Below are 57,340 nucleotides of genomic sequence, written 5' to 3'. Positions count from 1 at the left end.
GATTGTATTGGCTATTATTGGTTTCTTGTATTGCCATAAAATTTTTAGGATTATTTTCACCTTTACGTATATCTATAATGCATCAATTAAAAATGACACATAGAAGAAAGACTGGTAGGGTAGAGGAAGATTGAAAGAAGTACTGGGGACAGAAGTGAAGCAAATTATATTCCCTGCATGCATTATTATATCAAAATGAACCCCACTATTTTGTATAAATGTAATGCACTATTTTTTTAAATGAAAAGACACACACACACACACAAAAAAAAAAACAACCAAAACTCTGCAATATAAAATATTTTTTTAGGATCAGTTCATCAATTTCTGCAGAAACAAATCTGGAATTTTGGATTGTATTGAATCTGCAGAGCAATTTGAGAAATATTGCCATCTTAAGCCTTCCAATCTATAAATATAAGAATGTCTTCTCTTTTATTTGAATCTTTAATTTCTTTCAACAGTTTATTATCATTCTCAGAGTACAAGTTTTGTACTTTTTGTTAAATTTATTCCTAAGTATTTCATTCTATTTGATACTATCATAAATTGAATTTCTTAATTTCTTTTAGTTTGTTCATTTCTCATGTATAGAAATAAAATTGAATTTTGTTTATTGATTTAGAATTCTTCAACCTTGTTGCTTTCATATATATTAGTTCTATTTTTTTGGTGCTGGGGATTGAACTCGGCCTTGTGCATGCAAGGCAAGCACTCAGTACTAACTGAGCTATATCTCCAACCCTATATATTAGTTCTAATAGTTATTATTAGATTCCTTATGATTTTATGCAAGTAAGATCATGTCTTATGAAAAATGTAGTTTTTCTTTTCCCTTCTTAATATGGATGTTTTATTTTCTTTACTTCTGCACAAATAGTGCATGAGAATTATACTATTTACCACACCCTTATCAACACAGGGTAAATAATATTTGAAAAGAAAGCAAGAAATGGGGAGACAGGGCTGGGGATGTGGATCAAGCAGTAGTGTGCTCACCTGGTGGGTCGCTGGGTTCGATCCCCAACACCACATTAAAATAAAATAAAGATGTTGTGTCCACCAAAAAAAAAAAAAAAGAAGAAGAAGAAGAAGAAGAAGGAGGAGACCAGGCAGAGATTGTTGAACCTCGACACAAAGTAAAGACCACCAACTCCAATTTTAAATCAAATTAAAGCAAGTTTGTATTTGTGTACACAAAGAGAGTTGATCAGCAGCTTGTCTCTCCTAACATGGGCTACAGATCAGCACCCCAGCTCTCCAGGAACAAGGTTTTATAGCATGGGCCCACGAATTGGTGAGTTCCCCTTCTAGACTCCTAAACCTGCTGAGGCACAGTAACAGGGAACTGGCTGTTGATCGTCCAGCAGCCCCTATGGTGTCTCTCTGGGAGGAATACACCCCACCCAGACCAGCTTGAGAACTGGCAAACCCCCTTCCCTCCTCCAGCATGGGTCTCCTCTTTCTCTCTCTGGGTCCAGGTGACCCATAGCTCCCAGGGCCCTCTGGGAGGGCCCCTCACCATAGGATTTTGGTGACGACCATATCCTCTGCCTGAGGTCTCCTTCTGATATTTGGCTCGAGTGGAACGCCCCTCCATCAACATAGCACACCCTTCCTCAGAGCCCCAGGAGCGCGCGGGGCCTCCTCCCTGCTGGCCCACTCCCCTCTCTAATGCCTCCTCCACAATCTGGACACCCTCAGCCTAACCCCGGAGATCAATCCCAAGAAATTGACCAAAACCAGCGGCCCCCTATATGGGTCCTTAGACCCCGCCATTTGGTGGGATCTCTTCAAATATTGTAAGCGATTGAAAAAATGGGCAGAGATTTTATATATTCAGGCTTTCTTCCTCCTTTGCTCAAATCCATCTCTCTGTACCTCTTGCAACCCAAAGCGTGTCCTCTTGGTTTATAAACCCTCCTCTCTTTCTGCCTCAACCACGGATTTCCATCCAGCTAAGGAGCCACTGTCATATCTTGTTCTCCACATTCCCTGGGCCACTTATTCAGTCTTGAGGGAGTTTTGGGGACCCACTGTTCCATCCTGTTCCCCCATTGTCGGGATAGGGGGACAAACAATCCTTCCCCTTAAAACCCCCATGCTTTCTTGTAGGTCTCACTACCATCCTTTCTCCCACCAGTTTTTGGTATTGCCCCAATGCCCCCTTTTCCTATTGGGAAGGGACATCTCAGCCAAATTCCATGCCTCCATCACACTCCACCCCAGACTTTCTTTTATCCTGGCCCTTGCAGAAGCAGCCCACATGTCCGTAGGCTCCCTTCCTTCTCACCCCCCAGAGGTAAACGCTCAAGTTTGGGACACTTCCACCCCCTCTCTGGCTCACTGTGTCCCTGTCAGAATTCATCTTAAGGACCTCAGCGTTTCCCTTGTCAACCTCAATACCCTCTTCCAACTAGCAGTCTTCAGGGCCTACAGCCCATTATTAAGACCAATGGCGCAAGGGCCTAATAAGACCTACCCACTCCCCTTACAGCACTCCAATTTTGGCTGTAAAGAACCAGTCCAAATACCCCCTCAAGCCAGACTCCTTTTCCACCCACCAGGCTCCAGGACAACTTCCCCCAGCCAACTGGCAGTTGGATTTCACACATGTGCCCAGGGTCTAGAGGTATCTCTATCTCCTCGTCCTTGTAGACACCTTCTCAGGATCGGGGGAAGCTTTCCAACCACCACCAAAAGGGCATCCATGGTCGCCTCTGTTTTGCTCCCAGATATCATCCCAAGATTTGGGGTCCCTACCTCCTTGCCATCAAACAATGGCCCCGAGTTTACCTCACAAATCACACAATGCACTGCTGGGGCTCTCCACATTCCCTGGGATCTACACATCCCTATCACCCCACCTCTTCAGGAAGGTAGAATGCGGTAACGGCACCCTAAAGGAGACCCTCCCCAAGCTCCCCCTTGAACCACATCTCGACTGGGTCAAACTTCTCCCAGTTGCCCTGTCTCACCTTCAGGCACTCCCCAAAGGCCAAGTCAAACATCCCCTTTTGAGGTGATATATGGACACCCATCCCTGCCACCTGGGAGGACCCCTTCACCCTGCATTATTCCAGAACATCTCAGTCATCCCCTTCTCAGTTTCATCCAAACACAGATTTGGAAACACCAGGAAACTCCATGACCTGATCCTTCCAGGTCACGTGTCTCTTTCCCCTTAACACCAGGCAACTAGGTATATCTCTCTCCTCCTTCTGGTGACATGCCTACCCCGACACCTAACTGGAAGGGCCCCCTAAGTGTTGTCTTGTGCACTCCCAATGCTGTCCACCTACAGGAGTCCCCAGGCAAACTGACTTCATGAATTCACATTTCCAGGCTGAAACTGGCCCAGCCTCTGACAGAGGGAGCCCAGACTGACCGTCCACCGTCCTCCTCCCACCTCCTCCACCATCCCTGAGAATCCTCTAAAGCGCCACCTCTCACACCTGAGGGTTCCTTCTCCCCTTCTCACGCCTGAGGGTTCCCGAGAAACCCTCACAACAAGAGGCCTCACTCTCGTTCCCCCCTGCTCCTTGCCACCCTCCTGGCACCCACCTCCTCACTCCTAGCCCAGATGGCCCTCTCCCTGGGATTTCTTGTTTTGGGCCTTTCTCCCCCGCACCATAAACTCCCGCAGAACCACACAGGCAACATGTCTAACCAGACCTTTAACCAGCCTCTCCTCAGGGATTTCCAGCCGCTTGCTCCCTCGGAGGACACCTGTCCCTTAGTGAAGGCCTCACCAACGGAAACACGACTGGGAACGTCCCGAGCCTGTCACCCAGGGTTTCTAGGCCCACTCGCTCTCGCGTGCCCCCTCCTGACCGCTGGTCTTTTCTCAGCCAGTCCCTCTCACTGGACCTCCAGCCAGAAGGTAATGTGGGCCTCCTCCTCCCTCTTCTCCTTGCCTCGGGGTACAGGGTGCCTTTGGTGTTCTTAGGCTCACAGGGGCCACAGCTGGTTCGTGGAGTTCCTGGAGGCCCTGGGACAGGACAGCTGGCTGACTCCCCCATGGCAGGGACAAGGATTGGATGGAGACTATCCATGACCTACGGCTTCCAGGAACTTTCACTGATTTCGGCCCCAAGGAAATTCACATCTTCAGCCCCTGGCCTTCACAGCTATGCTTCTCTTGTCCCCGCACCCTGCCCATCCCTCCCTTCCTTCAGAGGATCTCATCATCCTGCTCCCAACACAAAAACAAAGAGGGAGGAGTGTTGGGTGTGTGGGAGACTCCCCACTGAAGTTAAGTTTCCATCTCACGAGAACTTCACAGAATCCCTTACCCCTTCCCCTCCTCTCCGAAGGGCGCCACGCCGAAGAGCAAGAGCGCCAAATTTAAAGGTTTCCTCCACCAATCCCCAGTGGACACAGTGACCGCTTGCTGTTCCTGAGTCACCCTGCCAATCCCCTACGCAACCCTTCTTAAGCCCAAGCTTGCAAGCTCACGCTCTCTGCCCTCTTCCTCTCTGCCCTCTTCCCCTCTTCCTCTTCTTTCTCTCCTGTCTCTCTGCTCTCTTTCTCTTTCTCTCTGCCTCTCCTTTTCTTCCCCTTCAAGCAGCCCCCCCAATAAAATCTCTTGGTTGAATCTCTGTCTTGGGTGAGTTACTCACCTTTCATTCTATGTCCTTCAATTTTAGCCATTTTTGGCAAAAGTACATTTCTCATTTTTATATAATTGTAGCAAAATTTATTTATTATTCAAAAATTGTTTTCTTGGGCTAGGGATGTAGCTTAGTTTTAGAACATTGGCCTAGTATATTTGAGACCCTGGGTTCGTTCCCCAGCATTACCAAAAAACAAACTAAAATGAAAACAAAGAAAAAAAAAAACACTTTCCTTGGCTAAAGCTCTCACATATAAATTGCAATTATCACTAAAATAATAATGCTGATTTTGAATTCCAATAAACTAGATTCACAGACCCCAACTAACCTGTCCCAGAGTCCCAGTTCCCATCTCCCTCCACTACAGGTTCAGACAACAGGACCAGTCACAATTATGTAGTTCCCCAATCTCTGAAATACTGGATTTTAGTTGGTTACCCTTCAAGATGGTTGTGAGGCAGAGGGCAAAGGTCAGGCAGTCAGTATAGGTAATGAAGGTAGTTGAGAAAGATTCCTGAGAACCCACAGCTTACTTAAAAAGGAATTTAAGTCCCCTCTCTGATTGTGATTTATTTTTCTCCCCCTCTTTCCTACTCTGACTCCCATCTATTTCCCACAAAACAGAAAGTGCCTTCTGGTTTAATGTAATTGTAAAATGTGTTCTTTTGCCTTTTAGATTTCTTTTTGTCTAATGTAATTGTTAAATGTGTTCTTTTGTCATTTTAGTGTTGCTTTTAGTGTGTGTTTATAAATTTGAAAAGATTTGGAGAAAGTTCAAAGAAAGCTTTCCCAGGATGGGTGGCATAAAATGTACTCTTTGACTTATTCATTGAAAGGGGAACATATACTTCAAAATTAGATTAACAAGGATATAACTAGGTAGTTACACAAAGTATGACTTCTAGCTCTTTATATTAAAAATTTCAATTTGTAGAGGCATCTCTTTCTGGCTAAAAATAAGGAAAAATATTGATATCATTCTCCATATCAAGCTTCACATTTAAACCACTTGGCTTTTATTGGGCCTTTGCTGTGGGAGACCATTCTCAATGATGTTTAAGCTAAATTGTGTTTTTGAGATATAAATTTTCTTCTTTTTTTCAATTAAGTCCTGACTCTGGAAATACAAATTTAGGATTAAGAGTTTTTTAAGCCTACAGAGGAAATATCAGATCAATAGTCTAAAAATTGGGTAAAGGAGACATTGAAAAATAAAACCTTTCTACCTGTAATCACTACATGGAGTGTTGAGATGGATGGCATCCCCTGTACACTGTAACCCAAGGCGACTATGACAAACAACATACACGAAACCAAAAGGAGTTAAGCACAAATTAATTATTGGATCAAACATGGGTAAGGTTTGTTGTAATTTTTTCCAAATATACAGTTCCAAATAAAGATGAATAGGGGAGTCCCATGACAAAATGACACTGTGGCAAAGGCCACTCCACTGTGGGGTAGCTCATGTGAGCATCCACACCCACTTGGACAGGTCTACATCATATCTGGGCCTCCCCAGTTGTCTATTGATTAAATAGGTCAGTATGTTGTTGGAGGCCCCACGGGGTTTGAACTGTGGATCTGTCTTCTCCACCATGTTCGGGTCAGGTGGGGTGGAAGTATCCATGGCATTTTCTTTGTCCATGACCGGTGGACTCTACCAATGGCTTCACGAAGACAGCACAACTGATAAAGCCTGAAAAAGATAAACCTCCATGATCAACAGGACCAAAGGTCTTCTCTTCTCACTCTCTTACACACACACACACACACACACACACACACACACACACACACAGAGCCATCCAGCAATGGTTGTAAGAGATAGGTTTGGGGCATCCTCTGATTGGCGGTACCAACTTTATCAGTTCTTTCTTTCTGTCATATAAATGGGTCTATACCTAGTATCTGTTTTCTGTTCCATTGACGCCTTTTCACGACCCATTTCAATGGCTAAATGTGAGAGTTCTCACGAATCTTTCTGACTGCCTGACTGATGGGACCCTTCATGCTGTATGGTAACTGTGAGCTCCCTTGGCCAATTCCGCTTCATTCCAGGTTTGGTGAAGGCAGCAACTTGTCTGACTTGCTCCCTGAATCTGCCAAGGACAGAGTTAAAAAGAAACCACCACAGACATCTCAGGAAGGAAGGGATCTGAGGCCAGGAACTAAGTACTGACAAACCTGTTTCAGGTCTGGAAGGGCAAAAAGCCAGGGCTAGGACAACAGTGAGGAATCAGGAGAGGGCAGGTAGCCCTCGCAAGGCCAGGTCTGCCCTGAGAGCTCAGAACTGGCCACCAACAGAGCAGACGGAGTCCAAAACAGCTCAAAACATGTCTCCCACCAGCCTGCACTCCACTGCCAGCCCCACTGCCACAGAGAGCTGCCCATGACTCACCCCCAGAAGCCTAGAGCAGTACTTGGTTTGAATGTGACAAAGTACCAAGGCCAGAAGTAGGTGCCCAAGGTGTTCTCAGTGTTTGGTTTTTAGAAGAGATGAAAGGGTTCATCCCTGGTGACCCAGAGCTGAGATGGGAGGTGAGAATGTGCTATCCTCAGCCTGGGCCCCTACCCACTTCCCTCTGGAGAGTCTATCAGTTGGAAGGAACAACTGTCCCCTGCCCTCTCCCCAGTACCCAGCAGGGTTGGGAGTCACCACATAGATGATGTGGGTGGTGGCCCAAAAGATGCCGTTGTATCCAGTTATGTCAGGATGTCTTACCTGTCAGAACACTGTGGTTTCTCTGGAAGAGAGTTATTGAGGACGAGATAAGATAAGGATAAGGAGTGAGAGGCAGCTGTGATGCGGAGCAGAGCGAGAGGCAACCAGGATAAGTAGTGAGAGGCCACTGTCTCTGTCTCCGTGGTTCACTCAGGTTCTCTGAGTCCCAGAACCTTATTGGTTAAGCCTCATGAAAGTCTTCGTGAGGCACAATGGGCCTTGGAACCTTGGAACCACAGAAGTTGGTGGGATCTACATACTGGCCTCCCCTGCCCCTGAGCTCTTCCTGGTTCAGTGATGACTAGGTGCGTGGAAGGGGCCATGAAAGGAGGCAGACACTATCTGGATATGGGAACATCTGCATTAGCTATTCCCTTGGTAGAACCTGTGTTTCCTCATCCTCAGAACTTTTCCCTGGCTTGTGCCAAATCTTCCCAACAGACCTTCTGAGAACAGGTCTGTGTCCAAAATCTTCCCAACAGACCTGTGTGCCTCACCACATCCATGACATCTCAACAGGGCCCCTGGGCAATGCTCAGTTGTTCAGTCTTCTGTTTCAATCAGGAGCTTAGTTCCTGGTGGAATGCCACAGTTGTCAACCTCTGGACCAGACTTGGTCATGACTGTGCAGTCACTGCTTTTATAAGACTCCATTCACATCAGTGGGTGTTTAGATGGAGAAACATTGGGTGTTGAGATGAAGAGTCACCCTTCTGAAGCCAAGGTACCTTCCAGGTCTCTGGTGTAGAACAAGTGTACTGTTAGCATTAAGGAATGACACAGGTGGACATCTTCTAGAGGTAGGATGTGGATTCCTGTAGGCTGTCACAGGGCCAAGGGTGAGGACCAGGCTGTGAGCTAAAATGACTCTTCTGGGAATAGGCAGCTTGTCCCCACACAGGTGGCCTCCTCTGTTTCATGCATCACCAAGGGAACTGATGCTTATAAGAGGGACCCAGGTCACACGTTTCTTTCCTTGACTGGCAGGGAAGGCTTCATGGTCCAGGTTTCCTTGTAGTGCACAAAGAAACCCATAAGCCCCCTCTGATAGCTGAGATGGGTGCTTACAACTAATTGGAGAAGAACAACAATTTGGTGTGGGGTATTTGGTTAACAAAGGAAGTGGCAGATTGTCTTTCTCTTTTCAAGGAATCACCTTGCTAGAAAACCAAGGTCATGGCCCAGAAAGTGGGCCAGAGGAGCTTGTCTGATATCACTGAAATGCATTGAAAATGCATAACCTTCTAATAATTACACAATAGAAGAGAAACAAAAATCCTCTGGGCCTTCGGTCAAAAAACGTAATGAAGCATCTATGAATACAATAAGGAAAATACACATGTGACTTTTAAGAGCTTCCTGTTTGGGCACTAAAAGAATAATTAATTTATTTATATAAATGCATTTTTATTGGTTTAGATATACATGACAATAGAGTGCATCTTGAAATATTATTAAGTAGGATCCCAATCTTGTGGATGAACATGATGTGGAGTTACATTGATTGTATACTCATATTAAAATAATATTTTAAATTATCCTTTTGTTCTGTAAAGGAAGACTAATTCTTGAAATGGTGCCCACTCAAAGCAATCACATACTTCAAGATGCTTTTTATTTCCCCAAAAAATATTGTACATCTTTTCTGGGGCACATTATGTAGCCTCAAAGTCAAAGAACTTTTCCAGAGAACTGACATAGCGTTCAGACTAGGTCACTACTGCAGTAGCTTAAAATAATCATTGTACTTTACAAAGTTAGGAGTCTGAGAATAGGAGACAGCTGGGGAGGAATTTGACTCAATGTGAGATAAATCTCTTTGCATAAAAACTGCTTAAAGGGGGGCTGGGGATGTGGCCCAAGCGGTAGTGCGCTCGCCTGGCATGCGTGCGGCCTGGATTCCATCCTCAGCACCACATATACAAACAAAGATGTTGTGTCCACTGAAAGCTAAAAAATTCTCTCTCTCTCTCTTTCTCTCTCTCTCTCTCTCTCTCTCTCTCTCTCTCTCTCTCTTTTTAAAAAAAACTGCTTAAAGGGGTAAATGTCAATTAACTAATGTATCACACAAACAAGAAATTATGGAGTTACTAAGTATGAAATGAACATGTAATGACATGTAACGAAGGTTGAAAGGTTCATTTTTATCCCTGGATCATAGTAATGGTAAAGGTGACATCTGAGCATGCTCTTCCAACTCTACTCTTCCATTTGAATGAAATATTATCGAGGTTTGATGCTTTTATTTTTCTTTGTGGCCTTCTTTAAAGCCTTTCATGGAAATTAAAAGAAAAAAGAAATGGTGCCCACTGTACTCTAAATTAATCTATGAATTTAGTGCAATCCCAACATAAATCACAACAAGAATGTGAATGTGTGTGAACCTGGAAGGCCATGCCCTAGAGTTATTTTGAAGAGAAAATGTGCAGGAATATATGACAGGGGTCTTCTCATACTGAATACCCAAATTCACTGTAAGGATTGGAAATGGAAAGAGCAATTGACAAATGTGTGTCATTGAACCAAAACAAAGATTTCAGAAATAGACTCATGAACAGGTGAAGATCAAACATCCGACATTTTGATTCACTTGTGCCCTTAAAACACACCCTGTGACAGTGAGAGAGAGAGAGAGAGAGAGAGAGAGAGAGAGAGAGAGAGAGAGAGAGAGAGAGAGAGAGAGAGAGACAGTGAGTGTGTGTGTGTGTAGGCATACATGTCTAGAGTTTTCTGGGCCATTTGGGGTTTCTCCTAAAGATAATTCTGGACTCCAGCCATGCTGACAGGTATTCTTTCTTGTGACTTGTTTCTGCAGCCATCTGTGGAGGCCAGTGATCACAGATAAACAGCACTGTGAAGTCAGTTCCAGCACTAGCCCCACAAGACTCAAGAGAAAGGCAGATGAATACCTGAAACTCAACCTGGCCTCTCAATCCCTGCTGAGCGTTTTACTAGGTAGACAACTGGGGAGTTACAGAAGTCATATGCACCTGGCACAGTGGCTGTGGAAACTGACCCAAGCCATACCAGGGTGGAGTTGGCCAACGCCCAAACACCACGTGACTCCCGCACTCAAGTTCCCTGAGGTTGATGAGAAGCCCAGGAAAATGCTGTGGCTAAACAAATCCTTCCCTGACGCAACCATTAAAACAGAAACTGAGTTTTCATTTCTTTGTGTTTGACATTTTTCATTTCTCATAGACTTTGTACTCGTGACACATCTGGGTGCTACTCCAGGGCCACAGGCATGTGAGCTTTGGCCACCAACCCTTAAGAAGGTGGATACTAACATTGCAAAGTGTGGGGATTGGAAGCCAAGGGTGGGTCATGTTCAGAGCACCTTAAGGTTGGCTGATCGGGCCTGTGGAAATAACCTCCACCTCCAAATTACTAGGGACAGGGCTTCCAAAAGGCCACTAGTGGCCATGGGGTGGAGTTGGGGCTTCATTTGTCACCCTGCAAGTTTGGTGGAATCAGTGGGAAGGAGTCCAAATCACACGTAAGCGGTAGTGACTGGAGGCGGGAGGGAGTTCTCTTAAGACATCAGTATGGAGGCCATGTGTCTGGGACAGCGGAAGGTGCACACTCAATGATGTGTCCTCCAAAGTAGGTATGAAGGTAGTCAGTCCCCAGAAGAGGAAGAAATGCCATGAACAGAGCTTCTGAACTCCATTCAGACAAGGATCACTGAGTCTGATCTGTGTCTATCCCCTGTTCAACGGACCCTGCATAACAAGACTACAGAAGGGGTGGAGGGAAGATGGGACCACGTCCAGGTGGAAGGATCAGAGCACAGCTCACTGCCTTTCCCACTGCAGGCTTCCTTAGTGGAAGGAAGTGAGAGACTGCAACCCTGAGAGAGGAGAGCTGTGATCCTCACCTTGGACAGGACAGAGAGAGGACTGAATACTCACTCACTGGGTTCAAGGCCACCAAAGGCATGGTAAAGCTTGAAAGTGATGCCAAACGTCTGATTGATAGTGAGCCATGGCGAAGAAGGAACCCAGCAGATGGACATGACTGGGGCACTGTGATGTCATGGGACAAAACTATTTGGTTTCAGCCTGTGCTTTTCTATGCGCCAGCCACACAGATATGGGAAGAAAGAAGTCCAGACTCAGAGTAGCACTGATTTCAGGGACCAGTAGAGTCCTTCTGTTGGAAGTTTCATATCCTCAGCTGGGAATTGGGTAGAGAGGCATTCCTTTTGCTGTTGCCTGTTCATTTCTGTATTCCTGACACAGTTCATCAATGGAGGAAGAGAAAAAGGAGGGTCATGAGGCATCAGGTGCAGGAGACAAAGAATGGTGGGGAGCCTCTCTGTCGAGGGTTGGTGCCCAGTACCACAGAGCATGGAATTTTACTTCAGTGTGGGGGATCAGCATGCCAGGTGCCAAGTGTGAGTTGACAGGAAGCAGCCCTGGAGGTGAACCTGTGACTGTGACTACAAGTAGCTTACTTGAGAAGGAAGCCCAGTCTGCGTCTGTAAGGGGTCTGGGGGGGCGGGGCATGAGACATATGGGGACGGCATTCTGTTCAGGGCATTGATATCACTGTGGCTGGTTGGAGACTATTGGCAAGGGGACATCGTGGGGGACTGTGTAGAACTCATACATCTCAGATTCACCACAGGCATCGCGTGAACAAGAGATGGGATGTGAAGCCAAGGAGTGTTGTTATCGCCCATGCGCATGACCACATGCTAGAGCCCACAGTATTTAATGAGAGGGTGCTCCTGCTTCCCACACAGGTTGAAGGCCAGGGCATTGACCTAGTATGAAGTGTGAATGGGCCAGAATGATCTGTGAAGCACAAGGAGAATAGGTGATCCTAGACCATGCGGTATTAGTCATCTCAGAGACCACATCTTCCCCAGCATCCCAGCTCTGATGTGTCCCCATGTGCTCACCTAATAGCCAAGAATGCTCATTCACCTGTAGGGCAAGAGCCATAACTCTTGGAAGGTTTCCTGGAGGAGTATTGTGAGCAAGCTGTGTCATTAACAAAGACGAGACATGTTTGTCTTTCCTCAATGTCAGAGTTTCTTGAACCACTATAAGTTCACAGACTGTGCCACTTTCATCAGCAGCAGTTCATTGAATACTTGTGGGTCACCTGGTGGTCATAAGGTTGGTGAGCACAAGTTACTTTATTCCTGCCCTAATTTCTCATTTCTATAACAGTTAAGTCATACCTCACACCACACACGATGATGCATAAATCGGTCACAGAAAGACTAAAGGTTAAGATGGCCACAGAATTGCAGGATGCTGAAGGAACAGCACAGGCAGAGAGAGATAAATGCAAAGTCAAAGAGTCACTGTAGGTGGCCAGAGAAGATACAACCCAGCTCAAGAAGTTGTTTAGGTACAGAGCTGTCAAAGAACACAAACTATTCTAGGCCAAGGTCCAGAAAGACAGTGGTTTCAGAGTGTCAGCCTGGAGTGTCAGCAGCTTGGAGTGGACTGTGTGTGATCTTCACAGGCAGGAGAATCCACAGTGTGCTAAAGCCCAAGGACAGAGATTCAGTGGTTGGTCACTGTGGAAATTTTACTGGGCAAGGCTTATGATGAATGACCAGGTAATGGATCAGGGCACCCAGACTTTTACCAGGAAGTAAAAGTCTGTGTCCAGTCTCCGGATGCTCCTCCTTTTATGAGCCTCGAGTGAGGGGATTGCTTCATTTGGTGGTCTGGTGTGTTCCATAGGCTCATGGGCCTAGCTTTTTCTGACATGCATTTGATGCCCCGTGCATCCACGTGCTTCTCATTAATTCACTAGTTTCAAAGGTAGTCATTTTATTAGCATAATTATGTGTCTGTTTTTTGCTCAGTTGTACTAGGCAGATGGTGGCTGTCTACTTGTACAAATAAAATACAGAGCCATTCTTCCTCGGCACTTAAAAGCTCCTGCTTTATAAAATAGAGTAACTCAGGTTTAGGCATAGTCTAAGAACTGCTGTTCTGTCCATCCCCAGTAACTCATTATATATATATATATATATATATATATATATATATATATATATATATATATATATATTATACTTACAATCAGAGCAGGGCCTAGCTTGTTCTGCACAGAGGGGTGCCATTGAATTGGACCTGCATAAATTGGGTGAGCCAGATTTCCCAATTCAGCAACAACTGGAAACAAGCCAAGATCTGAGTGGTAGATGTGGACACTGAGAAATGCGCATAGACGTAATAAGTGATGACAACATGGGCAAAGTCTTGAACTGTTCATCTGGGTCTTGAGATATGGGCGGTGTTCCTGCTTGTGGACCTCGAGAGAGTGCACAGATTCCCTGTCTATCATTTCACGCCCTCCAATGACCTTCATGGAGGGCGGGGCCATGACTAGCTCTCAAGACCTACCAAGGGTGTGAGCAGCTTGGTGCAACTGTGGACTGGTCATGGTTCAGCTGTGGTTGAGCCGTTGGGCTCCCCAAGACAGTTTGTCCCGTGGATGTGGGGACATAGGAGCCCCCTTCCCTCAGTCACTGTCACCGTAAGTTGAGTTCATTTGGATTCTTAATTGGTGTTTAATGGTGTGATGTTTGATGGACAAGCATATGTTGTGTTCTAACGTGTTTAACCGATGTGTCCAGTGGCCTTCCACGTGGACGACAGGGAGGGCCCTTAACTCTCTGGAGCCCAGTGTTGTGCTTAGAGCAGTTGCAGGACCAACCTTTCAGGTCATTTTATTCTTGTAAATGTTGCTTTTTCACACACATCCTCCCCCCCCCCGCCCCTAGTCGTGATTCTACTGCGGTGTTTGAATTTAGAGATGCTGGTGTGGATGACAGAGCGGGTGTGGCCGGCAGGGAACAGTGGTCCTTGGCCGCCAGGGGGCTGCTGGTGCCTTTATTTCACAGCGGTGTTTACAGGGTAGAGATTGGCAGTGTGTGTTGGTTTAAATCTTGGTCTTGGACGTTTTGGTGAGATTTGTTGTCCGAGACCTTATTATTATTTTGTTATTGTTGGTATCAGGGATTTGAACCCCAATGCGTCTTACCCCTGAGCCACATTCCCAGTCCTTTTTATATTTCATTTAGAGACAGGGTCTCGATGAGTTGCTTAGGCCTTGTAGATGCTGGCTTGAATTTGTAATACTCCTGCCTCAGCCTCCTGAATCGCTGGGATTACAGGTGTGCACCACTATGCCCGTTATATTTCTGTTATTCTTGACGTGAAAAGGAGGAAGATAAACTGTGAAGGGAGTGTGTTCGGCATTAGTTGCCTTTCAGTTTTCTTTTTCTTTACCAATGTAACAGTACTTTTCGTTTAATTTGGTTAAATTTCAAGTATATTTTCTTTGTATGTTGTCTCCAAGATTAAAAAAAGAAAATTCTGCTACATACAATGGTGCACACCTGAAATCTCAGTGAAGTTGGAGGCTGAGGCAGGAGGATCAAAAGTTCATGGCCAGTCTCAGCAATTTAGTGAGACCCTCAGGAATTTAACAAGACCCTGTCTCACAATGAATTACAAAGAACTGGGGATGTAGCTCAGTGGTGGAGCACCCCTGGTTTTAAACACATTTAAAAAACACATTTTTTAAAAAAAATCATGGATATTTCAAAAATCCACATTTCAAAAATGAGAGTTTGGGTGGCCTGATGGCTTAGGACTTGTTTACTTGTCCCAATGTTTGGCCTTCAGTACCATTGACACTGTTTTTGCCTCTGTATGTAACATGACAAGTTAAAAATCATTGTATTGACCAAGTTTTCTCCTTATGCCTTGTATACATTTTCCATAAAATGTTTGGTGTTATTTGAACTTTAAAAATAATGAAAATAATGGTGTTGTTGGCAAGAATTTGTTGCTTTAAGTCCCTGAAGGGAATCCTCATACCAAGAATCCCATTTGTCATTTTATTTTACAATATAATTCTGAGCTCCCCCTCCCCCATGACATTGAATTCATTTAAATTTGTTTGATTTAGATTTGTGCCACATTTCATAATTATTGTTCAAATTAAAGCATTTTCTTGTGCATTTTTGGAAATTTTTTTTTTTCTGGCCAGGCACTTGAACCTTAAGATCCACAGTGAATGTTCCTTTATGGATCTTGTCAGGCAGGTTTGGACCTATTTAGTGTTTGAAACTAGATGTTCATCTCATGGAATCCACTAAATTTCAGTTCTGGTGCTTCTCATAAATTCTCCCTTTTAAGGTTAACTTTATTATCTAATTGTGCATTTGACATAATTTAGATCTTTAAATTCTAGTTATTCCATAACCATCAGTTTTCTTTAAAATAAACGTTTTCTTAGTCTTGATTTATAAATGGAGAACTTAATCAGTCTGCTGAGCCCTTGATATTTAGGACTGTGATTGTTTTTTACTGTATGTCTTTGTCATTTAACAGTTTAGGATTTCATTTTCTAGGGACCTGTGTTTTGCATCATTTCATACTATTAAGTGTAAGCCCTGGCCTTTTTCATAAGCATTTCATAACCACTGTATTAAAAATTCCCAGTATCTTTAATTCATAAATTAGAGGATAAATACCTTTATTTGTCTTGCATTTGGACAGTTTACTTTTTTCAAGTAGCTACATAGCCAAAGCTTTTACCATTAAATTTGTTTTAATATCATTATTTTCTGATAAAATTTTGGGGTACTAGGGATTGAACCTAGTGTGCTTAACCACAGAGTCACAACCCTAGGATGGATGGAGATATGTATTTAATTTTAGAGACAGGGTCTTGCTACATTGCTTAGGGCCTCACTAAATTGCCGATGCTGTCTTCAAACTCCCGATCCTCCTGCCTCAGCCTTCTATGCTGCTGGGATTACAGGCATGTGCCACTGCACCTAGCATGCATTTTTTTATATTGGTTCTTTTTAGTTATGCATGACAGTAGAGTCGATTTTGACATAATTATACAAGCATGGAATATGTCTTATGGCCTAGGTCTTCCTTTCCAAGTATTCTTATCATTAAAAAAGATTTGTGTAGTTTCTGTTTAATGTTTACAGGTAAGGAGGATATGAATGGTCAGAGGTTAGACTGGTGGGAATGTGAACTGCAGGAACATGCAACTCCTTCTCCATTAGCAAGAGTGCTGTGTCTGCTTTTTTGTCCACAAATGCTGACTGTACTTCATTGCCTCATGTGCTACCATATTGAATTAAGTAATAGGTGGTACCTGCCTATTTATACTCATTCTTCTATTGGGTGCCATAGACTATATCTGAAAGGAGAAGTCAATTAAAGGGAAATACTTGATGTTTTGTTGGGAAACCTAAGCAGTGGGGCAAGTTGTTTCCCTTTGATAATGGTGATGGATGTATGGTGATAGATGAATTTTTTCTCATTGATTCTTTATTAACTTGAAATTATTTAATGACTCCTATGTTGATGGAATAGTCATATTTTATAAATCTACTTCAGTTACATTTAGAAAAGTGAAAGATTCATTGCTGACATTTGAGATTTACTTTATTGTTATTTTTTTAAAAACACAGATTTTAGGAATTGGCACATTACCTAGTCTCACTAATCCTAACTTCTGGAAGAGCTATAGACTTTAAATAATATCAAAGTGTGGAATGAAGACACTTTTATTACATAGTAACTGCCCATAGTATCGCAGAGTCATACCAAATAGGACTCAATCATCAAATATATACATATGCTAGTGATTAATTTTTCATTATTATTTATGTTCTAGGATCTATGTTCAATATTATTTGTTCGTAGCATTATTTGAGATATGGAATAAGTAATGAAATTGCTCTGAATGGTAGTAGTATATTTTGTAATGTAAGCAATTTTTCACCTTACTATTTCACTGATTACTGACATACTAATATGTAGTTGTATTCTATGTATTCCGTGGTCTATTGTCTTTATTCACAGACATGCTGTTAATAGGACTGAAAACACATTTGAAATGTTTATTAGTTGTAATTGTGTCAGTAATCAGTAACAAAATAAGGAACACATAAAATTGATCCCACATCCTTACCAACATTTATTGTTATTTGTATTCTTGATAATTGCCATTCTGATTGGAGTGAGATGAAATCTCAGTGTAGTTTTAATTTGCATTTCCCTGATTGATAAAAGTGTTGATAATTTTTTTTCATATATTTGTCGACCATTTGTATCTCTTCTTTTGAGAAGTGTCTATTTAGTTCTTTTGGCGATTTACTGATTGGTTTATTTGATTTTTTTGGTGTTTTTTGAGTTCTTTGTATATTCTGGATATTAATGCCCTATCAGAGGAGCAGGTGGCTAACATTTTCTGCCATTCTGTAGGTTCTCTCTTCACATTTTAAATTTTTCCTTCACTGTGCAGAAGCTTTCTAATTTGATGCCATCTCATTTATTGATTTTTAATTTTAGGCACACTCATACAGTATTGGTGGAACTACAAATTGGTTCAACCACTCTGGGAAGCAGTATGGAGACTCTTCAAAAAACTATGAATGGAACTACCATATATATGACCCAACTATCCCACTCCTTGGTATATATCCAAAATATTTTAAATCAGTATACTACAATAATACAGTCTTATCAATGTTTACAGTAGCACGATTCACAATAGCCAAGATAAGGAACAAACCTAGATGCCCTTCAGTAGATGATTGGATAAAGAAAATGTGGTATATGAACACAATGGAATATTATTCAACCATAAAGAAAAATGACATTATGGTATTTACTGGTAAATGGATGGAATTGGAGATTATCAAACTAAGTTAAACAAGCCTGTACCCAAAAGTTAAAGGTCAGATGTTTTCTCTGATAGGTGGAAGCTAATCCAAAATAAGGGGGGATATAAAAATAGAAGAAAGATCAATGTAGTAGATGAAGGGGATTGAATGGGATGAGATAAGGAAAGACATATATATGAATATGCTACAGTGAATCTCCCCATCAAATACATCCACAAGACACTAATTAAAATATATATATATATTCCAGAGGCTGAGGCTGAAGGATCTTGAGTTCAAAGCCAACTTCAGCAACTTAGCAAGGCCCTAAGAAACTTAACAGGACCCTGTCTCAAAATAAAAAAATAAAAAGGGCTGGGGATGTTGCTCAGTGGTTAAGCACCCTGGATTTTTAATCGCTGGCATATATATAAATAGCATATGGATCAGTAGAGTAGAGGAAAGGGAACAGGGAGAAGGAGGAGGAGAGGGAAAGGGGAAGTACTTGGGACTGAATTAGAACAAATTATATTCCATGCTTTTATAGGTTTGTCAAAATGAATCCTAACATCCTAACAAAAAAGAACCAATAAAAAGAAAAAGGAAAAGGGAGTAAAAATGATCCCAAAAATTTGTTCCCCATAGTTTTGTATCAGGTTCAAATGTCATAACCCTTATTGTATTATTTAATATTCCTGTGCTTAATGGTTTATTGAGATGAATTATGGCTCAGTTTGAAGGAATAGGCTTCTGAAGAGCATGGTTATCTGACGTTTCACTTTGACTAGTGCTATTCACCTCTTCTTTATGATCTTTCACTCTTTTGCCTTACCTGTCAGACTGCCTGCTTGAAAACGCTGCCTATTTTCAGAAGTTACTCCAGAGAAGGGAAAGAGGACATCTGCTCAAGGCACTCACTTTTATGAGTACCCAAGGTCATTGTTGACCATTGCTGAATAACTCTGTGATGGAGACCTGGTTTCAAAATAGTTCTTTTTATCAGAGTAACATCTTTTCTCAGTCATTAGAGTGAAGATGATACTGTTATACAAAACTTTTGACCTTGTTTCAATGTTCTGATTCCAAAATCACTTGATTATGATGTTTATTTCCATCCAAGTTTTCATCTGACTTTTATCCTTTTTGGAAACTCTTGCAGTAACAGGTGGAAGCAAGGTGGATGAACTGGACTGTCCAGATAAACCTTGCTAATGCAGGGATTGTGGAAGTGCTGCTTACGTGCCTTTTTCTGCTATAAAAAAAAAGACAAGTGATGAAGGTAGTTATAACCATCACTATTTATGTAAAAGGGGAAAGAGAAAGTTTTGGAAAGTGGTGGTGCAGAATGGTATCTGCCAGTCTACCTCCACCATGGAGGGGAGGGCATTCACTTGGTAATAGTTGTAGAGACAGGGGTCAACAAGGAAAGTAATTCAGAGGTCAATACCCTCTCAGTTCTTCCCCCTTCCATGCATTGTTATCAGGTCTTTGCTTGTCAAACATTTCTGGGAACATATCATGCTTCATTCAGTCTCCAGTATCTGAGCCTCAATGTCTCAGCTCTTTCTCCCTATCATATTTGAGCCTCAGTTCCTTCCTTTGCACAGTGGGGATTGTACCTGATGTCTTGAATATTGTGAGAATCACATGCAATCATCTTTATGAAGGGCATGATACACAAGAGGTGCTCAATGAATTAGAATCCTGATTTCTGAATCCACATATTAGAAAAGAGTATTATGGTAATTGGTTTAACTCCTCCTGCCACTTCTGCAGCCCCACCCAACCTAAGCTCTTTAGACTTTGCCATAATATCATTTACATAATTCTTTCTCAAGTCCAGCAAGCTTCCTCAGAGGTTACTAGGACATTTCCTTGGAAATCACACCACAAATCCTTTTGGAAAGCCAGAGGAAGGCTTGACCTCAGACTTTTCCATCTTCTGAGCCACAGTCTGTTCTGGCCAGCTTGGACAACCCACATGGAGGTTGTCAGAGCTCAGTACCCAGCACTCAGCAACCAGCAGGACTTGCTGCCATCTGTAAACTAGGAACACATCATGCCTGTTACCTGGAAGTGCCAGACAGGTTTCTGCTCTGTTTTGATTCTGTAAAGTCACTTCTTTTCTGTGTAGTGATAAATTTGTTTTAATTCATGTGGAAACATCTCACAATTTGAGAGGGAAAGAAAAGCGCAATGTAACTACGTACTATTCTGAGATATGCTCAGAGAGACTGGTAACCTTTGGTCCCAGTGGATACCTCAAATGCCTCACTTTTCTGTTGGCATAAGTTTCATTCAGAAGGTGGAATCACAGACCATGAAGCTCACTCACCCAAGGTCAAATTCCATTTTTCTAGTGCCCAGCTCATTGACATTCAGCCTCTTCTGGTTGATACTGGTAATAGATTAAATGACATGAAATCCTTGGAAAATGAAGGTCATTGTTATTTGCCACCCAGTGAAAAATGGAGGTCAGAGATACCTAGGAAAAGCTTTACCCAAAGTTATGTTTCTTAACCAATAATGTAATGGTGACCAAGGGCAGTTTATTTGCCATTAAAAAGCAGTAAAGTGACACCTCTTCCCTGTATACCCCTGTCCCATCTGCCCCTATGATGACAGTCATTTTGCTTCTCTTCATTGTGTTGGGGAGACAGTGAGGAAGACCTAAATGAATGGTTTCATGGGTATTTTGCTGAGTATCAACAGTCAGGAAGAGGTCACAAGGTAGAGGATTCCAAAGGAAGGTCTCTCTACTTGGTGACAATCTCTGGATATAGGATGTCAACGAAAGAGAAGGTATACCTCCTGAGTTTAAAGTGGGACCTGAGCTGGGCACAGTGGTGCACACTTGTAATTCCAGTGATTTGGGAGGCTGAGGAGGGAAGAGCACAATTTTAAGGCCAGCCTAGGCAAGTTAGTGAGATCCTATCTCAAACTAAAAATATCAAAGGCTCGGGGATATAGCCCAGAGGTAGAGTGTCCCTAGGTTCAATCCCCAGTACTGTCACAAAAAAGTGGGACCTGGCTCTTGTATCTTTCCCAGGATTTTATGCCTAGGCCAATGTTGTCAATTAGTCCCATAGAGTCAAGATTGTGTACTTACAGCTCAGTACAGTGGCACAAGTCTGGAATCCCAGTGGCTTGGGAAGCTGAGGTAGGTGGATTGCATGTTCAAGGCCAGCCTCAGCAATTCAGGGACACCCTGTCTAAAATAAAAAAATAAATAAAGGGCTGGGGATATGGCTCAATGGTTAAGACCCTTGGGTTCAATCCCTAGCACCCAAATAAATAAATAAATAAATAAAAGTTTGTCTACTTGCTGGGACTGGTAATGTGCTGTCAACTCTCAGTGTGACATAGTCTAGGTCAAAGTCATATTTGCCTTAAAGTATTTTTCCATGCCTCTTATATACATGGATTATAGAAAGAGAATGTACCATAATGGATATTTTAAGGCAAGGTATTTGGAACTCTAAATAGATTTTATACATAGAGGGAGGCAATTGTTTTTAGTAATATTTGATGAAATGAACAATATACATAAGGGCTGATGTGAAATGAATTTTTGTATTACATGTGTGACATGTGCTCATATACAAAGTCCAGAAATTTCAGGATAGCACATTGAAAACTAACCACTGACAGTCATGTGCATAGAATTATACCCACTAGGACCATCTTGGAACATGGCCAGTTAGGCTTTTGTGAGGCAGTACTTGTTTTTTAATTTGGACTCTCATTGTGGATCTTTATCAAGCAAGCTTATACTTCCCCACTCAGAAATTTGAAAAAAAAAATAGATGACATTTTTTATATGTGCATGCAAGAGTCATATTTCCCTCCTGGGAACTGAAGGCCTGTCTCTCCAACCTTGAATGCTGTCTCCAGACTTCCTAAGATCTAATCTGTGAGTTTGGAGAATAAGGGCTTGACATGGGTGGGAGACTGAGGAACACCAGTGGAGTTTGTTTCTTGCTTTATGGTTCCCTGTTTTATGCATCCTGTAGTGTTTCTGGGACAGCAGCAGTCATTTTGAGTCTCATACGAATGATGGTGATGGTGATGGTGGTGATGCTAAAGGAAATGAGGCATAGCTCCCGCTGATAAAAAGCCTGTGCTGAACACTGTGTGCAGGCATTTCCATTGGTTCCTCATCTAGCTATATAAAGCCCCTGTGTATTATGTATTGATATTACCTTCATTTTACAGGGGGCAATAAAGCATTATTGAATGAATATTTACCTTGCCATAGTAACAGAGCCAAAATATTATAGAGGTGGCAGGGACTCAATCCAAGTTCATCTGACTCCAAATTTTGTGATATTTAATCACTAAGGTGCAAGAAGCATTTTCAGTAATGTTTTGTTGCCAGGAAAAGCAGTTGTTACCTGATCTTCTACCTGCTCTACATTTTCCAGTCGATATGGTGATCTAGCAGTCGCCCTAGGTGTTCTTTTTTTCTACAATCCTAAGGTAGCATTTATTATTTCTTAATTAATACAGATAATTACTTCCCCTTAGTATTTGATGTTCTGCCATAATAAGTAGGTTTATAATTGAGGTAGAAGCCTTACTGGAGCAAGGCCTTGGGTTGACTTTCTCTGGGTGTTTTGCTGATGAAAAAAGATAGAACACAGTCTGAACTTAGTGGATTTCAGGACTGATTTCTCAGCTACTCTGTTCTTTTAATGAGAAGAACTGCAGAGGTTAGAGGCTCAGAGCAAGGGAGGACTGTTCTGATCAGGAAAGATGGAATAGCACATAAACCTGGCCCCTCACTCAGGGGCTCCCAGCCTGGAGATGGGACGAGGGCCAGGAGCAGCAGCACTGTGCAGAGCTGCTCGTGGAGGCTGAGGACACTGGATTCTGGTGGGAAACTTGTGACAGACATTATGTGTTCCAGAAATTGAGGCCTATTAGGCTCCTGTGCTCAGCTTTGTGCTTGCTTCTTCTGACCACCCTCTGTGTATCAGTGGGAGGAAATAAAAGCCATGGGTTCTGTCAATGATGTAAGATGGGTGAAGTTTGGAGCCTGGTTATGCAGAAACCTCTGGGTCAGGTCTCCAGGCTGGTGGCCTAAACCCCCTCCTGTTCCCAGTTTTACAGGCCACAGACCACAGACTGATGGTGTCACTTCCTCTGTGTGTCCTGGAAGCCTTGGTGGCTTGGTGGTCCCACCCAGGGGTCCTGGGGTCCTCCCAAGGGCTGACTGCATTGCCTGGGAGACCTTGCTGCACTCTCAAGGAAAGGGTGTGGCCAACACCAGGGAGAGAGATGTGGGCATCCCATATAGTGCTACAGCCACTGGGACTTTGACAGGATAAGGTGCAGCTGCAGTTTGTGGTGGGGGACACAATGGTCTCCCAGTGTCAAGTCCCCTAAGGGTTCAAGTAAGAAAGTGAGTTGCTCCATAGCATGAGGAAGATACAGACAGTTCTAGCCTAAGGGACTTTGGTGTGAAAGTGCGATGGATCTTAGGGGTTCAAGGAAATGCACCCTTCCTGTTCCCTCATCTGTGGAGCAGCCTGGCTCAGTGCACATTGCTGAGTGTGAGTAATATGAGAGGTCATGGTCCTCGGCAAATTGAAACATTTAGGATGGTGTGTGTGTGTGTGTGGGGGGGGGTTCTTATGTCCCATTTACCCCAAGGATGCTGGGTTTGTGTGTTGGTGAAGGCTGTGGTGGATCAGCCTTAGGCTGTGAAGATAGCCATGGAGGTAGGTGGCTCTGCACCCTCTCTTGATGTTGGGCAGGTGAGTCAGGTGAGGGAGTTGTGAGAAGGAGCTGCTCTTGCTTTTGCTGAGTGGTTGGAACCTGGATGTGCTGTGTCCTTTATCTGATTCATATTCCAGATCTTTCTTCTGTGGCTTCCTGGGTTGCCTGGGTGCTGCCTGTGACATGCATTTCCCTGTGTCTGTCTCAGGAGGGCCTGGCTCAGGTTCTGGTTTTAACTGTTGTCTCCTCTTCCTCTTTCCCTAGTTCTCATACAGTCCACATGTTTTTGCAATCAGCTCCTTGTTCATTCCTCTCATCCAGGTACTAAACAGGCATAACTCTGTTTAGCTTTCAAGGTCAGAGGAGATCAGTCATGTCCAGAATGGTAAGGCCATCTTTGTACAATCCTGATTGTAAAATTACCACAAGGCTTTGTTTTGTATCTTTTGCAAATAGAGAAAGAACTTACACATTTTCTAAAGGAAATGCTCTAAGAAAAAGCTAGGGATAGGCCTCTTGTCTCTTTCAACACAGATAGTTTTTTTTCCTTATTTTACTTTGCATTTGCATTTACAATGTGCTAGTTTGAGACATAAGATTTTCCTTTCTTCCCTAACTGATGACTCTTGAACCTTGGCCAAAGTCATTCATGTACAGTGAACTGTACAAAGAAGGACCTCCAGGACAAGTAACAAGGAAGACATATTGTTCCTCCTCTAACCTGCTTATGCTTATACTCTTTTTTAAAAAGTTTTAGTTATAGATGGACATAATACCTTTATTTTACTTTATTTATTTATATGTGGTGCTGAGGATCGAACCTAGTGCCTCACACACTCTAGGCAAGTGGTCTATCACTAAGCCATAACCCCAGCCTGTACTTTTACTTTTACTCATGTCTGCATGAAGAGTTTTGTATGATCAATTAGATTGAGGTACAAGCATTAGACTCAGTGATAGATGGTTTATGTTGATACACTGGTGTTAATGCTTTTGAAGTGTGGGCTTTACTGTTTCTCTAAGATCCTGAGTCCTTGAGTGTTCTGGATGAGCTGCAGTTTGATCTCCCCCAGGTTATAAAGATTTGATCTTTGATATTTTTTACTATTGTTTGTTTATTTTTTGCAGTGCTGATGATGGAACCCAGGGCCCTCTCACATACCTGGCAAGCACTTTATCATAAGTTACATCCCCAATCCTGATCTTTGACTTTTTAAAAAATATTTTAGTTATTTTTTTTATTTATATGCAGTGCTGAGAATCAAACCCAGTGCCTCAGACATGTGAAGCAAGTGCTGCACCACTGAGCCACAACCCCAGCCCTGACTTTTTTCACCAGGGCTTAAGCCCAGGGCACTTAACCACTGAACCACATCCCCAACCCTTTTTATTTTATTATTTTATTTTGAGACAGGGTCTTGCTAAGTTGTTTGAGGCCTCACTACATTGCTGAGGATGGCTTAACCTCATGCCTTAACTTCATGCCTTAACCTCCTGAGCCACCGGGATTATAGGCCTGTGCCACCATGCCTGGCTATGTTAAGGAACTTAGATGTGTAGGCCTCTTAGAGTTCCATTGAGTTCTTCTGTATAATGTGCAGTATCTCCTAAATCCTTTTGGGTTTGATATTCTCCTCAGCCCATTGTATTCACTCTAAAACCACAATCTATAGATTACTCACTGCTGTAGCTCTTGTCAATTTACACTTTAGATTTGGATTTGCCTTCTGAACATTCCTTGTGTCTTGTTATTCATATGCTGACCTGTGCTGCTTTTGATCTTCCTGAGAAAGAAATAGCAGTGTCTGTGCTTCTCAGTGTCCCCATCTATCCAATGTTGCTGGCCTCACAGAATGCTGGAAAGGCCTGTTGTAGAATCCAGTCTACTGTGAGCTTGGAAACTATAGCTGGTTTTTTTAGGGTGCTAACCCACAGGGTGTGCAGTGTCGTTTTAGGTAATAACAGACACCTGTGTTTTTCCTCTAGAGTACAGAAGAAATGGTTGTGGGAACTGGAGGTCATAGTCAAGCACTGAACCTCCTGTGCTTTCAAATGAGTCCTCCCTGCTCAAATGTTTTTAGATTTTGGAGTTAAAGGGGAAAGATACTATTAAGGACACTGAGCAAATGTATATTATGGCTTCTACAATATTTTTTGATTTTGCAGTTGGTGTTTGATGTTTTGTATTTGTGGTGTTTTCATTTAACATTTTGCTCATGGGTTTCTGAATCTCAAATAATCATATCAGTTCTGCAGAAACTATGATCTCCAGGTGTAAGATCTCAACTCAATTAGTGGCCACAAGACATTAATTATTTTATTGTATTTTATTTTAGTACCGGGGACTGAACTCAGGGGCACTTGACCACTGAGCTACATCTCCAGCCCTATTTTGTATTTTATTTAGAGATAGGGTCTCACTGAGTTACTTAGGGCCTCACAGTTGCTGAGGCTGGCTTTGAACTCACAATTCTCCTGTCTCAGCCTCCCAAACTGCTGGGATTACAGGTGTGCACCACCGTGTCCACTTAAGACATTAGTTATTTATTGCTATGAATAAATTTTCCTTTGGGGCTGTGAATTTGGGATTAGTTTTATTTTGAAGCTTAGTTTCTTTACTTTGTTTGCAATATCTGCATTTGTGCTTACTCTTACACAGTGATCTTGTAATATTATGTACTGGGGCATGTCACATGTATATGTACTGTGTAAGTGTCCTATATGTGGAAGGCAGCAGTTTCAGGCCAATTGGACTGTCCCATAGGGACCTCTTCAGTGAAACATTTCCCCATCCTTTTGGTTGCTCTGTAACTGAGACCTCTGGCCAGAGCTATTTGGTTTTACCCTCTCACATTGCCATAATTGAACCAATGAGTTTTTCTCCTACTAATTTTTAATTTTGAAGATAGAGACCAAGACAGGATGGTTGTTTAATAAGTTTCCTTAATGTCATTATTTTTGCAGATAATGTATTTAACAGCCTATCTGTTGAGTTTTACTGAGAAGTTATCATTTCTTTGCATAAGAAATGTGTCTGTGGATTTGTTCCTGGATTTTGCACAATACTATGTTTTCTCAATAAAATTTGTTTGTTGAAAAAATTCCTACATGAATGTTTGATTATTGAGAATGAATAAAAACTTTATCAAGCAGAGCATAGTAGTGCACACCTGCAGTCCCCAAAACTTGGGAGGCTGAGGCAGGAGGATCATAAGTTTGAGGCTAGCCTTTGCAACTTAGGGAGATCCTGTCTTAAAATAAAAGAATAAATCATAAAAAGGGCTGCAAATATGGTTCAGTGGTAAAGCACCCCTGGGTTCAATTCCCACTACTGCAATAAATAAATAGATAAATAAATAGTATTGTATTATCTAATACCATCATATGAGAAGTGATCTTTTTGCCCTTTACATGAGGACACTTATTTGGATATTGAGGGGTGGCATAATAATCTAATTCTGCTAAAATGAGTCAGACATGGAGGGACTAGCAAGAGTCCTGCAGAAGGGTCAGTTCAGAAGTCTTAAGACCAAAACTGGAAACAGTGATCAGAAAGTTGATTTCTGGTCCAGCCTGCATTATATTCTTGTTTCTTGAGTCTTAGAAATTTTCATTATACCACATTACCTGCCATTAAATGGATTTAATGAAAAGAGTTAAGATTCTTTTTGTCATTATCTGTTCCTTAAAAATATCAATACTTAGTGTATGTGGAGGCACATGCTTGTAGTCCCAGATAATCTGAAGACTGAGGCAGGTGGATTACAGGTTTGAGTCTAGCCTGGGTAACTTAACAAGACTGTACCTCAAAATAAAAAAAATAAAATAAAAAAGACTGGGGTATAGCTCAGTGTTAAAGCACCACTGGGTTCAATCCCAGTACAAAAGCAAGTGTGTGTGTGTGTGTGTGTGTGTGTGTGTGTGTGTGTGTGTGTGAATACTTTTCTGACTATGTAAAATTTTCAATTAACTACAATTACATATCTATTGGACAGCTGAACATTGCTTAAACATTACGTAAATTAGCAGTTTTATTTGGTAACTAGGTGCTGGGCCTCCATTCCCCCCAAAATTTCAAGATATGTGTTATTGTCCTACGGAATTTTTAGTTTTATAGTCATTAGAATATCTCCTCAGGGCAAAAGATAATAAGACTTTTATGGTCAGTCCTGTCTGTAGATTTGCCATATTGGATGGTTGGGCTTAGGTCTGTCCCTGGGGTTTCATAGACATCTTGTCTGCAGAGGTCTTTGAATCTATACTTGCCATTCATTCTAGAGGTTCTTTTTGAGACATCTCAAGTCCTACTTCAGAGTTCAAAGATCTTTTTCTCTTGGTTCCTCATTGCGGCTGGAACTTTATTTCTATCTTCATTGTGACCTTCTGTGTATTAAGGAATGAGTCACCCATCAAATCACTTCCACTTCCCTATGATTACCCATGCCCACATGGTATTCTACCCACATAGTGGGTGCCCATTTCCTCAGGAATTCTTGGGAATGCTGGTCCAGGTAGTAGCTCCATTTAAGCAATGATATAGCCACTTGTGGGCATAGATGGCCTTTTCACACTTGTGTTGGTAGTCTAATAATGAATCCTTGTCATTGTTCAGCTGAGGCTTGCAATGCTGAACTCTACTATTATTTCTATTTTCCCTGTCTCCAGTCACACAAATCACTGAATACTGATGAAATGCCTAGGGGTTATGACAACTTCTAGCTTCAGTTTTTGAGAATCATACAAATGACTGAATCTCCTATTCAGTTAAGGGGCCGCAGCTGCTTGCCCTATGAATAAACTTTTAAAAGAGTTGTAATTAGACCAAGATGAATCCTTTTTGACATCAAGACAGGCTCAGGTAGCTTGAGTAGTGGCCAAACTTCAGTAGGCACTATCCTCAGAGAGAAAACTCAATAAGGAGATTCAGAGCTTGACCAGTCAAGGGTCAACAAACACCTGACCACATTCCCAATATAGGAAGGGTGTGTAGTCCTTGTTATGTATGACGTATATCTCAACCATTGTGAGAACTTGGCCCCTGACTTGGTATAGTCAATAGAAACATTTGGGTTTCTGAGGCTCTTGAGAGTAGAGAGAAAAGAAGTCAGTATCCTGGGAAACCACCCAGAAATCAGCAAAAGATTATTATAAGGTGTATTTTTCCTTAAGGTCCTGGCTGAGATGCCATAAACAGTTCAGGTCAGCCAACATAATGACCCTCAGAGCCTAACAGTAGTTCCTATTGGCTATGTGAATGTTACCTCAAACAAAAAGAACCAGAGACAAAGTAGAGGGCAACACGAAGAGACCGGGTCACCCAGCAATTGGCAGAGAATCAAGAGTCTTGCCTTTTGCAGAGACATTTCTCCATCTATTTCAGAAAAAGATAAACAATTACTGAGTTTTGTCTCTGTGTTATAATTTGCCCAAGAGGTATCCTCTAAAAAATCCTATTAATGCAGGGATATCAGGGATATTCAGAGGTAAAATGATTAGATCATGGGAGCTGTAACCTCATTGATCCATCCTGGTTTGAATGGACTGGTTGGGTGGTAACTGTAGGCAGGTGGGGCATGGCTGGAAGAGGGAGATCTTTGGGGGCATGCTCTTGAAGGGTGCATCTTCTTTGTGCTTCGTTGTGGTTCATTCTCTCTCTCTCTTTCTCTCTCCCCCATCAGCAGAGCAGCTTTCCCCCACCACAATTTCCCCATGATGTGCTTCTTTACGTTGGGCCCAGAGTGATGGACTGGCCATATATGGATTGAGGCCTCTGAAGCTGTGAGGCAAAAATAAACTTTCCCTCCTTTAAGTTGTTCTTGTCAGGTATTTTGGTCATAGTGTTGCAAAACAGAATAAATCACTTTGGTTGGACTATTCCATAAAAGATGTTCTCCCTAGGAGATTTTGACAGTAAGAATCCTCAAGGATTATGTGTTTCCTTGCTGAGAGTATTTTTGCATGCTATTAAATATCTCAAGGATGCATGAAAGTATGAATCTTCATTGAAGGCCTTTGCCTTTACCTTGAGTTTTGATCTGTTTCTGTCTGCCTTAATTAAAGGATCTACTTTTCTTTGTGGTCTCAATAAGTTAGTCAGAAAGCTTCTTACAAGCTCGGCATGGTGACATATACCTGTAATCCCAGCAATTTAGGAGGCTAAGGCAGGAGGATTGCAAGTTCATAGGCCAGACTCAGCAACTTAGCAAGATCCTGTCAGAAAATAAAAATAAATAAAAAGGACTCACTAGGGATGTAGCACAGTGGTAGAATGACCCTGGGTTTAGTCCCCAGTACCATATGCACTACACACACAAAAAAAAAAGGAGAAGGAGAAGGAGGTAAAAAGGAGGAGGGAAAGAAGATGAAGAGGAGGAAGAGCTTCTAACAAAGGCTGAGGCAATGTGTATGGGTTTGGAGCACTACATAGTAGCAAAGTTTTAAGCACAGTAACTGTTCAGTGTGATGTTGTTTCTTCTATTTTCTCTACTTTCCATCTCCCAGTCTTTCCTCTTCCTCTTTGTTTAGAACAGTTACTTTATTGTGAACTAGATGAAAGGCAGTTTTTTTTTTTTTATAAAGACAGAATATTTTGCTTTTCCAAATGGTCCCCAGGAAGGAAGCCATGAGCCCCCTAACTAACTGAACATGGTGGGAAGATGGGAAAATTGTATCCTGAGATATTTTATTAGAGGAAAGCACAACATTTTACAGTGGGGAATTGGGAATAAGAATTAAGAGCATGCATCTGTGGGAAAGAGATAGGACACTACTGTATTAGTCATCTGTGTGTCACTGTGACTAAAATATCTGACAAGAAAAACTTAGAAGAGGAAAAGTTTACTTTGGCTCATGTTTCATAGGTTTAGTCCTTGGTGGGCCAACTCTATTGTTCTGGGCTCAAGGTGAGGCAGAACATCATGGCAGAAGGGTGTGGTGGAAGAGATCTTAAATATTCTTTTGAGACAGGGTCTTAATAAGTTGCCAAGGCTGGCCTCCAACTCTCTATCCTCCTGCTTCAGTCTCCCAAGTAGCTGGGATTAGAGGCATGCACCACCCAGCTCTAAAGATTTTTACTGCTATAATAAAATAATGTATGGGTCTTAACATCATAATTGGAAATTGGAGATTTTAGGCTCAGCACCCTTTCCAGAAGTGTTCAGAAGATCCCTGTTGAATTGCTGTCTTGTTCACAACAGGGACTGGGATGACCAGGTGAGGGAGAGGGGTGAGGTTTAGAGAGAGATTGATAAAGAATCACCAGAGATGAGAACAGGACTAAAGTCAGAGCAGGGCAGGGCTGAATGTGTTTTTTTGATACCATGAAATGTAGGGGTGGAGTGAAATTAATGTTATTACTAAGCATTTTCTCTGGCCAGGGCGGCAATTTATATAGTGTGTAAATCTCATAAGATTGTAACCCTCTCCACCACTGTGACAAATGTAATATGCTTCGTGTTGACCTCATGTAAGATGTTATCAGATTGATATTGTTCCTACTTGAGGCCTCATGCCTTGAAGCTGGAATAGTGAGAAGTGCTAGATGATTTCCCCTAGGCTAAAAATACTTTTTTTTTTTTTTTTTGGTATCAGGGATTGAATTCAGCAGCACTCAATCACTGGGCTACATCCCTAGATGTATTTTGTATTTTATTTAGAGACAGGGTCTCTCTGAGTTGCTTAGCACCTTGCTTTTGCTGAGTTGGTTTTGAACTCGAAATCCTCCTGTCTCAGCTTCCTGAGCTGCTGGGATTACAGGTGTGTGCCACTGTGCCCAGCATTAAAAATGCTTTCTAATAGAAAACTTCACCTAATCCTTAATCTAGCTCCCCTTCTTCTAAACTTCACATGGATTGCTGATCTCCATTTTAATAAGATAATATTATACAAAACATCACATTTAAAACAGCACAGTGACTGATGCATACCTGTATTTGTGCCAGTTGAAGGCAAATAAAACCAGCTGAAGATCTCTCTTCAGTCACTGTGAAACAACTCTGGCAGGGATTTCGGTGAGTAATCTGGTATTGAATGGAAGGATTGATGACTTCCAGTGTCTTGTAGTCTTATTTCAAATATCAGGTTCAAGCTCCTTATTGCAGGGTCCCATGAGGCTGCTGCAAGGGATGAATAAGTTCAGTTTTTAAATTTCTATTTTTACATTATATAATACTTTAACAATTATGCTTTTTTCCTCCCATAAAAGAAACAAGAACATATTTCAATTGGCTTTCACATGAAAGGGAGAGATCAGCACCAGGGAAATAAGGATTCCTGGCCCCTAAGTCTAAGTAAGTGCAAAAGGAAACCTGGAAGATGTGAATTGACTCTGCACAGTAGCCACACCTCTTTGTAGCAAACGTAGCATGGGAATATGGCAGAAAGACACCTGGACAGAGAATCATCAGAACGCTTAAGTTAGGTAAAATGCAATGGCAAATGCAAAGCAAAGGTGAAATGGCATCCCAAGCATGACAATGAGAGCAAAGTCTGTAGTCAGTGCCAAGGGTGGGACAGGGAATGTGGAAGGAGTTTTATAACACAAAATCACTGATTTTTTAGAACTCTTTTACAAATCACTATCTAGATGCAGCACTCCTTTCAGAAGCATTCATTTTGAATCACTATGTCGACATATACGATTTTGCAATGTGCAAAATCACCACCCTGCCTTAAGAGTTGCAATTTATCTAATATTTCAAAAATGGTTGAAACAACTATCTTGATAGGTATTATCAGAAAAACCAGTTAGGCCAGGCATGATGGGGTATGCCTATAATTCCAGCTACTTGGGTGGCTGAGGCAGGATGATTGCAATTTGAGGCCAGCTTCAGCAACTTAGGGATACCCTATCTCAAAATAAAATTTTAAAAAGGGCCGAAGAAGCCAGATATGGTGGCACATACCTGTAATCCCAGTGGCTCAGAGGCTGAGACAGGAAAATGGTGAGTTCAAAGCCAGCCTCAGCAATGGCAAGGCACTAAGCAACTCAGCAAGACCCTGTCTCTAAATAAAATACAAAATAGGGCTGGAGATGTGGCTTAGTGGCAGAGTGCCCCTGTTTTCAATCCCTGGTTACCAACCCCCTCAAATAAAAGGGCTGAGGATATAGCTCAGTAGTAAAGTACCCTTGGGTTTAGTCTCTAGTACCAAAAAAAAAAAAAAAAAAAAAGAAAGAAAGAAAGAAAAGGAAAAAGAAAACCCATTAGCAAGTTTATTAGCAATAAAAGACTTAACTTCTCTTTCTTCCCAGGAGCTCACCAATAGCAAGATCAGTGAAAATGTTGTTTGTTTTAAAGCTTTTTTAGGCAGTAATGGGGATGGAACTGAGGGTCTCACACATACTAAGCAAGTGCTGTACAGTACCACTGAGCTACATCCCCAACCCTTTAAGCATTTTTTTCAGCCTTCAATCTAACTTTCAGGCACTTTTTTGTGGGGTACTGAGGATTGAACCCAGAGGCACTTTACCATTGACCTACATCCTAAGCTCTTTATTTTTTATTTTAAGACTAGGTTTTGGGGCTGGGGATGTGGCTCAGGCGGTAGCACGCTCGCCTGGCATGCGTGCGGCCCGGGTTCGATCCTCAGCACCACATACAAACAAAGATGTTGTGTCCTCCGAAAACTGAAAAATAAATATTAAAAAACTCTCTCTCTCTCTCTCTTCTCTCTCTTTTTAAAAAAAAAAGACTGGGTTTTGCCAAGTTGTTGAATCTGGCCATGAACTTAAGATCCTTCTGCCTTAGCCTCATCAGTTGCTGGGGTTATAGGTGTGCATAAGATGTTTGTGTCTCTTCATGCATACACCAAAAAAAAAAAAAAAGCCATGTGAGGAAGAAGGTACCTACCAAGCACTAAGAACCCAAGTATGTCAAGCCTTTCATCCTCCAGAACCATAAGAAATGAATATTTGTTGGTTAAGCCATTGAGTTGATGGTATTTTTATAGCAACACAAAGTGATTAAAAATACACCTTCAAGAGCATATTCAGGTTCCTTTCAGTAGAGATTCTTATACATTTGCTAGAATTATTGGTTTAGTTTATTCTCACTCTGCTTAGTTAAAAATTACAACATTCTTGTAGATTTTAATTTTGGAAACTGCTTTTTCTCATTTTGCTCATCATGATCTTATTCAAAATTATAATATTCCCTTCAAGTTACTTCCACCTACAAAGTTGTTTGTAGCTCAAGATCACACTTTGATTGATTGGGTGACCCAAGGTTGACATATTTAGAGGAAAGAAAATATCTGTGTGTGTGGTTTTCTGGGGACCAAACCAAGGATATTGCACATGTTAAAGGTGTTCTATCACTAAGCTATATCACCAAACCCAGAAAATGCCTTTTATTTGACCATCCTCACTGGCTAGTGATTTAGTCAAAGGGTTGTGTGGGAATTATGCAGAATAAAAGTGTCCTAACTTCCTCTTTATTGAGTAATGAAACATTGTAATGAAAATGCATGTTGTGAGGCTGGGGTTGAGGCTCAGCGATAGAGCGCTCAGCGATAGAGCACTCGCCTCACACGTGCGAGACTCTGGGTTCTATCCTCAGCACCACATAAAAATAAACAAGTGAAATAAAGATGTTGTGTCCAACTACAACTAAAACATAAAATCTAAAAAAAGAAAATGTATGATGTCAGGAACATAGTTTTTATTGTATTTATATAGATAGTTTCACTCAGTTGTATGTGATATTTATGCAAGGGCCATGTTGATCTTTTGTGTATCATTCCAATTTTTGTAAATGTGCTGTTGAAGCAAGCACAAGAACATAGTTTTGAAAGACTCATTCTAAAAATGATTTTCTTGTGAGCCCTACATCTTTATTAACTTTAAATTTCACAGATGACACAGTGTTCACTTGCACACTTTTGGGCAACATTTTTTTTTTTTTGTACTGGAGTTTGAACCTAGGGTCATGTAACCACTGAGCCACATCCCCAGCCCTTTTAATTTCTTAAATTTTGAGACAGGGTCTCACTAAGTTGCTTGGGGCCACCCTAAATGGCTGAGGCTGGCTTTAAGCTCTGGATCCTCTTGCCTCAGCCTCTGGAGCCACTAGGATTAGAGGAGAGTGCCACCACACCTTGCAGGCAGCTTCTTTTTTCAAAGGACCATTGATTTTAACTTACTTAGAGTCTCATCTTCATTTGCATGTAAAAAGCCAAAGAGGTGCTCTTTGTTTCTTTTTCTCCTGGGCTGGTATCTTTTGTCTGAGTAGTTTCTCACAATGACTTCCTAAAGATGTCAGTTTCATCCCCTTTTGTACTACTGACTTAACACAGATTCTCTTTTTGATTCACAGGGACCATTTCTGGGCAAATGGTTCAACACTTGGTAAACACTGAGAATTTAGAGAATACTGATGATCTGATATAATCAGGTTCTTTGGAAGAGGACTCAGTAAATATTTATAGAATACCCCTCTTACCCAGAGGACTCTGCTAAGCACTGCTAGAGATAACAATTTACGGAGAGATACTAGATGAAAATAAGACCCCTGTCCTTCAGGGAAGCATAAAAAGTAGAAAATGCATAGGATATGGCAACAGGAGACCTAAACTCCTGTCTTAAATCTGCCACTAGTAATCCCTGCAATCCTTAGGAAGTAATGTCATACTTTTCATTTTCTTTCTTCCTTCTTTTGTCTTTTTTTTTTTTTTTTGTGGCATTGGGGATTAAAACCAGAGCCTCATGCAAAAATTCTACCACTGAGCTACAACCCAAGCTTCTTAATTTCTTTATATGTAAAAGAGAAATGTAAATAAAACCTACTTCAAAAGGTTAAAATGTACCTAATAAGAATAAAGCAAGATAATTGTGGGTAAGGACTTGCTAACAAACCAGAAAACTGTTTTAAAAATGTAAGGAAATGTTGTTCCGGATCTAGTGAGGGGCCCTACAAGGACCAAACTGCTTTACTCTTGGAGGCGGCTGACAAGTTTAGTGAGGACAGCTCTAACTCTCCGGGACTCAGGAAGGCCCACGGCAAGGTGCTTGTAGCAGGGTGTACAGGTGTCCCCACCTATGTGAGCTTTACGTGGTCCTCTGTAGAAAGGGCTACCTGTTGCTGGGAAGCCAGCAGAAACAACGTGGATTCGCAACACTGCAAATTGGGGACAGGAAACCTTGGCACCAGAAGTCAGTAGGCTACTTCGCTTCAAGGTAACTGACGGTTTGCGGGGCTATCGTAGACTTGCAGTAGACCTGGAGACTCGGTGTCATTAATCCCAGTGCAAAACTGGAGCTGGAAGCAGGATCCTTCAGGATGGCAAGGACTCGAGGGACAGTTCCTGAGTTGGCTAGGAAGACACTTCACAGGTAGAGGTGGGAAGATGACTGGGCGTGGCTGTCAACGCAGTTACCGGAAGCGCATATTTCCTTTTCCGGTTAGGGTTCAGACCACAGATCCGAGACCCAAGAAATAGGAAGTTGGGGTGCGGTGTTGGGGAGGTGGAGAGACTGGGTGGGTGTCTGCTTTTTCAAGGCCCCTGCTCCCCAGAGGCCTTGGAGCTTCTCTCGCCGGGCATCACGCGTTTTCTTTACCTGGCCTCCCCGAGTGGCGCGCGAGTGGAGTTCCGCTCTACAGAGCGGCGGGGAGGCGTGGAGACTTTATAGTGGAACTGAGGAAAAGGAAAGTGGCCGCCACCGAAGCCCAGAGGTGACTGGAGGTAACGGAGAAACAAATCTACCCTTTGGATTCGGTTGGCGAGCCCCCGAGAGACAGCGGTCGCTCCTGCCTTTTGCAGCCGTTGGGGTTGCTGCGTGGCGGCGAGTGGGGGCGGGGATGGGACTGCGTCTTTCAGTATGCGGTGGCTTCGTTGCCAGGCGGCAGATCCGCGGGAGAGCGGGCGGGACTTGTCATCTGCACGGCCACTTTTAATCTCAAGAAGCAATCTCTTTATACCCAATGTACAAATATAACCCAGAGATGCTGGTGAAATACACTCAGACTACTCACATGCAGAGTGCCTACCGGCATCCCTGTGGTCTCTCCATAAGGTGCAGCAAATTGGTGGTGGGGACTGGGGGCAGTTGTGTCCACCACTGTACCTAGCAAAAATTCCGGATTTCCACTAGCTTATGAACATAACGCTAGAGAAGGGGCCATTTCAGCCCCAAAGACACTGGATTCTGTTGACACAAAAATCTAGGAAGTGTCCCTGTATCTCCTGAGCCTGCCTGGACAGCAAGGAACCAACCATTTCTTTGAATACCCATGACATTCTGAAAAGAATTTTTTCACTGTCACTGCTGATCAGATTGTCAATTCTATCCTCAGACTTGAGGATAGGGAAAGTCATTTCCTGAGGAACTGCAAAGTCAGGAGAAAGGTTACTCTTACTCAGATCCTCCCTGTCTATAACAACCTTAATGCATTCATCCTTCCTTCCCTCCCTTCCTTCCAGGTCTCCCTTCGTTCCCCCTCTTTCTCTCCCTTCCATCCTCCCTCCCTCCCTCTCTTCCTACCCCCCTTTCTGTTTCTTTCTGTCTCTTTCTACCTGGCATTTGGATATATTATAAACAAAGGCCAGCTGTAAGTTTTTTTTCCAGTTAAAGTAAGCACAAGAAATAAAAGACAGGTACAAATCTCCACATGCCCTTCATAAATCTTCCAAAGAAGTGCAGCTGTCCCCAAATTTAATCTGGTTGCTTAGTGGGAGAACATTTGCTGAGCAGAATAAGGTTACTTTTTTCCTAATCATACCTCCAATCTCTGTTTTTCTATCAGTATTAATACAGTGGAATGAGAATAGCAAATGGTCCATGAAGTAAAGGCTTCAGTCTTCACAAAAAGATGAAGCAGCATAGAAGTTATTTTTGTACTGACTAGAGCCGAAAGACTGGGATGATCTGTTAAAATTTGGAAAAGCTCAAATATGCTCTAATTGAGAAGGTGTAACAGGAAGCACACAGATTAAGTATTGGATAATTTCAAAGCTGCTTTGGGCCCAAGGGTGCCTGTTTTCTTACCCACCAACCTTTCTCAAATGGAAAGAAAAAAATAAAAAGAACAACCAAAAAGCAGGAATGGGGGAGGAAGACATTGTTGGACATTTTTCTTCTGTGAACTGTGCTTAGTTTCAAAGTTGAGTAACAAAGAAGAAAAACATACTTCTTAAAGTAACCTGTGATCATGAATGTTCTAATACTTGGCAGTTGATTTTAAAGGAGGAGGGTAAGGAATTTCATTTTTCTCTGATAGTAATTAGCGATTGAATATGTGTCATGTGGCTTTCTTTTTGACATGTACTTTTTTTCTGCTCTCCCTCAAGTGCTCTTAGGAAGAAGATCTGTACATTGGTTTTGTACCAAGCCTGATGGGGCCTCAGTTGTCAGAAATGGCACCAGGGAACTGTCAGTTCCACACACAGGAATAAAACTGTTTCTAGAGCAAATGATGATGAGTGAGCTGAATGTAGATGCGTGCTTGAACCCCCACATGGGGGCTATGTTCTGGGAGACTGAAGAAGCTGTGCAAGAAGGCTCCAGTCAGAGGGAGAAATACAGCCCACAAATAGAAAGCCTTCATCCTGAGAGTGCCCGCCAGCGCTTCAGGAGCTTTTGTTATCTTGAAGCACCTGGGCCACTAGAAGCTGTTAACCAACTTCAGAAATTATGCAATCAGTGGCTGAGGCCAGAGACCCACTCAAAAGAGCAGATCCTGGAACTGCTGGTGCTAGAACAGTTCCTGACCGTTCTTCCCAGGGACATCCAGAACTGGGTACAGAAGCATCATCCACAGAATGTTAGACAGGCTGTGGTCCTGGTAGAACGCTTGCAGAGAGAACCTGGTGGAACAAAGAATGAGGTGAGAAGAAAGATTCCTTATATGTGCATTAAAATAGGATAAAGGTGGATATGTGTGGGTGGGCGTTATCAGGGAATGAGATGGATGAAGTCACACTTCTCTTGTGTGGAACTGAAGTCACAGTCATGCAGCAATAGTCAGTCAATAGGTTTCAGAGTTCCTGGCAGAGTCTTTTCTGGCCTTAGAGGGGAAAATGCACTTTTCCTTCTTTAGGGCCAGGATAAATTGGGGGATAGTGAGCCTAGTTTGGCATGGCCAAGGAGATAAGACTCAAGTGCTTAGAAATCAAAATAAAAGACAAGAAATAGTTGGGAAAGGGGAAACATTCCAAAAAGTGGATAGCACTTATAGAAACCAAAGGAGAGAAAGGGTAGCAAACAAAAATCAAAATCAAGTAACTCTGGGGAGATATCAAATTGAGGGAAGAAATGGAAAGCAAAAAAGGAAACAAAAATGGAAAGAAGAAAATGCCAATAGAGAAGTGGAGGGAATTGGGATGATGAGGGGCAGTGTCTTCTACTGGGAACACATACCTCTGTGCTGGGAAAAAAGAATCCTCTCTTAGTGGGACCACATGTGTTTGACCTGCTTGAGAGTGGAGAATCAAGGTATGTCTTTGGGAGATGACAGCACACTTCCTATACATAGCAAAGTACCTGGAGGGATATAGGTAGGGCAGAGCGTATTTTTGGTATCTTACTGCAACCAAATCATGTGGAGGGAGGTTGGAGCCAATCTCTTCCCTCGTTTTCCCTTTCATTGGATCTCCTTTCACCATGAAATCCTTCCTTGTCTATAGGAAGATTGAAAGATCTGACTGACAAGATAAATACTTGTTAATTCAAATCTTTATCTTTGGGAAAAAATTTGAAGATTGAAATCCACTAAGGCAGGGATCCAAGTCAAAAAAGCAAGCTAATGAAGGCAATGTGAGAACAGCCACCCCACCTAACCCCGCTAATGACTTGAACTGTGTCTGGGTACACAGGGTAGGGACTCTTGGCATGAAGGAGGGGAAACTGGAAGTAGGTACAGCTTTTTTCATTTTATCATAATTTTCTTAGATTCTGTGTATACTTCTTCATAAGAACATAGCAACACATTTTCTCTTCATCCTTTGTATTACTTCTTTTAATATCACACACTCCCCAAATCTGTGCTCTCTCTATTCTAGTGCCTCCCTCCTCCTCTACCACCAAACTCAAAGTGAGTTCTGTGCTAATGAGGATGGGGATTATTTCTAGGTCACAGCCCATGAGCTGGGAAAGGAGACAGTGCTCTTGGGAGGAACAGCAGTGGCCCCAGGCTTCAGGTGGAAGCCAGCAGAGCCCCAAGCAATGGGTGTGTTCCAGAAAGAATGTTGCAATATATACCAGGTACTTCAAGAACTGCTGGGCTGGCATACTCACAAAGAAACCCAGCCTGTATATAAAAGAGGTGAGGTGCTTCATAATAATTATTTCCTTCTGGGAGCTGTGATAGTAATTGGTTTAGCTAGAATTTGTGAGAATTTTCCAGGTGCCCAGCTGTGCCTTGCCAGTTATGGTTTCCCAGGTGGGAGTGCAAAAGGTGGGTGAAGGTGGGAATTGGCCTGAGGTGCAGAGATTTTCAAACCACAGAACTCTTATATTCACACCACAGTCTGTATTAGAAATCTGAGAAGAAAGAAGATGACAAAACAGGGACAAGTGGGACCATTATACCCTTATAAGTTGCAGGAGAAATTGGGATCCAAAATGGGCTTAGAATGTGAAGAAAATGACACCAAGAAAGAAATAAAAATCTCCAACGTTTCCTACTGTACACCAGGGGACCTTTGTACTTTGTATTCAAATGTCTCTAATTCTTGCTCAGTTAGGTGAACAATTTGTTTTATAAGATTTAATCTAAGGCTGAGGTTGTGGCTTAGCAGTAGAGTACTTGCCTAGCATGTGTGAGGTGCTGGGTTCCATCCTCAGCATCACATAAAAATAAATAAAAAATAAAGGTATTGTGTCCAACTATAACTAAAAAATATTTTAAAAGATTTAATCTACTTACTAGATTACCTTTTATTAATTTATCCCATGAAATCTGGAGAAATAGTGATCTGAGGAACTGGTTCTATGAAGGGTGGATATCTGATTGCTATTTCCCATGAGATGACAACTCTGGACATCACACACAATGCTTCTCACAGTGATCCATCTTTCTTGAAAGTGTCCCAACATTCTGTATTTTAGAATCAGCTCATGATGTTTGTAAACAGGAAAGAGAGAAATTTTCTCTGGCTCTTTTCCACCCACAGCTGTGCATACTCCACAGATTTTAGCCCTTTCTGAGCAGAAAAGCATCAAAGACTGGAAGATGGCATCAGAGCTCATCTGGCCTGAGTCCCAGGTGAGCTGCACTTTCCAGCTTTCTCAGGCAGACTCATCTCACTTTTTCCTGCTGCCTACAACCCATTAACCTAAGGTATTCCCAGCAGGTATTCTGCAGTGTGTTAGCCCCAAATGTTCTCCAGGTAACTGGGCTTGGCACAATGGGAATGGGAATTGGGTATCTCCCAGGCTGTTTACGGATCTGCTTGGCTCCTTCCTTTCTGCCATCTCACTCCCACCACCCCCTAAATCTTGTACTGCTAACTTCTTCAGCACCTGCCCTACTATGTAATTCAGAGATGGGTAGTAGGATAGCTTCTCCAGTGGCAAGTATTCAACCAAAACCTGTTCTCTTCTTTAGAGTTTGTTGACATTTGAAGATGTGGCTGTGTATTTTTCTGAGGAAGAATGGCAATTTTTGGACCCTTCTCAGAAGACCCTCTACAATGATGTCATGCAGGATAACTATGAGACTGTCATCTCTCTAGGTAAAGATTTTTTTCTCTTTGTACACAAGTTGAAAAATATGTCCTCAGTTTTTGGAAACTACATCCCTTTGAGAGAGCCCTTGTGTTCCAGCACCTTATTGTTTGAATTTGATGGTGTGGAAGAAAGGCACTTCTGTATTCTTTTTTTGTTCTTTAGTTGTAGATGGACACAGTAAATTTACTTTATTTTTGTATGGTGCTGAGGATAGAACCCAGTGCCTCATGTGTGCCATTGAGCACTCTACCACTGAACCACAACCCCCAGCCCAAGGCACTTCCATATTCTAAGTAGAATTATCGATCTGTTGATAAGGCCCTTACCCCATAAACCATATCATTCCCTTCTTAGTAATGGGCATCACTATTTATTCAACTGCTCAGGCCAGAAATCTCTCGGTCACACTTTTTAAAAAGTTTTTTTTAATAGTTATAGATGAATAGAATGCCTTTATTTCATTTGTTTATTTTTTTATGTGGTGCTGACAATCGAACTCAGTGCCTCATGCATGCTAGGCAAGCACTCTGCACTGAGCCACAACCCCAGTCCCTCTTAGTCACTCTTTATTCCAGTCTTTCTGTTATATTCTACAGCCAGTCAAGCAACAAGTCCTCTTTGCTCTGTCTTCAAATGTATCCTGAATCCAACCATGTCTCACACTCTTCCACTCTTACCACCCTAGTTGGAGCCACTGTCACCTCTAACCAAGTCTACCTTCAATAACACTAGATTCCTATTCCCCACATCATTTGCCTCTGTCTTCCTTAGGTTAAGTTCCTAGTTTCCTCACTGCATTTCTTCCCACATCCATAGTAGAATGTAAAGATGATATTGGATCCAAAATTCTGCCCACTTAAACATTTGAAATAAAAAGTTATAAAAAAAGAGTTATTCACTCTTCCTGAAAATAGTCAGGAATTAAGGTGGCAGTTCATGACTTCAAGGTTTTATTCTCAGAATATTATTGTATTTTAAAGTGATCTATTTAAAGCAAGAAGAACCATAGATCGAAGTTCTCCAAGAGTACAAGGAAAGTCTTGGAGCATTTCCTACAGGTAAGTATATTCATCGGAAGAAGAGAAGTATTCTTTGGTAGGAACTTTATAGGGGTTTAATATCTTAAGATTCTGCTCTTATATTTTTCATTGAAATTTTTATTGTAGTTATTTTAGATTCACATGCAGGTTTAAAATATAATATAAAAGAGAATCTGTGTATACATTACTCAGTGTCTGCAATGATAACTTTTGCAAAAGTATATCACAATCAGACTATTGCTATTGATGTGACCTACTGATCTTAAGCAGATTTCCCAAATTTTACTCTAATTGTTGTATGTGTCTATTATTTCTGTACAGTTTTATCACGTGTAGATTTATGTATTCACCACTATAGTCACGACCATACTGGATAGTTCCCTTACCATAAAATTCCCTCCTATTGCCCTTGCATAATCACATATACTTCCATCCCATTCCCCACTAATCCATTCCAACTGTTAATCTGTGAACATTCCTAACATTTTGGCATTTGAAAAATCTTATATGAATGGAATCATGAAATATGTGGTTTTGGGGGATTAGATTTTTTCATTTAGAATAATTTCCTAGAAATTCGTCTAAGTTATTAACATGTCTCAATGGCTCATTTCTCTTTAACCACTGAGTAGCATTCCACATAACTATCTTATATAGGTTTTTCTCCAGAGTGTTCATTTATCTGGGACACATGCTTCAAGGGTAGAATCGCTGTTTCATATGGTAATTGCATGTTTAAATTTATAAGAAACTGCCAAACTGTTTTCCTCAGTGTCTGTACCATTTTACATTTCTACCAACAATATATGAGTAATCCAGTTTCTCTCTACATCCTTGCCAGTGTTTAGTCTCAATAATTTTTAAAATTTTAGTCATTCTGATATGTGTAATGGTATCTCACAGTGGTTTTGATTTGTGTTTCCCTAATGGCTGCTGATGTTTGTTTGATATCTTCTCATGTGCTTATTTGTCATCTCTTACTCTTCAGTGCAATGTCTTTTGGCCATATTTTAGATGGGTTGTTTATTAACTGTTGACTTTGGGGAGTTCTTTATATAGTGTAGATTCTAATGTTTGTCAGATCAATGATTTGCAATTATTTTATCCCAGTCTATATATTGTCTTTATCCTCTTCCCATGGGTTTCCACTCAGTAAGATTTTTTTTTTTTAAAGAGAGAGTGAGAGAGAGGGGGACAGAGAGAGAAAGAGAGAATTTTAACATTTATTTATTTTTTCTTAGTTCTCGGCGGACACAACATCTTTGTTGGTATGTGGTGCTGCTGAGGATCGAACCCGGGCCGCACGCATGCTAGGCGAGTGCGCTACCGCTTGAGCCACATCCCCAGCCCTCAGTAAGATTTTTAATTTTGATGAGGACCAATTTTTCCTATTATAGATTGTTTTTGTATCAAGTCTAGAATTCTGACTAGCTTATCCCTAGATCCCCATGATTTCCTCCTAAAACTTTAATAATGTTATATTTTACATTTAACTCCATGATCTATTTTTGAGTTAGTTCTTCTTGGTTTTTTTTTTTTTTTTTTTTTTGGTACTGGAGATTGAACCCAGGGGTGCTTAACCACTGAGCCACATCACCAGCCCTTTTATATTTTATTTAGAGACAGGGTCTCTCTGAGTTACTTAGGGCCTCATTAAGTTGCTAAGGCTGGCTGTGAACTCTCGATCCTCCTGCCTCAGCCTCCCTAGATGTGTGCACCACCATGTCCGGCCTTGAGTTAGTTTTGAATGAAGTGTGAGCTTTAGGTTGAGGTTCATTTTTATTTTTCTTCTTGCCAATGGAGGTCTAATTACTTCAGCATCATTTGTCGAAAATACTGTCCTTCCTCCATTGAATTGTCTGGCATGTTTATGTTCATTCTATTCCACTGAGCTCTGTATCTGTCCTTCTGCAAATATTGCACTCTCTTGATTACTGTAGCTGTATTGTAAGCCTTAATATCTATCCAGCAAAGTGTCCTACTTATTTCTTCATCAAGATTCTCTTACCTATTGTAGGACCTTTGCCTTTACATGCAAATTACAGAGTAAGTTGAACTGTGTCTGAAGTAAATTGTGTTTTGCCAGAAATTACATTAAATGTAATATTAGTTTGAAAGGGATTGTCATGTTTATTGTGTTGATTCTCCCAATCCATGAACACAGTATATCTCTATTTATTTAAGTCTTTGATTTCTTTCCTCACTTTTTTATAATTTTCAGTGTATAGATATTCTACATGTTAAGTGCATGCATAAGTTTTTCATTTTCATGGAACAATTCCTTTTATTTTCTTGCTTATTGCATTAGCTTCAACTTCTGGTACTATGTTGAATTAGAGTGGCAAGAGAAACATCTTTGACTTGTTTCCAATTTAGCATGAAAACATTCAGTCTTTCACCATTACCTAAGATATTAGCACTGTTTTTTTTTTGTTGTTGATATTCTTTATCAAGTTGATATAATTCCTAATTTTACTACTGTTTTCATCATGAATGGATGTGGTATTTTGTCAGATGCTTTTTCTGTGTCAGTTGATAGGTACATATGATCTTTCTTCTTTAGTTTGTTGAAATGGTGGATTATGTGGATTGATTTTCATATGTTGAACCAGATTTGCATACCTGCAATAAATCCGGCTTTGTCATGGTATATAAATCTCATAACTTAACTGCAATCTCATTGACTTACTGCATTCAGTTAGTCAATATTTGCTGACAATTTTTGTGTTTAAGTTCATGGGAAATGCGACTATAGTTTCCTTTTTTACTATTATCTTTGAATGTTTATAGTATCAATGTGATACTCGTCTTATAAAATGAGTTGGGTAGTATTTCCTCCTCTTTTTTGGAAGAGATTACATAAAATAGTTGTTAATTCTTTGAATGTTTGGTAGAATCCTCCAATGACACCATCTGTACTTGGAGATTTTTTGAGGGGACGACTTTTAAATTGTGAGCTCCATTTGTCTTTAATGGTCAGAGTACCATTCAGGATCTATTTCATATTGTTTGAATTCTGGTATTTGTAGTTTTTTTAGGAATTAGTCCATTTTAACCAACTTAAAATTCATGAATGTAAAATTCATAGAATTCCCTTACTTTCTTATTTACAGAGTATATAGTAATACACTATTTCATTCAAGATATTGGTGATTTGTGTCTTCTCTTTCTTTTTGTCAGTCTTTATAGAGGTTTACCAGCTATTTTTTTTTAAGAATGGGCTTGCTTTTAGTTTTATTTTGGTTTCTGTCCTTTATTATTTTCCCTTTCAGCCTGCTTTGAGTTTATTTTAGTTTTAGTTCTTTGAGGTAGGAACTTAGATTATCGATTTGAGATACATTTTTTTTGTACTGGGGATTGAACCCAGGAATACTTTTCCACTGAGTTACAATCCCAACCTTTTTTATTTTGAGACAGGGTCTTACTAAGTTGCCCAGACAGGCCTCAAATTTGCAGTCTTCCTGCTTCATCCTTTCGAATCACTGGGATCACAGGCATGTACCACTGTGCCTGGCCACCTTTCCTTTTTTCTATTATGAGCACTTATGGATACAACTTTCTTCTGATCATTTCTTTAACTAAAATTAATATATTTTGATATATTTTAATTTCATTTTTTTTAACTTTCAGTATTCAAAAATTTCCTTTGAGACTTTCTCTTTGGACCATGGATTGTTTAAAAGTGTATTTCATTTCCATATTTTTAAATTTTCCTATTGCTTTTCTAGTTTGATGACATTTTTGTCAGGCTTCCCTTTCATATAGGTTGTGATTTTTTTGTTCTTGGCCTGATGAGTGATTATTTATTGTATACAGATAATTTTGTGTATTAGGATAGAAGAGTCTGGTTCCTATTTAAATATTTTATTTTAGCAGGCAGTCACTGGGTTTTACTTTAGCACACAGGTTCTTTCTTACTTTTATGAGGTATGTTTCCAATAACAGTTTAATTTTCTGAGCCTTTATGATGTTAATTGGTCTCATTGGTTTATGTGGTACTGTTGGGGCTCCCATGGATCCTAGCTATTGCTGACTGAGGGTGTGGAAGACATTTTCCTTGAGCAGGATATCTCCTAGTGGGGAAGGGGAGACTCAGACTCATGGGGATGAAGAGGCTTCCTAGGCTAGGTGGCTGGTGGCTTAGTCCCTTTTGCCAGTTCTGCCTCTTCACATAACTTCTGTTGAAGGGAGGGAGTCTCATGTGTATGAATTTTAAAAAGCTTCTGTTCCTTTCCCTTGATGGGGCTGGGTCTCTTTTGCCAATCCTGTCCATTCACCTTGGAATCTCTCACTGAGGTTGGGGAAAGTCTCTACCCCAGCATGGAAGGCAGGTATCTGTCTTGGCTACTTACTATGGATAAATCCCAGGCTAATCCTCTTGGCCAATTTTGTCTTGTTTCTCTGATATTGTAAGAAGGATTTCCATTCATGCAACTTTCTATTGATATTATAGGGATTGGAAAGCCCTGGATCTGAGTAACTTTCTTCTGCTGGGATATAAGACTCTCTACTATGCTATTCTTCTATCCCTGGACTCCAAACCAATTTGCCTTCTTCTTAACATTTTTTTAAATTGGTGTATTATAATTTTACATGATAGTGGGATTCATTATGCCATATGTGTACATACACATAACACAATTTGATCAGTCTCATTCCTCATTGCCATCCCTTCCCACCTTTTCCTTCCCTGGATCCATTTGCTCTACTCATTATTATTTTAATCATTGTGCTGTAATTATATTATTATGTTATCTCTAAGTGAGGAATTCATTGTGGTATATTCATACGTGGACACAGCATAATTTGGTAGATTTTATTTCCCAGTATTTCCCTATTCCCTTCTTAATACTTTTTAGAATTCTCTTTTGGTTGTTTCTTACATTATTTAATGGGTTTGTTGTTTGCAGGGAGGATTGGGGAGAAATGGATCTGTATAATTTTGTTCAGATTGGACCAGAAATCACTTGTTTCTGTACATCTTAATAGCAATCATCATTGACTTTTCTCTCCAATCCTGTAGTTTTTGCTCTGGGAACCAGATGGCTGATTCTTCTATTTATTCTAACAGGGTTAAAGCTCAAAAATGGCACTGGAAATGATCAGCTTAAATCTGTTTCTCCATCAGAAATACAAGCACCAGGATGCAAAGTATCAAAGAAGACCAGAGTGAAAGTTGTCCAGAAAACAATGGGCAAGGAAAATCATGATGATATATACAGGGTACAGAAACAGGGTCGAGCTTTACCAAGGAAGAAAAGAAAGAAACTTTCAACTTGCAAACAAGAGCTTCCAAAACATATGGATCTTCACAGGAAAGGATACACAGGAGAGAAACCTTTTAAATGTCAGGAATGTGGGAAAAGCTTCAGAGTTAGCTCTGATCTTATTAAGCACCAGAGAATTCACACTGAAGAGAAGCCCTATAAATGTCAACAATGTGATAGGAGGTTTAGATGGAGTTCAGATCTCAATAAGCACTTCATGGCACATCAAGGAATAAAACCATATAGATGTTCATGGTGTGGGAAAAGCTTCAGTCACAACACAAATCTACACACACACCAACGAATTCACACAGGAGAGAAGCCTTTTAAATGTCAAGAATGTGGAAAAAGATTTATTCAGAACTCTCACCTTATTAAACACCAGAGAACTCACACAGGTGAGCAGCCTTATACTTGTAGCATGTGCAGGAGAAACTTTAGCAGACGTTCCAGCCTTCTTAGACACCAAAAACTCCATAGGAGTAGGGAAGCATGTTCAGTATCTCCAGTCTGAAAAAAAGTGACTATATGGAATAACAGAAATGATAAAGGAATACAAAATTATGAGACATCCAATGATAGGAAACCGATTATCAACAGAAAGTTTGGGAGAGGTTTATGTTCTGCATCACAGAAAGGAATCTAAGCTATCTCTATTATTCAGCATTGTATCTTCAGTGCCTAGCACAAGACTGGTACCTAATGAGTACATTATAAATAAAAGATTGAAAATATAGGTATCAGATACATCAATAGCTATTCATTTATCTAATTATTCAGAGCTTATTCACTCTCAATGACAAAGTCTTTAGGTATCAGGTGTTAAGCAAATGCATGCTAGTCACAAGTCCTACTGTCATTCTTCATTCTTTCTCAGGAGAAATGGAAAATAAGAGTATTCTAGGCCTCCTGAAGGTAACTCAGAGAGGAATTCTGAACTATGGACAGTTTATAGTTGTGATTCTGTCTCCATGAACAACCAAGCCTAGGGTTCAGGAGAACTTCAATAGTTTTTTTATTTTAAGGAGAACTTTGTAACAGCAAGAGAGGATTCAGTGCTTGTCCTGGGTAAAGTGCTTCTGTTCTAGTTGTCTTTTTCCAGAGTTTCCACCACTGCAATGTCTTTTGTTATTGAATTCCAAGCAACAAGGAAAGGCCTGAAGGCCAAAACAGACCTAGGGTCCTTGCAAGCACTTGAACTCTACCTTTGCCTTTCAACACAGTCATATAGTCTGAAGTGATGATAGAGGCAGTCTGGGCCCTCATCCAAATATCTATCTATTTGTATAAAGAATAGAGCAGTGGTTAATTGATTTTTTGCTTTTGATCATGTACTCTGGAGGTTTTCAAGTCAGTGCCATATTGTTCTAGGCCTATTGAAGTTTCATTTTTATAGCTTACGCAGCCTTAACTCTATACACTTGAATGCTCTACAGGAAGGTCTGAGCATTATTTTACTGATAATGGCAAGGAGAGTCTGTAGCCTCTCTACCTTGGTGCACATCTGACACCAGGAGGGAACATCCAGAAATATCCAAGAAAAGTAAGGTGTGTGGCTTAGAGTTATGGTACCAGTCAGAGCCAAGCTAGATGCAAACTGTTTTCTGATGTAGTTTTTCTTTTTTCTCCACTGGTTTAAGTGATTATCTCATAACATAATATAATGTGAAGGCTGAGGATATAGATGAGTAGTACAGAGTTGCCTAGTATGCACAAGGCCCTGGATTTAATATCCAGTACTTCACCCCACAAAATAACAAAAAAGAAAATGTAATATCAAAGGAAATGGAATTCATGGATTTTTATCTGTGTCAGAGCCTGGATTGTGATGTTGGCCAAGGCTTCAGTTTATTTATTTAGTATTTCTCCCCTTCCCCAGTACTGGGGATTGGACACAGGAACAGTATACCACTGGGGTACATCCACAGTACTTTCTGTTTTCTTCTTAAGACATCATCCCACTAAGTTACCCACACTGGCCTCAAACTTGGCACTCTACCATTGAGCTACATCCCCAGCTCTCCACTCTCTGTGTGAATTCATGTCTGCATCCTGGATAGCTGTTATCACATCACCATTCAAAGGACTGGGTCACACTAAGTTGCCCAGGCTGGCCTCCTGCCTTAGCAGCCTGTGTTTTGTTTGCCACCATGCCCAACCTTTATTTACAATTTCATGCAATTTTACTTTCTAATAAATTTCATGCAATTTTACTTTCTAATAAAAATGAAATGTTTCATATGAAATTTAAGCATTAAACAAAGCTCCTTTTATATCAAACTACCCAGAAATGGCCAACATTGACTTCTTTGAAATAGATGCTTTCCACATTTTTTTCCTCCAAGAGACCTTTCTGAGTCTTTTTCCAGTTTACAAAATAGGGATGAAAATTTATACCTCTCAGGGTTCCTGTGAGGATTAAATGAGACACACATGAAAGCATGCCTAATGAGTAACACAACAGATGTTCTGTAAACATTTGGAACATTCTTCATTCATCTCTCATTTAGTTATTTAGAAAATAAACTTGGTCTGCTTTTCCAGCTTTTAAGTGTGCTTAATAAGTGTTCCATTGTTTTCAGTTTTTTTAGGTCTGTTAGTGATAGAAGGGTCATTTCTGGCATATGGCATTCCCTTCTAGAGATGTTCTTCTTTAGTTAACATTAAACAATAAGCTAATGTCTCATTTCAGCTAGATACACTGCTCATGAGTAACAGAACCAAAATGTAATAGAAACTCTCAACTTGAGATGCCTGAAAATGGAGGGGAGGTGATGGTAAGGGGTGGAAATTTTGTGGACAGAATTTATGCCATTAGGTGCATCCTCAAACTAATTGTATTTGAAATGAAAAAGGAAAGAGGTGACCACATCATAAAATGACCACTAAAAAGAATGAAAGAGCTAAACCAAGAGGAGGAAGTGATCTGAAAGGGAAGGATCCCATTATATTTCTAAAAGCTTGGAGACTGTGCCTTGTAGAACTAACTGAACTTATACCCTTTGAACTAAGAAGGGGAAATCCCACTTCTTGCAGAGAGCTCTACTCTCTGTGTGAACCCATGTCTGCATTCTGGATAGCTGTTACCACATCACCATTCAAAGGACATTCATTTATCAATGTAGCTTTTAGAAAAAGGATTGACTCAAAAATTCAAGGAAGCACTGAGTCAGTGGAGCCAGCAGGTAACAAGTCCCCAAAAGTGGGTCAGCAAGAGGGCTCTCTGTTTCCACTAAGCTGCTGGCCCCAGTTATAATACTTATTAGCTTCAAAGTTCATCTTACAGGTCCTATGTACACTGGCACCATTCCCAGGAGGGGGGGGGGTCACAAGCAAGTAACATGTGGGTCCTGTTTGAGAGATCAGTTATTCAAGGAAAGTGACAGAAAATGATTGCCTTTAGATGTGTCTGGGGAGAAAGAGAAATGAAGTCATCATCATTTGAATAGAAGGGCTGAAGGAAGAAGTACATTCTCATCCCAAATTTGTGTAACACAATTTAGAAGTCAGAGATCATGGTCAACTCATCAATATCCAGTATTCCCTTTCAGCCCTTTGACAGTCTTCCAGGCCCCATTTTCCACTCATCCCTCACTCTTTCATGTAGCCTTCACCATCTCAGAAAAAGAAGGAAAGTCCCATATCTGGAGAAATGGACAATAAGGAATGAAATGGCAGGATGGGATAAAGGGAGAGATGTCATTCTACCTCATACCTGCCTACTACCTCTCCAGCATATGGCTGAGACATGAACTCCATGGCCTTACTGAGGACACAGTGGAAAGACAGCATGCAAAAGCTCAGGGACTGGAAAAGTGCCCAGTATTCATTTAGGGGACAGAATAAAGAAGTGTATGCTCCAACCCCAAATCCCACAGGAGATCCCACATTTCACAGACCAAACTGAGGAGACAGGAGCTCACCTGAACCAGGTGTGAACCAGTCTCTGTGCTCCCGGAGAAGATGAGCTGAACAAAGAGAGGATGGGAAAGCAGAGAACAACAATTCTTTTCCACTCAGGTGTACATTTGTAAGGCCTGAGATTGGAAGTCAAGGGTTTAGGGAGCAGAATGTCAGTTTGTGCTGTGGCTGGTGCATAAGAACGTATCTGTGGGTTGAGGGTAGTTCATACCAGATCCAGGTCTTCACCTTCCCCTTCCCCGCTGATAGTGACATGACTTCTGCCCATGGACTTGTTTGGGTCACTTCCAGCCCCCCCCCACACCTCCTCCTCTTCTTCCTTCACTTTCCAGTTCCCTCTGCCATAGTCCAAGCCTACTCCTGCCATTTTGCCAATACCATTTCCATTAAACAGGAAAGGATGAGGTGCCAGGGACAGGGCCCAGTGAGTGCTACTGTGTTCTGCTGTTTTTCCCAGGGGAATTGGCATAAGAAATGACAGTGGATAGGCATGGCTGGGGAGAGAAGAAGGAACAAGATGGAGTCATGATCTAGTTTTTCCTCAACAGATTTAAATGCATTCCTTGCTACCTCCTCTCTTTATTCCTTGAAAACCAAGACATGGCAGGTAGGTGGGCATGATGATGACTTGGGGAGGAAGTTGCTTCTAATTTGAAGGCTCCCTATAAAAGTCCTATCCCTGGATCAGCAGTGGTTCATAGTCACTCCTCCTGAGCACTCTCCTTCTTTGCCTTCCTTTTCTTCCTCTGTGCCCCGTGTTCCTTAAAACCATTGTGGGTTCAGACTAGGGACATAGCTGTGGAAGAAGGAACAATGGGATAACTCTCCCAAGATCAAAGATCATGAGTATATGAGGGGAGAGGGAAGGAACCATGGTTGAGAGCTGCATAGGGACCATGTTTTCTCAGATTTTAGCAGGGAAAGGAGAGAGGGAAGGAGGCAAGGCCAGCTTCTGGAAGTGAGTTGTGCTCCAGGGCTGGGATTTAGGGAGGTAGTGGAGATGAAGATCTAGGCAACACCAAGAAGGGTTTTCTTATGTTTCTTCTCAGGCTCTAGGTATCTCCATATGAGACTTGGAATGGCATGAAGGAACCGACTAACATGAGGGCTGCAGCAGACACTTCAGAGAAAGTTCATAGAGCATAAACTTTCATACTTGGGGGTTTGTCTATTCAGGTTGTACCCACAGGAATGTATTCATCTACAAGCTTTCCTTAGGGAGGCCCTCAGTTTCCATAAGGGAGTGATTCTGGTTTTCCTTCTTTACCTCATGCCCCATTCTAATGTAAATAACAGGAGTATAGGAGTATAAGGATCCTATTTTGGTGACATTCCCCATGTTAGAGGCTGGTGCAAGTGGTCTCTTGGTTGCTTCTTATAAATCCATTCTTAGGGTGGTGTGGGTTTTTGTTCTTAGAGGATGCCAAACCTGTCTTTCTATCAGGATGTCTCCTCATCAGGGGCTCCATTTCCAAGCTCTTTAAGAAAGAGCTGCTCTTTTAACAGGGAGTGCCATGTCCTCTCAAAGTACTTCTTGTCCCTGTGCCCTGTATGATTGAGAAATCATCCTCTTTCTACCCATTTTCAGATGATAAAGCATAGGGTAGCAAGCTAAATGCTGGATGAGCCTAATGACTTTAGGGTTAAATATTAACTTAATTTTCACCTTGTTCTCATCCATTTCACAAATATGCACATTTTTAAGTGCAGGTACAAAATCTCCACATGTTCCCTTAACTTTGAAGCTCTCTATGCCTCTTTCTAATCTCTCCTGTTTCTGTCTTTAGGATTGCCAACTTTCTTGGTGCCCTTCACATACTCTGGTAGATGGGTCTGCACTAGTTCTGCGGTTTCCCTAGGTAGGAAGCCCTGGAAATGTTCTTGACCCAACACCTTTACCATCTGGCACATCAGTCACCAACCACAAAGTTGGCTTCATTGACTCTGGCAGCATCTGGGGGTGGAATTGAATCAAATACCTAGGATGCAACTCTTGTGCCTCCCCAACCATCAGATATGCCTGATGGCCCTTTGTCACTCAGTCTGCCCAGCACACTCTCTCTCTAAGAACTTCCCTGGCAGAATTCACACAGAAGCCTGAAAAGATATAGCAGGGAAACATAAGCTCTTCCTTCTCTTCAGGGAGATTTGCCTTGCTCTGAGCATTTCTATCTCTTGCCTCATTCTGGAGCCAGGCAGGAGCAGGATCCATCCAGCAACCTAGAGGTAGACTTCACCATGGACACTATGAAGGAGACTCAGCATGATTTCTGAGGCCTGCCCAACGTTCTCATAGGAGTTGAGGACTGCCTCTAACAGTACAGGTGGGTCCTCATCTCTCAGATTTGCAGCTTCTCAACCCCTGTAGGTCAGCAGCAGCCTTGGCACTGGAGGCACAGAGAGGCCTCTAGAGATGTCTGAAGAGCAATTTCTGGGGAGTCTTTCGTCAGCTAGGTCTTCAGGACAAGGGTTACTTGTGCCTGGGAGTACACAGAGACTGAAGGAATTCAGCATGGGAGTTGTAAAGGAATCCATTTCCAAATCCTCACTTCCATATATTCAGAAGAAAATGTTAAAGGAGGTTCTCTTTTCCTACCTACTCATTACTACCCAACTTTCATCACTCTCCTCTGTCCTTAATGCTGCATTGCCTTAGAGTTTACCATCTGCCATGAGGCAAAGTAGATTTCAAATGAACACTAGGTATATAATTTTCCTCTTGACCTGCAAGACTTTGAGCAAATAACAATACTCCAATGAGCCCTGGTTTCTGCCTCCCTGAAGTAAGATAGTTAAAGTTGTCCCACTCACTTCATAGAATGGCTTTTAGGACCAAGTTAGAGGCTGTAAAGTCATACTTAATAACTTTATAAATATTGGAGTTATTTACATCATTACTATTATTATATATAAGGAGTTTGCATTCTTATCTACTTTCACAATTTATTGAGTATAATGAAGAAAGTGTAGATGTTAGTGTATCCTATTTGGAGAGAATCCAATATATTAAACTCAGTAAGTTCTTTTATATAATTCAACAATGCCATAGAAGAGTTCAAACCATGGCCCTGTGGAAAATGGGAGTAACCTGCAGTTTTCCCTCTTATAAGGAAGGAGAAAGGGAATAGAGATGTGGAAAATAGCAACAGTGTTTGATTTTTCTTTTACTCATAGCTTGACTTCATGGATTTAGTTTAATGGAGAAAGGCTCTCTCTACTGAAAAATCAACATTTTTTTTGGTACCAGGAATTGAACCCAGGGATGCTTTACTACTGAGTAACATTCTCAGCCCTTTTTTTATTTTTGATTTTGAGACAGGGTCTCAATAAGTTGCTTAGGGCCTTGCTAAGTTGCAGAGGCTGGCTTTGAACTTGAGATTCTCCTGCCTCAGCCTCTTGAGCTGCTGGGATTACAGGCGTGTGCCACTGCACCTGGTGAAAATCAGCATTTGGGTAGGTATCCATCTGTGTTAGAAAGTTCTCAAAATCTCTCCATCCATAATTATTGCTGAGTACCTACCATGTGTATCAGGCACTAGAAATACAATATGAGCAGAACACACAAGGTCCTTGACTTTACAAAGTTTACTGTATATTGGAGAAGCAAAAGTATTAAAGAATTAGAAAAAAATTCAATTGTATAATTCCAATATTGTAAAATTCTAGGAGTGCTCACATTTCCAACTTGGAAAGATGGTGCTTCTTATTTTCAGGATTCAGTTGGACGATGCTATGCTGAGTAGGAATGGAGAGATACCCATCATCAGTCAGGGTTTTGGAGTTGGAGGAAGCAAACAGTGGGTGAATTAGTGTCTCCTCTAAAGAGAGGCCAATTTGGTAGGAATGATTGGCATTACTCTTCCTAATGTTGTTAAGTGATAGTTATATTTACATATTAAGCTATACTAAGCAAAGATGGTTCCAGATGGACAGAAGGAAGGCCTTACGTTTCCCTGCTATATCTTTTCAGGTTTCCCTTTGACATCTGCCAGGGTCAGTTCTTAGAGCAATGTGTTATGAGAAAAAAAACTGCAGAGATGAATCTGAAAGAAGGTTATTGAAGCTGAGGAAACGGGAAGAACTAAATAATCCAAAGCAGAGCTGGCTTCCATGAAGGTGCAACCTGGTTCTCCCTATGCATAGTCTGGCCCCTGCTTTGTGGCCTTGTAAGGCTGCGTGTTGCAGGTCAGAGTGGGGGGCAGCACTGAAGGCTGTGGTTTGTATGCATACTTACATGCACACTATTTCCTTTTGTGCAGATTTCATCAGGGAATGGCTGTGAAACTTACTGTTTGAGGCCTGTTACTTTATAGCTTCTAAAACAAACCCATCATTTAAAACCCATCACTTAAAACAACATAGAAAAAGAAATCTAAAAAATCCTACACTTGTGCGAGGTAGATGTTTAGAGGGAAAAGCTATCATCACCAGAATATGATTCTGTTGAGGCAGACTCACCAAAGGAGCCTGAGCTCTTAGTGACTTGGATCACTTTGCACCTGCAACGTGTGTTCAAGAAAGACCACAACAGAGGATTACTGCAGTTAGACTGAACCTGAGCCCCCAAAGTGCTTGGGGAGCATCACATTAGCTTCAGCCTGAGATCTTCACCTCACAGATCTACACTTACAAACTGGCAACACAGACCAGAGTACCTGGATGTGACACATGTAGACTTTTTCAGATTTTTGGTATTTGCATCGTAATTGTTTTTGCATAATTGGCAACAATCCTCTTTTTATCTCTTCATTAATTTTGTTACCTTTTAAAACAAAACGCTGTTTTAGTTCTTTGTTGAAACATAGTATACGTGGTTTTTACATAAAATGGAATTTAACTTGACGAGTAGGGTCTGCTAGGTTACAACCAAAAGGGACTTTCATTTCTTTATTCAATCATTGATTGATATGATTTAATATTTATTTAATGTATTTTAAAGTATTTAATGTATATACTTATTATTTACTTTTTTAAAAAGAATGAGATTATATTCATCTTCTCATTTTAAAAATAGTATTTAGGCAGCCTGAGGTGACATTTTTCAGTCAGATCTCTTTGTCACACCCCTAGAATGCCAACCTGTAGGCCACACTGGACCATCAACTATAAAGCATGAATGACTGGAATGTCTAGCAGCAGGATGTGTCTGGATAAATTGTGGGGAATCCATGATGGATTACACAGAAGCCGCTGGAGCCATGTGCTGGGTTTAGTTGTGCCAGGGGGCAAAGATAGACACATAGGTATCACAAGACAGCAGCAAGCAACGTTGCAGGTCAGAGGACATATCATGACCCAATGTCTGTAAAAACTGGCAGTTTTGAAATATTAAAGTATTAGGGTAGGTACACAGTAACACGCTGGATACAGCATAACTGGGGGAGGGGCGTGGGATTTTTGCCTCGTGGGCTAGACATTTCATTTGTTTTCCATTTGCATTAAATGTTTTATATCACATAATGTGTGTCCAGCGCATATATGGGAGTGTAAGCTAATATGGTAAAACAGAAAATAAGTCGGGTTAAACATCAGGACATCAGGAGGGGCCTTTCATGGGTTTTTTACACAAGTATAAACAAAAAATGTTCAAAATCTCATTAATCAAGTTTGATGTGTATCTGAGTTTCCATTTTCAACACTCCAAACTTGGGAAAACTATTCATCCTGGGTCTGGTGTGGTTTACTTTCCTCAGCTAAACACAAGCAGACTGTG

At 41.3% G+C, this 57,340-nt stretch overlaps 1 protein-coding gene, 1 long non-coding RNA gene and 1 other non-coding gene across 17 annotated transcripts; 1 reads left to right on the top strand and 2 right to left on the bottom strand.

The window, feature by feature from the left end:
• Positions 1-15,343: 15,343 nt before the first annotated feature.
• LOC144371684 (uncharacterized) lies at positions 15,344-48,216 on the bottom strand. The gene is made up of 5 exons (XR_013431661.1): positions 48,077-48,216; positions 31,663-31,851; positions 21,126-21,228; positions 20,352-20,414; positions 15,344-19,268 (listed from the first exon to the last, which is right to left on the bottom strand). It is a non-coding gene; the product is annotated as an uncharacterized LOC144371684 (long non-coding RNA).
• LOC120890975 (U6 spliceosomal RNA) lies at positions 34,403-34,509 on the bottom strand. The gene has a single exon (XR_005735436.1). It is a non-coding gene; the product is annotated as a U6 spliceosomal RNA (small nuclear RNA).
• Positions 36,117-57,087, top strand: Znf75d (zinc finger protein 75D). 15 transcript variants are annotated; one of them, XM_078034247.1, is made up of 9 exons: positions 36,117-36,415; positions 37,477-37,923; positions 38,021-38,556; positions 39,801-39,993; positions 40,844-40,935; positions 41,024-41,059; positions 41,278-41,404; positions 42,380-42,457; positions 47,511-47,737. In XM_078034247.1, the coding sequence occupies exons 3-8, from the start codon at positions 38,143-38,145 to the stop codon at positions 42,406-42,408; spliced, it is 891 nt and encodes a 296-aa protein (XP_077890373.1). In that variant the 5' UTR covers positions 36,117-36,415; positions 37,477-37,923; positions 38,021-38,142; the 3' UTR covers positions 42,409-42,457; positions 47,511-47,737. The 15 variants fall into 15 exon arrangements, with proteins under 15 accessions (XP_077890373.1, XP_077890372.1, XP_077890371.1 ...); XM_078034246.1 differs by having other exon boundaries at positions 43,681-47,737; XM_078034245.1 differs by lacking the exons at positions 42,380-42,457; positions 47,511-47,737 and adding an exon at positions 55,598-57,087.
• Positions 57,088-57,340: the final 253 nt, after the last annotated feature.

The sequence above is a fragment of the Ictidomys tridecemlineatus genome, chromosome X, assembly GCF_052094955.1.
Source record: "Ictidomys tridecemlineatus isolate mIctTri1 chromosome X, mIctTri1.hap1, whole genome shotgun sequence".
In the NCBI taxonomy this organism is placed as follows: Eukaryota; Metazoa; Chordata; class Mammalia; order Rodentia; family Sciuridae; genus Ictidomys; species Ictidomys tridecemlineatus.
This window is presented reverse-complemented; position numbering and strand designations above follow the sequence as displayed.

Excerpts from the sequence above, each read along its gene's own strand:
- Znf75d (XM_078034241.1), top strand. The coding sequence starts at position 38,143 with ATGATGATGAGTGAGCTGAATGTAGATGCGTGCTTGAACCCCCACATG. Across the intron at positions 41,060-41,277 it reads TAGCCCCAAATGTTCTCCAG|AGTTTGTTGACATTTGAAGA; the intron begins GTAACTGGGCTT and ends TCTCTTCTTTAG. Across the intron at positions 41,405-47,510 it reads TGAGACTGTCATCTCTCTAG|GGTTAAAGCTCAAAAATGGC; the intron begins GTAAAGATTTTT and ends TTATTCTAACAG.